The sequence below is a fragment of the Saccoglossus kowalevskii genome, chromosome 22 (genome assembly GCF_978046115.1).
Source record: "Saccoglossus kowalevskii chromosome 22, keSacKowa6.1, whole genome shotgun sequence".
Taxonomy (NCBI): Eukaryota; Metazoa; Hemichordata; class Enteropneusta; family Harrimaniidae; genus Saccoglossus; species Saccoglossus kowalevskii.
In genome coordinates, this window is record NC_140662.1 from 13,486,866 (window position 1) to 13,554,366 (window position 67,501).

Consider the following 67,501-nt stretch of genomic DNA (forward strand, 5'->3'; position numbering starts at 1 on the left):
AGTTTTGAAATAGTGGAAAAATGACCAATCTATAGTAACTTTTTTTCATCGTCCTTGAAAAAATTATGCAAAAAACCTTCTTTCTTTAGTTTTACGAAATCTGACCCATGTTTATAGTGATTTTTTTTTTAAATGTCAAGACTTATCTGGAGAATTTCCAAGAAAAGATATCCATTTGGATGGCACATCACATAAGCCTTTCTTTGTGCAAGCCCCCCCCCCCCCATGATACCATGTTAATACTTTTTTAAATGTTATAGTTAACATTGTTTGACTCTCGAATGCAGAACAAATTTTTAAAACATTGTGTATATACTGTTTCTATTAAAATGGTACAATGCAACAGAGAGGATGCAGTTTCTATTAGAACATTTACACAAATGAAAAATTGTGATTTTTTCGTTCTCAATTATTCAAAAAAAAATGGGTGCGACTTCTATTATGGAATGCGGCTTCTAATACAGACTTTAAGGGAATACACGTGGTATTCTAAAAAAAAATGATCTGATACCACACTCAATGCTGACTGCCCTTCTACCACACAACAATACGGAGGCTGCAAGAATGAACCCATAAAAAGGTAACCCAGCATTGCTTACAAAAATAGGAGTATCAAAAATTCCATCTTCAAATTCACCATATAGCATCTCAAAAAAAAAGCAAATTGAAGATCGGTATTACAACTAGAGTTCCTGTCACCCACAACAAAAACTATTTGCAACCCCTCCACCACACATTAAGAACCCTTTTATGCCCAGTGAGATGGGAGTCACTTCTCTAAGCAAACTAGTAATCATTCTAATCGCAAACATAGTTGAACTATGGTGACCTTGCCCTTTGTTATGTAATATTATTCCCTTTATCATAGTTTGTTTCAATATGAATATGCATTGTCATAATTAATTTTGAATACAAACAAGTTTTGGGGTTATACCAACAGTGGGGAATCAGTCTACCGAATATCCTTGATAGATGTAAATATCTTACAAAAACATTGGTGCCTAATTTGTTTAATTATTTTAAGGGACATAATTTCCAGCTTTATTCAAAGTAATTCAGATATTTTAGTATAAAAACAAATGCCTCATCGGAGAAAAAAAAGTGCTGCATTTAAATGTGAATAGATTCATAAAACATGCATCTTAGCTGGCTTTTGTCCAAGTATTTTGTACAGGTGTATGTCAAAAATTAATGATTCACTGAGACAAATATGAACTGCCATATTATATTCATCTTAGCTGGCTTTTGTCCAAGTATTTTGTACAGGTGTATGTCAAAAATTAATGATTCACTGAGACAAATATGAACTGCCTTATTATATTCATTGTGTGACTACTGTACTATATGAAGAGTAAAAAAAAACACCCTCTATGAATATCTATCATGTTGCAAGCTCTGCTTTGTATGCAAATCAACTTAAATAGTTAGTTGGTGTCCAGTGGAGAGCAAAGGCAACAGTACTGTTGCCTCCTGAGAATTCATATCTTCAAACACTGTAATCTTTGTTTTTGAAGTGCGTTTTTAAATTAGTATTATAAAAACTCTATCATTCTGTTATAATAGCTGAAACAAATTTCTGTGAATTTTCATTTGTCGAATGAACTGTGTCAAATACAGAGTACATATATTTTAGTACAATTTTCTTTTCAAAATGTGAATGCAACGTTTTGCTTTTTATGTATTTTGTATGTATTGTTTTTGATTTGAAACAGATTTTCTATTAGCTTCAGATCTTGATCAAAGTTTGGCACCCAGTTCATAGGAGTGCTTATATTGATTTTCTGACATCTTGTTTTCTGTTAAGATATTATTGGTAGGTTTGCAAATGCGTATCAGACAGTGCGAGAACTCTCTCCATGAGTTGGTTTTGAAACCCAGTCTAGTATCCCCATGCGATTTGGGAGATACATTACCAAGGATATTATTACAAGATAAATGATTTGCTTCATTGAACACATACAACAATGCATATTTCCACTGAGATCATGACCTTTGATGCGTATCACCAGTGATCAGTCAAGTAGAAACAGTCAAAATATTTCATCGGATTTTCTCAATTTTTGCATGATATTTTCATACAGGACATCTGTTGTTCAAACTCAGGGAAGACTTTATACTGATGAATAAGGTGACCAAGTTTGATGAAGATTGGAATAGAATAAGTAAAGTTATTATACACACAATAACAATTATTAACGACAACAACGACGACGCAACATCGTACAATTTTTTTCCCTTAATATACCTTTCCCTTCCATCTTTGATAGTACGGGCAAGGTAATAAAACACAACACTTTTTTTTTTTTAGTTTTTCATATATTTTATTATAAACAAATTTGTCACTATTATATATCACATTATCTACAAAAATACTTCAGTGTATTTGCAATAAACCACAAAAGTGAAAAAAAAATCAAATTTAATAAAAATTCAGTCTCCACAGACTTGGGCGATTCAATTTATAACTTCAAACCCTTGTCTTATTCCCTCTTTCATATTGAATTATTAAAACAAGTGGAGTCTTCTAGAATACAATTGAATTTAAGTAAATTTGGACGTCTGTTTTGAGTCATAAAACTGAAGTTAAGAACAAAATTGTAATTGGGTGTCTACTGTATCTTCAGCATGTTTGACATAAATATTTAGAACTTACAGAACAATTTAATTATGTGCAATCTCCCATACCCAGTAAGGAGGAGCATGAGACCAACAGTCCAAGAACAAACAGAAATATTCTTATTCAGGCACTCTGAATCAGCAAACAATCAGGATGCTTCCCAGTAATTGTGTTTTTCGCATGACTTGTGTAAGTTTCTTTAATTGCTGGTCATGTGCAGTTTGACTAATCAGGTTTTTCGGTAATTAATTGCAGCATCATCCAATCTTTGCAGTTTTCTGTGAATGCGCTGGATCAGATTTTTAAAATTTATTTACAATTATTTTCTTTTATAACACATCTTTCAAAGTTAGCCAACAATTAATTTATGTGTTTTCTGAAGGCTTAAAGAACATGAAAATAAATGTACATCCATAACAGCGATTAATCAATGCAATCATGGTATTAATTATGTAAATTTCTTCAGCAATCTTATTTGCGCTGATTTACTCTCAATGCAAAATTTGAAAATGAAAGTGCAGCAGCATGGTGCTATGTTAAAACAGTCAATGTTGTATTTTCTGTTTGGGGTACATACATTTTAAACTTAAACAAGTATAATGCAAGCAATCCATACGAGTTGCCACTATCACAAGACATTCTAAATACTGTAAAATACTTTGTTTTCGCTTGGAATTAATTTTCGCTATTTTCACTGAAGGGTTGATTCAGTGAAAATAAAATCCAGCAAATATACCTTTTTTCCTATATTTTACATTCAACTTGTCAAAAATCAGTGAAATAAATTCCATACAAAACACCCAAAAAGTCTTTTCAGTGAAAATTAATTCCAGCTAAAATAAAGTATTTTACAGTACTGAGAAACGTGTATAAACAAACACACACACACACAAAATTAAAATTACCGGTAGGAAGATTTTGTCGAATTGCACTGAAAAAAAAATCAAATCGAAGAAACCAAAATATTTATCAATGCTACAACCATAGGACTGTGCAACCCGACAATCATAGACAATTTTGCAGCTTCTCTTCCATGAGTACATTTTCGTTTTAGGTGTAGTTAATAAGTAGTGATATCCTCTGGGGCAGAGCTACGTCACAAGACGTTCTACGTTGCTAAGACGCGCACCGCTGTACCACGTATTTCTATGGACTCTGTGTGCGCTGCTGTGGAACGGCGGTGGAGCCAGTGAAAACTCGAGAAAACAACACAAACTCATTTTTGAAGTAATCCTGAACAACCGAATTTATATATGTTACACACGTAGGGCTAATCTTGTTACACTGTTCAGGGAACTATCAACAACCATAGCAAAGTACCGTTTTCTGCGAGTTTTTGGTCTTTGTTTTCACCGCGAGTGTTGCCAGGCGGTAGAAAATGCCCGGATGTCCGCCCCCGAGGATAATGCACCTCGAAAATTAATGAAAATTAAAAAATTCCATATTGGCAGCCTGGAAACAAATCATATTTGTCGTTTGCAATTTAAGAAAGCAGGCCTGGATAAAATATTGAAATTATTTAAATATAAAAATAAATTCTTGGTAAGTTCCTTGCTAACTCTGCTCTTCAGAAACTTCTGAAAACTAATAAATTAAAAGTACATTTTCAAATCTCTGTTCTAAAAAGAAGAAAAAAAAATATGCCATGTGTTCAAACATTATCACATGACAATATATATATATCTATATATAATTATATATTCATGTTGATTATCACGGTGAATAAATAAAAGTGGCCCTGGAACCTGTATTACATTGGAAAATAGTACATTTTTTTGTGAGGAGAGACTATGGTAGACTCAGAAATTCAAAGTAGACAGGATAAAAGCTGAAATGCAGAGTTTTTCCAATTCGTCAACGTAACATTGCACCACGACTGAGAATAAATGGACATTATAAAAAAAAATGGCAAAATAAATCATTTCAATCACATTTCATAAGTACAATATCTGAAAATTAGAATCAGTAATCAGAAATAAAAAAAAAAAAAAAAGACTGGGACTCAGGTTAGCAAAACAAGCCTAAAGTTACAGCTGACACCCTGAAAATATGCTCGTAAAACATTATCACTTATCACATCAGGTTTCCTTTGTAAACATTTCTCTTTGCTATCAACCCATGGAAAGTAACAACTTCAATCTGAGGACAGAACAAATTGAAACAGCAACTCATCTTGCATACACAGCCAAGTTTGAAGTTCGAGATCAAAATTGATACAACTGTCTAAAAGTTATTAGCCTGGAATCCAGCCATTCAGAGTACCAGTCGTAGTGCACTCAAGAATGGTCATAAGAATCATCATGTAAATACATTTACGGCACAGAATTCTGTGGCATCACTAATCGGCTGTCTCCATGAATTCAGTACATTACCATGGGAACTTGCATGTGCATACTGACTCGTATGCAAGGCCAGCTCCCAAAAATGGCTCCTCATGTCAACGAACATCTGAATCTCGCAATTGAATTTACCAAATGAAACAATGACAGCAATGATCTCAGGAACAATTCAATTATGCAGAAGACACCAATAGGGAAATGGTGTTATTTTTGAGTACATTTTTTGCAACACCAACAGTAAATTGCTTGGTAATTAGAATTGTGACATTTGAATGAAAATCATCAGAAATAGTGCGACAACAAAATGTTATTGAAATTCAAGTATCAGAGCAATCCCAAATGACACCCTCAGCTCAGAAGAACAAAAGTTGTGATAACAAATGTAAAAAATGTTTTTATCAAATTTGAAAACATTTTCATCATGAGTATAAAAATGCAATATATTTTACAAGGACAGTAATAAAGTTGACTTTTTTTATATTTATGGCAAGGTTTGTAATTTGTATACAATTAGTGATATTATAAATTTTGCATTGTTTGTATATTTAGAGTAGCAATGTTTCAATAACATGTGACAACTCATAAGCCAATCAACTTTAAGTACTCAAACAGTTGACCAATCACAACCTGGCAACGTCATCAGAGTTAGAAAAGACAGTGATGGAATTATCATCACAGTTGAGCATTGTTTAACAGGATTAGATCATGTTGTTTTGTAAGGAGTAAGGCATTGTGTGAGGCGTGTTGAAACATTTGGACAGCAAAGTTAGACAATACAGTTCCAGTCAAGCACATTACAGAAGTGGACAATCTGGATGAGTTGCATGGACTGTGCTAACATCTCAGATGCAAGTCACAAGAATCTGCAAATAAACATAACAAAGTTTACCCTACGTTAGTTAGGATTTATCTTTGTTTTGACTTAGAATCTGGTTCAGTGTTTAACCTTGTCTGAAAAGATTTTTACATCATCAGACCACACCTGGACCCTGGGTACAGAGTTTGGCTTCTCAGACTGTGTTTAGGAACTGGTAGAAAATTTGGGTATTTAAGACCATGTTTGCTTCCTGGTACAGAGTTCAACCTTGCCTGGACCCTGGGTACAGAGTTTCCCATCATTCGATCTTGCCCTGAACTTGGTACAGAGTTTGGCATCTCAGATCTTGTTTATGTACTGGTATAGAGTTTGCCGTTTAAGATAGTCAGCTTCCTGGTACAGAGTTTAACCTTGTCTGGATACGGAGTAAAGTCTGGATTCTCAGACCTTGTTTAGGCACTGGTACAGAGTTTAGTATTTAAGACCATGTCTGCTTGCTGGTACAGAGTTTAACCTTGTATTGACCCTGGTACCGAAATAAATATCATTAAAAAAAGATGAGTAGAAGACTACTTCAAGCCGTACAAGAGTTAGGCATTGTAACGGGATTAAAATGAGACAGTATGAGACACCAAGCGGAGCACAGGATCTCAAACTTGACACCATCTTGATCCTATATTCATTCTCTACGAACTGATCAGTAATCTGGTTTGATTTTCTTGCTGCTTTCTCCAATCTTCATGAGGGTTTTCTTGATACGTAGTGTTGTTAGTCTTGCTGAACTGTTTTGAAACCAACATTCCCTCATTAGCTTAGCTACAGCCATAAGAGTCTGTAAACAGAGCAGGTAAAAACACCATAGAAAAGTCAGTCATGGTAGCACATAAGGGGTTCATTAAGTGATATTCAATATTAATATTCAATAAACAATATTCAAAGATCAAAATGTTTCTCAATGAATCAGATCAGTAGTCTTTGTCAGAAACAGCTAGCAAAATTGAGGTGACTTGATTATTATGGTTATAAAGTACCCCACTTCCCTTTTTCAGAATTGTATACAATATGGATCACTGATCTTCATATATCTTCGACTCAGTCTTTGAAACGCTATGTGATGAACACTAACTAAGTTGAAACCTGTTAAAGATGGCAATCATTCTTGCTGAATGTTGTGAAAATTTGGAAAATCTTATGTTAGAATGAAATGAACAAATTATAGTATATAACTTACTGGGTCAGTTGACCACCTATTTGGTATTGAAGGTCTGAGTTGGGCATCACAAACAACTTTTCTCATATCTTCAAAACTTGGATCGTGAGGCACCAAATCATGATATGGAGGTTTGTAATCCTCGGCAATTCCTAAAAAGTGGAATTTTCCAAAAAATTAATAATTTTCTACAATAACAATTACGTCCTGTGAAGCTTGTATGAAGAAATACTGGCATGTAGTAAAACATTTTCTTCAAAATTGAGTTGTTCAGCGAAAGTCTGCTGGATAAAGTTGGATTGTATGACTAGCTAATGTAGTAGTTTGGTTTGAAAAGTGTATTGCTCCACTGCATTACTCATATTACTCACATTAGAAGCACATTGCTAATAACTGAGACACATGTAAGTTAGCATTTAACAGTACATTAAAGTTGCACTCTGAGAGCATTCATAAAGCTTTATCAGAGTTTTGGAACTATGGTTTGAAATATCTGAATTTTCATTTCCTATTAAGTTTAAATCAAACTTCACTGTATTATGAGATACAGAAAAGTATGCACAAAAACAGTACAGTGGGAGTATCAACTGACCCATAGCTGACGTCGATGCAATCTGAGTGCATACTTTGCAGTATCATTGCATAACTATATTATTATACATTTTCCCAAACCAATTACTTGTTGTACGCAGCCTAGAGTCATACAAGATAGCGACAATTTTGGAAACTTTCTTGCCATGAACTTAATTTTCCAAAAGGTTAACTATATATTTGGAATTTACATTTTCTAATAAGGTACATTACAAACACCCTGTTTAATGCCATACAATTTTGGCATGCTGTAACGTCACTTAAAATTGAGAATTAAAGATTTTGTCACAACATGAACAAATCTGACAGAAGTTCACCCAAGGTAAACAAGCCAAGTATCAATGCAATTTTAGCTGGTTGTTTTCAAAAAGAAATCAAAAATCACAATCACCTATACGAGCAGCTCCGCTCTGTCATCTTTAATGACAGCAAAGCTAGTAACCATGCAATGAGTATCATACACATGTTTTTTTGTTGTAATATTGATCTAGTTTCTGGTTGAGATCAATATCGCATGCTGAATTGATCACAAGTGTTGACACACATTTCTAGATCGATAACAATGCTGTGACTGAACACCAGTTAACAATACAAATATTTTACAAGAAGAGACAAACTTTATAAGGCTTTATCATTTGCTACATTTCATTTTTTTTTCATAGTTAAAAACGCTAAATTAAAACCCCAGTGAATATGCTAAGTTAACAATAGAGTGCAATGTTTTCTTCACAAACGACTCAATTTACAATATCTGCTAAAATTGCTAAAATATATTCTTATATATGTACCACAATTGCAAAATTTATGTGTCTACTTACCTCCAACTACACATCTCGTGGCGATCTCCCAGAGGACAAGTCCAAACGTGTAAACATCAACTCGTTTAAAAGAATCAAAACAGTCAGGATTCATGGTCTCATCTAAAAGCTCAGGTGCCATGTATCGTTTTGTCCCCACCCTAGTATTTGAACCCATGTCTATTGTGTCATTTTTCTGCGAGTGCATCACTGAGAGACCCAAATCGGCAATGGCGCACTGCAGGTTTTTCTTCACTAGAATGTTTTTCGACTTAATATCTCTGTGGGCAATTGCCGGTTTTCCTTGCGTTCCGAAAATTTCCGTATGCAAGTGCACTAGTCCACTGACAGCCGAGAGCATGAACTGCAGCATCACATCCACATCAATGGTGTTGCGATTCAAATAGTCATAGAGTGAACCATGCTCGTGATAATGTGCAATCAACCATAACTGGGTACATGAATGCCGTGAACACATATCAGACGCTATAAATCCCAGGATGTTGTCATGGCGCAGCAACACTGTGTTGTAAATCTGTGTTTCACGGAACCATGATTTCTCATCCCTTGTGCTGAATATTTTCACTGCGATATTTTCCCCGTGATAGAGTCCACGCCATACTTCGCCATATCGTCCTTTCCCTGGAATCAAACACAAGAATATCAGTTAATAGAAGTACAAATGTAATAGTTTTTATCCATTGTTATTATCATGTCAAAATATTTGCTCATCTAAAATGCACCTCAAACAGAAATGTACATAAATTCTGACCACTGTAATACGACTTATTACAACCATAGTCTCCTTTTATTTACATAATCCGATGCGCTTCTAATAGGGTAAATATGGTATACGTATGTTTTCAATTAATCAGCACTTGAAGGACTGTTTCTGCAGCAAGTTTTCAACAAAATAGTTCTATTATTATTGTATTCTAGTATTTTAGTTTCTGATAAAAAAATTTCACATTTCATGTGGAAAAGAGCAAACAATAGCCGGAACTATTTTTGGGATGGTGCCTGAAGGTGACTTTGGCATTGAAAAGATTAATAAACATTAAAATGCCATTGAAATCAATTTTATTTACTCAATATCGGAAATAAAGACTTACCAACTTTGTCAAATAGGGTAATTTGTCTGGCAACAGTTCTCTGAACTAAGAAAGGCAAACCAGATCCACTTCCTGATGTACACGAGTGATCCAACATTTCCTACAGAAAATACAACATAAAGAATACTTTTAAAATAAACAATGTGTGCTCGACATTCAAGTACTGTAAATGCATTAATTATTCACTGGGTTTTAATTTCGTTATTTTCGCTGATAAATGTAAGTAAAATCAGCTAAATTAAATAACAATTTTTCCCTGAAAAATTCAGGAAATTAAAATACAGTGAATATGCTTACAACATCAAAATAGTGAAATTAAATGGTTTAATAGTACATGTACTTCAAATATCACTAAAAACAAAAGTTTACAGTACCACTCATAGAGGGCGCTATTCATTGAAAATTCGGGTTTTACCTTTTGACGACACAAGTGAATAAATGCATGAATGCAATTACGCCATCAGATGTCTGGTAATGATTTAACACAGTTGACATTGAAAATGAACTTCAAACAGTAATAATCACATATTATCCTTGAAATGATTTGATTAGCCAAGGTTCTAATCTCTTTACCTTAAATTTATTTTCACACAACTTTGATACTTCATTTTCATACCCTTTTTATTTTACAATTTCTTTGTTAATTTAGGAATAAATAGAAACAATTTCCTGTTAGTAACAGCTCTTAATGACCATTTTTGATAAATTATGGAAAAAAAAATATATATATATACAGCTTATTTTGTGAAAGCTAATAATGGTTTGCTTTGACAATCAAGGGTTACACATCAAAATTAGGTCTGGGTGTAAATTCTTACTAACTGCAGTGTTAAGGAAGTAAAAGTAAAATTGTGCATGACTGGAATACATACCACACATTATGGAAGAGTACTGAATGTACTGATACTGTAAACCGATTAATTTTCGCTGCTAGCAATTTTTACAATTTGAGAAAGTTATGACAGTCATGAAAGCCTGTGTCTAAGGACAGTGGATGCAAGTAGACATTAATGACCATTGAATATGTTGCGAGACCCAGGGAACCATCTGACTTATTTTTGCCCTCTAAATTCAAACCTTTTCCAATTTAAAATGGATCACAAAATTACTTATTTTTTTTTTTATAAAATGTGTTGCTTTTTAATGTGAAAATTTCAAGTGACAGTGCTGACACGTAGTGCACTTTTACCACAGAAGTCATATAACATGACAGGGCTATGAGGCCATTTCCCTATCAAATGGCAATTCGATAGTGAATGAAACTCTCATTATATCTGTGGCACACTCACCCAGGGTAGGGCTAGACCTTTTTCGGTGTTCAACCTAAGTTAGGATTTGAACTTGGGTGTACCGATCATGATGCAGCAACCACTAAGCTATCAGTGAAAATTACTTAATTTGTTCAGAAGCTCTTTGAGCTCATAACCCACACTAATACAGGGAATAACACAAAAACGACAAATAAACCACACATACCTGTAACGTATCATCCTGGGCTGCCACAGCTGTTAGACCGTTGATTTGATGACGTTCTGGATCTCGTGCATTAAGCTCTCTCATTCTTTGCTTATGTAGTTTTTTAAATATGATGACGGCTATGATAGTACAAAATATCATAGCAGCAATTGGTACGATGATTGATATAAGCAGAGAACTAACATTATATGTGTAGGTATAATCCGCTGGTCCATCTGAAATGCAAAAACAATACCAAGATTTGTTATTATCAATAGATTTTTTTTTTTACCACTTTTGTTTCATAAGGCACAAGACTTTCAGGATTTAATATTTCTAATAAAGAATCAGTTTTAAGAAAAGAGTCAGTTTTAACTTTTTGGTTACTAGTATTTTTGTCCCAATTTTCTGCAGACTATAAACAGGACTATTTCGTGAATATTTACTGAATAGAGGGAACTGGTGGTGAAAAGGTTTATACATACATGACTAGTACAGTGAGATAAATAAACAAACAAACAAATAAATAAATAAATAAATTGTGCTTGACTTTTATGGAGGAATATATGCAACAGGTTTGTGTGTGTTTCTGGGGCAAGATATCGACTCCATTTATTGGTAACATAACTTCAGTGTAAAGTATGCCCTCTATGGTGAGAATGACAGCAGTGGCACACATAGATACAATAATACAAGCACTGTAATTATTCGTAGCAGCTCTGTGTAGAGCTTAATTATTAGTTAGGTTTTATTTTCATTTTTGCTTACATCTAAATGCGCTAAAATAAAGTCAAGTGAACCAGCAGTTAAAGACAATACACTGATTACTTCAAAAACCAGTGAAATCTAAAACCTAGTGATTGTGTGCAATACCAAATCTGCTAAAAATTCAAAAATAGTTGACAGAAGAAATGTTTTGTCCATTCTATCCAAAAAAACAATTGCTGACAAGGAAAAATGATTGCACTCAGAGGGTTTAACCAGATTGTTCAGTCTGATGTAAATACATGCAATTCTAATAAAGCAAATTACTCTGAATATAAAATAAACTTACCAACTTCTGGTTCAGGTGGTGGAGGAGGTAACGTTGGTGATAGATGTTCATTACAAAAATCACCTGTACAACACAAGACAATGGCACGACCTTCATGTGATATGTCACATGTCATTTTTGTTGTTATAACTTTGTTTTTCGGCTTCCCATCAACACAACCCTGCATTAAAAGAAGAATATTCACAGTGATAATGGTTACTTTGAGCGTTTAATACTGTAAAACATGTTGAAAAAGCGACATGCAATTTTAGCAAATTGTGGTAAAATGACGTAATAGCGAAATGTTTATTTAGCGAATCTCTCTTGCCATTGTTGATTTCCTGTTTTCACAATACTTGTCTGTCACGTGCCAAAACAAATGTGCAGTTATCACCTCCATAAAAACAAAGAAAAACTGTCAAATGTAATAAGGAAGCGCCCAGATTTTTATGTTCCAGATTACTGTATACAAATCCCCATACCTTGGCCATTTTGAATTTATAATAAAGTCATTAGCGACATCTTGAATTAGAGAATCAGTTCTCTCATTAAACAGATTTTACATATTCTGTGAACATCACAAGGGATCCAACAAACAGGATGCATCAGGATACGTTTCTCACCTTTTTTTTGGTGACTTCATCATATTCCAATTCTTTTTCTATTGATGCATAACATTTCATAGATGTCTCACAGAACGTATCGTTGTCATGGGGACATCCTGTTCCGGCACAGGCACATTTAAACATCTCAACTAGGAATAAAAGAAAAGAGCAACATCAGTTTCAAACTGTGAAATATTATACATCTGTGAACAAAACAGTCTCTATTCATAAAAAGTACAAGAATAGTATGAACATGTACTAAATAACTAACATACAATTGTATGTCAGATAATATACAACTGTTTCAGTTACAGTTTACTCATACCCATAGTTGTAAGAGCTAATATGCATATCAGGAAGAAATCTTGCCATTTATGAATTTATTTGCAGCCAGACTCACTCATGTTATCCTAAATGATCTATGGTATGTACATTTTCTTTTATATTTATTAATTTTTTTATTATTTTGATTTTTTGACTATGAACATTCAATATATTCCTACAAGTAAAAATTGGTTTGTACATGTATGTATGCGACAAAAATATGAGACTGTACACAGCTATCAGAGAAATGTATGGCCAAAAACGAAGATGATCGCCATCTTTAATCAAATCACAAAATGAACATGTATCCATTCATGATATATGCTAAATATCAATGAAAACAATACATAGGTGAAAGCGATATAGTAGTATGGCAAAAATAGGAAATTACTGCCAGTTGATCATTTATGATAAAATTATAAAACAAATTGTGATGTATCCTAACATGTATAGTACAAGTATAATACATTTTCAAAAAAACTAGAAGACGGTGAGTGTGCCATCTTTGATCTGATCATGAAACAAATCATCACAGACATGTAACCTAACACGTATAATGTATGTAGTAAACTTGAACAAAAACTGACAAAGCATGTCCAAGATAACACATTTTTAAAAAACAAAATGGCTGCCATTCACAAAACCACTGCATGTGCATATGTCCCACATAAAGTACTAAGCACATGCAAGGAATGAATGAATTCAATTCAGAAGGTTCTCAAATACGACCCGGGACTGATGGATGAACTTCATTCAAACAGGGATCAAAAAAAAAAATGAAAATGCAAGCAAGAAGAAATAACAGCAATTTTATTCAAGTGTGTCTATGTGGCTTCATGCATGAATAGCTAATTGTGGTGTGAAACCTATAAACTATCAACTAGTGGATCTTATAGTTTGCATGAGCAGTTATATGGAACACATGGTAACATAACCACTGAGCATGACTTAATGTTTGACCACAAAAGAGGTGGAGCTTAGAGTTTAAGACCATTTAACCACGGCTTTAAAAATAAACTGTTAAATGGAAGAGTGATTTCAACACCATCCTTGACACCAGGCCACCAGAGTATATTATAGTGTTACCTTATACCCTACTAAAACATGTTAAGGTTAGAGAAGTGTGTACTACTTGAAATGATCAAAATAAACACTGGTTTAACTCATAAAGGGGTATGGCGTGCAGTTGCTCTTCGTATTTTTATACCCACATCGCCGCCGAAATGAATGGGAGAAACCGACATATCAGTTGATATGATAAAGTGTGCGCAGGATCATACATGTATGACCAGCACATGCTGCACACTGTTGTATCTGAGATAAACAAAGGAACTTGTTCATAATAAATCATTACGAATATATATATATTTAAACAAAAATACTCACGTCATCACTACTTGTTGTTTTATATTAAGCCAAAGACAATTTTTGATGGTCCTGACGTTAAATCTAAATCTCCTCGAAAACCCTGGCTATCCCAAGGTCTCCTTAAATCGGTCAAAACCAAACATAAATTATTTGGCAAATTGAAAAACAAACCAACTGATATTAATTTGTTAAATAAATATAAAACCTACAGAAACTTGTTAACTAAATTACTAAAATTGGCCAAGAAACGGTATTATTCAAACAAATTTTCAGCATCCCGTGGCAATAGCAACAAAACATGGCAAGTGGTCAACGAAGTCTTTAATAAGTCTAATTGTTCAACTGTTCCACAGAAATTAATTTCAGGCAATTCTGGCAAAATACTGACCACTAGTTCAGATATTGCAGCTGAGTTCAATGACCACTTTGTTAATATCGGTCCAAATCTTGCGGCTCAAATTACTAGCTCTGGAGATTTCATTGATTACCTCACTGGCAATTTTCTAAACTCTTTCTTCTTTCATCCTGTAAGCGACATCGACGTTTTCAAAGAAATTATTTCCCTTGACCCGAAAAAATCTGTTGGACATGACAGCATTCACCCAAAACTAGCAAGTGACGCTGCGCACCTAATCTCTCATCCTCTCGCACATATTATCAATTGTTCACTGAGCCAAGGCATTTTTCCAGACTCTCTCAAAACTGCTAAAATTACCCCAATTAATAAAAAAGGACCTACTACAGATACCAACAATTACAGACCTATATCTATCCTGCCTACATTTAGTAAAATTGTTGAATCAATTGTTAATAAACAGCTGATTAATTTCATAGAGAAAAAAAGTATACTTATCAAAACACAATTTGGTTTTCGTAAAAAACACAGCGCAACACTTGCCCTAGCCGACCTGATCTCAGACATAGCCGAGAAACTGGACAAAGGTTATATTACTTTTGGAATTTTTATCGACCTGAAAAAAGCCTTTGATACTATAGATCACTATATTCTGTTCCACAAATTACAATATTATGGGATCAGAGGGCTCCCGCTACTCTGGTTTAAAAACTACCTTTCTGTCCGTTATCAATCAGTGAAAATTAACAATATTACATCTACATATAAACCAATAAAGTGTGATGTTCTACAAGAATCGATTCTTGGCCCACTTTTATTCCTAATTTACATAAATGATATCAATAACTCAACTAATGCTTTTGACATTTGCCTATTTGCAGACGATACTAACCTCTTTCAGTATATTAAAAGTAACACAATCAAACTTGCACATACTAACAACGATTTTCAAAGAGTCTGTGAATGGTGCAGTGCCAACAAACTTACAGTCAATGTAGAAAAAACCAAATGCATGACTATTAAAACGCCTCATAAACACCTGGGCATTGAGGGCAGCTTGGATATAAATGGGTTTGAGATAGAGGGCATTTGTTCAATCAATTATCTTGGCGTGTCCACTGACCAGCACCTCAACTGGAAACGCACATTGAAAAAGTAAAAAAAATAATTGCCCCCAAAGTTGGTATTATCTCCCAGATCAGACATTATGTGCCCAAATCAGTTTTACTTTTGTTATACATTTCCCTGATTCTCCCGCATATTAGTTATTATTTAGAAGTATGGGGAAACGCCTATCATACACTATTAGAGCCTATCCTTCTTTTGCAAAAGAAAGTTGTACGGCTTATCTCATTTGCAGTTTACAATGCACATACTGCCCCTCTACCGGTATTTAAAAAACTGGGCATACTTGATATTCACAAGTTGTGTAAATTTAAGATATGTCTGTTCATTTATGATCTGAAAAGCAACCGCTATGCCCATACTATCAATGACTATCTCTCCCCTCTACCTCATTTATATCCAACACGACTTGCGTCAGGTAATAACTACTATATCCCTAGGATGAATCTTTCACTTTCCCAACATACCTTAAAATATACAGCCGTAAAACATTGGAATTCTCTCCCTGAGCCAATCAAACAAATTACTAATAGAATAACTTTCAAAAGTTCCCTAAAACAACATATACTGAACAATGTACTTTAATATTTAAATACTAGCTTTATCATATGTATGATACAAATATTATTTGCAGCTAAACTATATTTGTACTTGCCCACAATTGTTCCACTAATAATATGATGTGCAGAGTAGCGCATTAACAGCTCCATTTTTTTTTCTCATTTTTTTTTTTATTTTTTTTTTTATTATTATTATTTTACTTATTTATTTCTGGAGATTTTGTTTTTTGTTTGTATGTGTATGTATGTATGTATGTGTACGTATATATACATATATATATATATATAGCCTGCATAGAAATGTATATTGGTTAGGAATGGGCCACAGACTAGATTAGTTCGGATGAACTACCTCTGTGGTCCACACCAAGAAATTATTATTATTATTAATATTTATTATTAATATAAGATTACTAGAATTGTTATTATTGGTGAAATAAATCATAAATCTAAAAATCATAAATCTAAAGAAAAAATGGCGTGGCAAAAAGTCTGTCTCATTTTCACTTTTTTGTTGCCATTGTTAATTATTTTTGCTTTTAAAATATTTTGGCAGAAACCAGAAATTTGATTGACCCTTTTGAACTAACGCACATGCTGACCTTAGGAAACATACAATTATAACAAAAAAAAAACAGAACTGCAGTTATTAGTAAAGGACAATACAATATTCGATGTATAACATTCCCAAGAGTGATGGAAGTTACCCGAGCATTGTGTTTGGGTCACATAATAAAGTCACATGAAAACAGTTATGAGACAGGTCATTTATGAAAATAAATTTGCTTTTTTGTAAGCAAAATGCTCAAATAAACCAAACAGTACACCACAATTAAACTGACCCTTCAAAAGTATTTATTCTTCCGTAGAAAAAAATATCCGACAACTACGCGAGATCGATTCAATGCTGTACTTTCAATGCAATACTGGCTGATAAGAAATCTGATTAAACAGACATATGGTAGGGGGCATGTACTGCTGCATCTCTTAGTACATGGGCACCCCAGCGGAAGAGTAGAACACTGCCTGATTCCCACTTGGCCATTGAGGTAAACATTGTACTAACTGTCCTTTGCATGGATTTTACCACGCACTAACGCTTCAACTGCATTGACAATTTGTTACGCATGACTGCCTATCACGTACAGCTGTTTCCCTAAAGCATAACACATACAGATAATCCCAGACAGGGAGCTCACATACATTTCAATTTTTAACATGCTGTGATCCTAAGATGAAATCTTGCTTTGTCTAAAATCATAACATTCTCCAAAGAATAATGATTTACGTATAATATGATATGAGGTTATTACAAGAATACCTCAAAGTATATGTATGTAAAAAGACAGTACAGGTGGAGTAGCGACCGGCGCGCAGTGGAGGTTGATGCGACGGCGTACTGTCTGAGTGTATACTTTAAAAAATAGCTATCCTTGTGATAACCTTATTATTATACATCTTTTCCTTCCAAGGATACATCATGGGAATGCCAAAATCCAAAAAGTTTAGAACAGAATCAGCGAACTTCTTTGTGTGGAATCCGGTCAAACTCTGGTGGCAGCCATGTTTGTTTCTATTATTAGAGGACGCTTACACACATAATCATTCCATATTTGGAATTTGCATTTCCTAATATAGTAGGATGAAAATACCCCGTAAAATACTACAAAATTTCACAAAATTTCACAAAAAACATAACATTTCCCATAATTGGGCAATGTACATGTACTTTACTGTGCTATTACCTATTTCCGTATCATTGGATATTTATAAGTTGAAACAGAAATATTTTTAATAATTATTCAAACTTCAATGATATTTAGCCCACCCAAATGCTTGCGAACTCTGAATACCATTGACCATTTTGGCTTCCTGTTTGATTGTTCTCAGAATGCAACTTTAATGGCCATAGTTGCTCAAATTAAGATTTGGAACCCCAAACACAGATAGTTCTTACGTGAGCATGAGACTACAATAAATGCACAAAGCACAATCCAAATGGTCAGAAGTGAGTCTTGATCAGAGAAAATTAACTTATTGATTCTAAGCATTTCCACTCAGAATCCTGAAATGATGTGAAACTCAGAATGATGTTTTTGCAAACGTGACACACCACAGTCACATTTACAGTTATGCCGCATACATGAGTTATCGCCACATCAAAGTAGAGGTATAATATATGTATAATATAATATGTCATTCGCCTAGCGTTATCATGTACATGCAATGTACAAGTGGTGACAAATGGTCTGGCAGTTGAAACCATGATATTCAATGATTTTAGCATTAAGATTTATTCAGAGTTTACCGATAATCTTGTTAGAGGTGATGATAAGCTAGCAATGTGCGGTCACATCAGCCACATTTTTCTGCCCATACAACATCCTTCTTTGTAACCATATGTAAATGAGTGAAATAGGCGAGTTCAATCACCCAATCACTATTCCTCAACGAGGACAGTCAATGTTTATTTTATTAAGCTTTTCACCACCAGTTCCCTCTTTTCATCACAAATTCACAAAATAGTCCGGTTTATAGTCTCACTTTCCTTCAGAAGATTGGGACAAAAATAACCAAATTTCTTTATTAAAAACCAAAAATTGATTCAGATTTTGTTTGTTGATTTCAAAATTAGGGTACATTTCCAGAAATAATGAAGGATCTAAGAAAATAGGGGCAGAACAATTTGGGTGAGAAAGTCTGGTGATGAAAAGGTTAAACTTCACAACCCCAAAGTAACACATTTCTATAAAAACTTAGATCAAGACCTGAAAGTAATGAGGAATTACTATCATTATATTCCCAACATTATATACTTTGGCAATTTTATCAATTTTGGGCTTTGAAATTATTGTCCTTTCAACTCAAAAGTTCGAGCAGGAAAAATGATGATGTTACAAGGATTAAATGGAATAAAACTTTTACCCATTTCAACTTCAAACACAAGTGTATTTTGGGTATGAACTTGTACTTATGATTTGACAAAATGAGTGCCAACAGAGCATCCATTGGACACATTTAGACAAGTGGGCTCTTTATATACAAGATAATTTACATACAAATGACATGCCTGAAGGCAGACAGTACTACTGTAAAATCTGTATTGGAAGCTGCGCTTTCTATTAAAATGGTACAATGTAACAGAGGGGATGCAGTTTCTATTAGAGCATCTACACTTATGAGAATTAGTGAATTTTTAGTTCTCAATTGTTCAAAAAGAATGGGTGCGACTTCTATTCTAATACAGATTTTATGGTACATGTTAATGGAGGCGGACTTCATACATGTATTAAGGTACTTGATAACCTAGGTTTGAATTTATTAAGTAACAATTGCCTGACATCTGAAGGTAGTTATAAAAATTTGATTTCAAATTTTTTACTCAAGAAGCATAGTCAACACATCAACCAAAATGGTGACAACTACTCATAGCGAGTAAAACCCCAAACAGCGCCCTCTATAGATCATATAACTTATAAGGTCAAGTAGTTTAACAACTAAAAGCAGTTTTTCTTTCAATAATTTTTGTTGTCATGCTCAGCCAATAAAGCTTCCTTCTTGGTGTTTGTTTATAGCTTACCATAGCAACAGACAGAGCTCATCCTCATATCTTTTATTACACACCTGGGGGAGGAGAATTAATAGTTTAAAGAGCCACTTAAGATCATCCTGGCATTGTAGTGCATAAGAAAGGAAAGCTGCGAAAATAAGGCTGGCCTCTGACACGTCGTTTGTAAGTAGCAACCAAAGACCTATTTAGGGTTGAATTCCAGCACACAATAGGCACTGTCAATTTGTGTAGCAAAACTCAGCAGCCCAATCAATGAGTAGTTTGATTAAGTTTAATTGAAGGTTCCGCTGATCGATAAGTGTCTGAGTAGTCTTTGGTGCCACAGGCAGATCATTTGAATGTTCAAAAACTTTCTAAAGTGAATTTTCAAAGACTATTATTGCATGAAAGTTAAAGATTAACCTTAATATGGGGCATTCAGAAAGTTTAGCAAATTAGTTTAATGAAAGATAATACATTGTATTACAATTTGGTTTTCTCTATTTGAGAAATATAATGGAAAATAATAACCAGGGTGTGAATTTTACGTCGCATTTTGCTATTTTAAGATATTCACTTTTAGATTTAGAGTATTATAAAGAAAATCTGTTGAAGTAGCCATCCAATCTGGGGGTTACCACGCTTCCAATGAAAAATAGGAGTTAGGATTCAAATCAAGCGCTTAAACTTTGCAGAGGCATTAAAAACAATAAGAAGGTACAAAAATGTATGGCTCATTAAATGAGAAAATACAAGCATATTCAATGTTCAGGATGGACACCATTGAGGTTGGTAGCTGCTGGACCAGTCACATTTTTTCTGTGTACTTACTGGTACAAGTCATCAAGACTACGAGAGTTCTCGATAAAGTTACTGGCAAATTTTCTTATACATCCCTGAATTTACTGTTTCTTAAACCATCAAGAATTATCACAGATATGTACTGTAATAATTATGATACATTTTCTCATAAACTTTAATTGAACTTACATGTAGACACATCTTGGGTGCGTGACTTTTGACTGATCAAATATTGCGGCATTCATTTACGGTAAGGTCAGTAGGCAAACATGAGAGGAAAGTCCCCAATACTAGTTTACCCTAAGGCCCAGATTAAGAGATACATGTATGCTACAGTGGACCTTAGTGCACGTAGATAGCATCAGATGGCCATACTCTAACGCAATACATGAACAAAGTCACGGATTCACCCAACAATTATAACCACATTGGCACATTGCTTTACAACATCAATTCCACTTCACTTCCTATTCTATCCCAACATGACCCTTCACACCTCCAAAGAGAAAACAATTTGTCCACATCTTTTTTGGAGATAGAAATGCAAGGATTTGGCCGCACATGCTAACAATTCTATTCTATCATATAATCTAGTATTTACCTAGTAAGTGTACACCATATCAACATAGCCCTTGATTTTAAGGCTTCATATGCAAGGGTCTGTTCCTTTGATCTGCTTTTCTCTCAGCCATGTGGGGATACATGCACAAATATTGAAACCTTTCTCCTGCAGGCCCTCAAAAGTTTATAATTTATACTCAGAGAACTGTCTGAAATACAGTTGCTATATTTAGAAATGCTGGACGGAAAAGTACAACATTAAGTGGAAATTATGTAAATATCGGTATTTTTGTATGCATGGGCAAAATATTTGGAATACTGCAAAACTTTGACGTATTTTAATTAACAAGTAAAATTTAGCAGTTTTCTCAACAATTTACTCACTGATTGGCACATGGTAATGAGACACATCAAAAGTAAGTAATAAAAAAACCTCAAATGGCAAATATTAAACAGGGGACAAATTGGAGTTAACTCAGAGTTGACATTCTGTAAATAAAAACAGCATAAACCTGTTGTCTGGAAAATGACCTAGCCTAGACATCTATCTACTTCAAGTAAATCAGATTAAATTAAATTATATGATAACAGACTGATAGTATGTGACCAGCTGACCAGTGTAAATGATATGGCATTGTGGAATTGCCAGAAAATATCAGAAACTAATTATCTTTCTTGTTGTACTACATGTCTTAAATTACAGTTAACGGTATACATAGCATACTAGGTAAGGGACAACATCAAAAGTTCAATGTAGGATAAAAAACGTAATTCCTTTAGTTTTTTCCCAAACCCCCCTACCCCCCACTGAAACTTAATTGATAAATATTGACCATGGCGTCAGACTACATTCACCATTAAATACAAATTGATAATCCGACAGTAGTATAGCGTAGCAGTTGGTTGTCGGGTGGGTGTAAAATAACTTTACACTCGAACCAAACCATTTTCTTGTCTTGGATGTTTTTCTCTTTTAATTTTCTGTTATTTTTCTCCATGATTTGATAGAAAAAAACGAATTACAAATAGTCTAAGATTTTTTTGACTTCATTAAAAAATAAAATCGTTTTTGTAGGATAGAAATGTTTTGGGGTCAACCCCCCCACCCCCAACCCCCACCCCCAAACTAAAGCAAATAAGTTTTTTATCCGACATCGATCTTTTGATGTCGTCCCTAAGGTAGTGAATTTTTTTTAGGGTCTCCTTGGAATAATTTTTTTGAAAAGCTTCTAACAATTGCAGTATTAAACTGAAGCAGATTTTAAAGGTTTGAATGCCATGATAATTTTTCCCGGCAAAATGTTGATGCATTTTTCTATAATTTCTTTGCATATTTTAGACTAAATTGATGTAATTTCCCATTGACTACAGATTGTGATCAAAACTGTTGAAAAAATATGGGAAATATTTTGCAGGATTGTTTTGTGAAAGTAGAGAAAGACTTTACAACTGGAGCTTTAATAACAGATTTACGATATTAACTATTTCATCAGATGGCACTCATGATAGGTCTGAACTGTTAAAAATTTTTTTTTTTTTTAATTTGAATGGTGAAAGTTGTGATTCATATTCTTGATTGAAAACTGGCATACATTTAAGAACAAGGAAAATCATCATATTTTTTTTTAGAGCATCATAATCGTTTTCCTCCAAAATATTGATGCAACATTTTGTACATTTTTCCATACTTTCCTATAATTTCTTTGTTAATTCTAGAGATCAAATTGAAATAATTTTCCAGTCACTACTTACTTCCATTGATATGAAAAAGAACGATGTTGTTATTTTGTGAATGATGACAAAAGTAAAGAGGAAAAATACCAAATAATTCTGAAAATGATTTGAAAAGAGAGAATTGTATAAACTTTGGAGATATCCTTCAAAATGGACATTTGTATCAGAGCTAACCACTAATAATCAAATCTGACCTTTCTATTTTAATTATGAATGAAACAATGATTAATATTTAAAATTCATTTTTAAATAATTAACTCAGATACCACCGAGTTCATCAGAACAAAAATTAATATTATTGGGTATTCAGTTCTTGAAATCTGTCGAGGTTTGATATTGTGCATTTCACTTTTAAGATGAAAAGCCATGCCATGCATAAATTCTTTCTAAGAGCGCACAATACTTTTATTTTTTGAATGTATAAAAAAAAAAATATTTTAAGGAGTGAATACAATTTATAATATCTCTGATACAGTGTGCTTGTTTGATTTGGAGTCTATCACAAAAGAGTTTGTTTCTTCAATTCAAATTTTATGTTTTGCGGAAGAGTGGTTGCAAAAAAGAATGGAAAATAGTTGGCCATGATATAATGTCTGCCGTTGCGAGAGTCTTGAGTCAATAAAATTGAGCATGAATTACATTTTTAAAATTTGTGGCTTTTGTTCAAAGCAAACATTTCCTGTCAACTTTTTCCCCATGATGGTTGAAAACATCACACAAAAGATAATAAAAATAGGTCAAGCCAGTATCAATCCTCTTGACGTAAAAGATAATGCAAGGCATGATTGGGAGTGTTTTATCAAGGACTTGTCAAGTTTTTTTCAAGCTTCAACATCCAGGACCTGTATAGCGGGTCTACCCTACCAATAACTAGTGTTTACACAAAACTATTGACTCTATGCAAATCATACGTTATAATACAACAACCTTATTCATCAATGTTATAATATCAAGTGGACACTATTTTTTTTTTTAAAGAAACATGTCAAACCGTTCAATCATGTACAGGTAAGAAAGAATCACTTCAAACGTTTAAACACTCCCTGCGGTTTAAAAGAACTACTCAGAGAAGGAGTAAAAACATGCAGTTTTTTTTAGTAAACCAGCAAGCTTACCATATAACTGCCACCGTGGACCAGATTTTCTCAAACGATCTTCCTCGATTTGCTTGAATACGCAGTCCACAGTAAAGAGGTTAAACCATTAATTTATCGGCGACTTTGAAAAGGTTTTCAGATGTCTGCTATTTGTGGCAGCAACACAAATAGGGATCAGTCGGAGGTGTGAAGGGTCATGTTGGGATAAAATAGACCTAGTGAAGTGGAAGTGATGTTGTAAAGCAATGTGCCAATGCGGTTATAATTGTTGGGTGAATACATACCACGGTGCCAGTGCACAACTGTTTTATTTGACTTAAATCGATAGGAGGCTCGACTGTGCACAGATGAATTACTGCACTGCTTCTTTGTTCTGCATGCGCAGGTCAGCCGTTAATTAGCAAAATCAAATACGAAAGCCCATATTTCAAATAGCCAGCATGCATGTAGTTGGAAAGCAAGAACTCATGAGAGGAGAAAAAAACAATTTGCAGTGTAACCACCTAACCTTACATTGGTTTATTAAACCTACAATATAAAACTTAATTCTTGGAAGCGTGGCAGTGGTACAATTTTGAAAATTTAAATACCTAGTAGGAAGGTTGGCAGTGGCTTCATTGAATGAGAGTGAAAGTGCATGGGGCTGTAATTCCCATTGTCCCGTTTATTCACTCTGGATTGATCAGTTGTTTTACATCTACAGTTACATAACACACAGTTTTGGCAATTGGCTTTGTAAATCTGACACTTAAGATCTAAAACAATATAACAATAGTGAAACCCTGGTGCAGGAGGTCACATTTGTTAATTTTGCAACCACTCAAATTAGCATGCACTGAAATAAATGGCATTGAAGGTTTAAGCATTACAGTTGTAGGGATCTCAAATCAAAATGGAATCCCCCCAAATTAAGTTGACTACTAGAAAGGTTCAGCAAAAAAAATGTAATTCTATGTGACAGTTTCGACCCAAACTGAAATGTTTTGGTCCCTGATTTCATTTGTTTTTATACTTAATTTGTATATACATGTAAAACGTGAGTGGTGCATGATATTTGGCTTCAGAGGGCAGACTGGTTGTCATTCTTCATCATGTTCGATATCTTGGTGCCATGTGGCATTTAAAATACATTATTTATGTAAAATTGAAATAGGCGATGTCAACGACTGTGAGTCTTTAATCTGAGGTATTTACCAAATTTATGCAAAGACTTCAGACTGCAAGATACTATAAATGCATTAATTATTCGCTGGGTTTTAATTCAGCTATTTTTGCTGATATTAAAGTAAAATCTGCTAAATTAAATACACATAAACATGTAAAATAACAATAAACTCATTGTTTCCTTGACAAATTCATGAAATTAAAACACAGTGAATATGCTCAAAACATCAAAATAGTAGAATTAAATGTCAGTGAAAATAAATAAGTAAGTCAACATTTTATAAGAATATTTTGGGTTAAGAGGTTTGCACAGGTTAAATAACAGTAAAATAAAAACGCATGATGAGTAAACATATCATACCAGAATGCAGCTTTAATAGGATGATACTGTTGATAAATTCCAACCATATATTGTTATGCTTGTTTACATTTAACAATGACACCAACTGACTTTCACCAGACCAATGGCGAGACAGAAGCTTAACTAACATTCAGCAGCTATAGGTACATAAGACCAAATGCAAGCATTACTAGTGCAGCCATGTACGTTCCAATGATGAAATACAGCTTGTTTTTCAAAGAATATTAAATACGGGTAAAACTTGATCGAACGTTAATGGCCGCTAAGATCTCATCAAGAGTGAGAGAACCACATGACCCGCAAATAGCGCTTCATTCTCTCCCGTCGAAGTGACCAATGTTCCTAATATTATGATGACATAGAATAGTGGCATAGTGGATAAGATGATGAGAGTGAATGCAACAATATTTGATAAACAAAAACTAGTCATGTGACAAGCGGTTGTTTGCATCTATTAAAGTTAGGTACTGTTGAGCATGTGCGAGCAATGCATTATGGGAAAAGGCTTCTATAGAATGAAGAAAAGAATAATATCACACAAAAAACTAAATTAAATTGATCGAGAATATTCAACAATATTAGAAATCATTAATAACAATATACCCTATTAGCTCTATTAGAAGAGCATCTCCAATATAATCGCATATACATTGTCTATTAACCAAATATCACATTTTCATATCCTCAGGGTGAACATCCAGGCATTTTCACCGCCTGGCAACCATCACAGTGAAAACAAAGACCGAAAAGTCCCAGAAAACGGTACTTTGGGATTGTTGTTGAAACTCTACTGAACAGTGTGACAAGATTACTCCTATATGTGCGCCATATATACATTCGGTTGCTCAGTATTATTTCAAAGTTGAGTTTGTGCTTTTTTTTTTACTTTAGCTGTTTTCACCGGCTCTTCGACTGGTGTTCCACAGCAGCTCGCACAGAGACCAGAGAAAAACATGGTAGAGTGGTGCGCACCTTAGCAACATACAACGTTCTGTGACGTAGCTACGGCACCTGAGGATCAGCAAATATTGCTTATTTTGACCATAGAAACACCTCTGTAAATTGTGTAAGCACATTTCCAGCATGTACATTATAGCTTTTTCTGAATTGTAATTAAGAAAGACAATACAGTGATAAATAATCATGAATCCGATCTGAACCTACGTAAGATTTTGAGGAAGACTGAGAAAATGTACAAATATGGAAGGACAGACACATTACAAAAACTCGTGTACCTCCACTCAGATATCTTCAATAACAGGAGAGCTAAGAATTCAAATATTTACTGCGGTCTGTACATTGAATAGCGACACACACCTGGGGTAAACTGATGAATAATCCATAGATTTCCTTACTATTATATTCAGAGAAAGAAAGCGATTACCATCCATTGTAAGTTGCTTTTACTCAACAATTACCTTTCACGCCCACATTGTAAGGAATCAGTTATTCCTTACAAAATAGTACGCCTAAAAGTCTTGTTCTGCCAAAACAAAGCAGATTGTTGGTATCTAGATGGTCTATAGCTAACCTTGGATGGGGCAAGGACAGTTACTGAGTTAGTCTCTAAAAAAGATGGCATACCGTGGGGTTTGTTATTAATACTCACATACATGTATGAACATGGACTTTTAGACTGAAAACATTATCTGCAGTGAATGGAAACCAAAATGTAATATTTCAAATCTTTAACGTCAGCAACAGGGTGCATACAAAAATATAAAATTTAATTTTAGGGACTTTGGAAACACAATGACTATTTAATGAAGACAGTAATATTCATTTAATAATGGTTCTAACATCTGAATGGAGCACAAAGCATTAGAAAAGTTTAATTTATTTCAAACATGAAGTTTTGCATGAACCGTCAAGTTTGCTTTCGGCAATACTATCATTTAATCAAATGTATTATATTAAATTTGGCAGTGCTGTTATGGAACAGCAGAATCTTATAAGTAAGAATAAGTCATTTGCTTGGAAGATAGATGAAACTGAAATTCAGCTGGCATACATGGTAATTGGAATAAAATTCAATAAAGTTCACATTCAAATAAGACTATATGTAAATATACGCAGGTAGATTAAATTTTGGCTATAATTGTCAACATGATATTGTTGTCTGTCTGCCTGGAACACTTGTATTTCATGAAAAAAATGAACTTGAAAATGTGCTACTGTATATGGATTCCGACTGTCATTCAAGCACAAGTTTGGCTCGGCTACCATTTTGAAATGCGGTAGCCCCCTACAGGTAATTTTGATGCTGCCAAAAAAGCACAAAATTGAGAATATAAATAAATTAATTATTTTTTTCATGTTGAACATCGATCGTGCATCGTTGAAAATCCTCGCTACCAGAATAACATGATAATATATCAAATTTTGACATATTTGATTCATTCTTGGGTCAAATAGAGCTATGATGTTAATTACATACCAAAACTATGCATACCCATAAAAATACATTTTACTGGAGGGGTATTCACAAACTTTTCACTAATTTTTCATGACTACAAGTATTCAATATCATCTTTGCACTCAGGACTGCAATTCAGACTACCAGCATGTTTGAATTGTTACATGTTTTATTGAGGAAATTTGTGACTCATACTGAATCTAAGCTATCGAAGTTTGGTTTTAATTTTTCAATTGGTGGATTTTACAGGATATCACTTGGCACATGGAAACAGATTTTAGCTTAGTTTTTGACATTTTGGTTTTCCAGATGAAATACTTGAATATATACAAGGCAAACACGATTGAGCATGTTTCTGTCACTGAGTATAAGTATATGGATGTGTCATGGTAAAGCCCAGACACAGAAGGTGAATGACTGCAGATAATGGACATTAAGTTTTGAACCAGTCATTGAGTCTTGTTTTGGGTGTTCAGCTTGAACTTGAACTTGGAATCTATATGTACCAGTCACAAGTGCACCACAATAATCATTACGTCACTGTAATCCGAATATTGCAGTACATTGTATACAACAACTAGTGCTTGAACGGTTGGTGAGAAAGTTGAAAAAACATCATGATGGCCACATTATTTAACAAACGAACATGCTTGACATGAATTGAAGAAAAGTTTCAACAAGTTATAGCAAGATGCTATAGTTTCAACAAGTGCTAGAAACGTGTTTGTATTTAACAATTGGCAAAACCAGCAAACCTAGAGCGTGTTCATGTCAACTCAGGGCTGTCCAATTAAGTTCTATTGTTATGTTGACATCACAACTACAGCATCTGAAGACGTTTTTCTATCCCTGCTGGCAAGGCCTGGAAAGCTTTGGAAAGCAATCGGTGATGAAATCGTTTTTTTGCATTATTGAGTGTGTTTTTTAAGTAAGTTTTATACATTTAACACAAGTTTGGCTTGCTTAGCAACATACAGATACAATCACAGGACACTACTTCTCTAGAATATGTTCATGTACATATCTAACCCAAGGAAGTCCTTTCGTTGCCATTTATCATTACTGCCACGTCACTCGAGAAACTACGAATCAGCACTGCAAATACACACCTGGCAATTGACATTTCCTTTTTCTATCTTCATCAGAAGCACAACCAGTGTACAGATTTTTCTGTAGAGCACGAATGAGTGTACAAGAGCAAGAAGGAAGGGAAGGGTAATCGCTATAGATACATAGAGTTAGGAGTCCACAGTGCACACCCCTATTAAAGTGGGATTAATTGTTGTGAACTGTATTCACCAAAATGCTGCATTCGATCAGCCTACTTGAAGGTACCACACTGCCTAGCATCAAAACACTTGAAACACACCATTCAGTGCACGTTTCACCGAAAACCTCTTCACACCCATCAAAACTCACTGTAATCTGACCTGGGTTTCTGCTTTTAGTCACAATTTTCAATTTCACTATTTATTTACGACTAATTTATATTTTCTTTTCACAACAGCACTAAGTCATGAAAAATCATGACTTTTTGCAGATTGATTTAGCATATTGATATAGACTACATTACAAACTTGTTAAATTAAGCAATAATATTTCTCTGAATTATGTTTGTCTTAGCTATCGGCGATCTCTGTGCGATGTTATTTTTGACAAGTACGCAAAAGTTGCAACAATTGTAGCTCACTGATTAGCACCAGCTTACAATCTGCTGTGACACTGTTCAGTAACTGTATTTAACCTTTTCATCACTAGACTTTTGCATCCAACTTTTTCTGCACTATTTTTTTTTTGGAAATGAACCCTAATTTTGACAAATTATAATCCATTCGGTTTTTACTCAAAATATTTGGCTATTTTTGTCCCAATACCAAAGTGCAGACTATAAACAGGACTGGTAGTGAAAAGGTTAAAGCGAGAGGGTCATCACCTGCGCATGCACGGGAATCGAGTCCCAAGCGATGATAATAACAACACACGCATAAAATGCAAAGGCTCATGGGTAGACACTTGTTTGTAAACAATGACACGCCATCTGACACATGCGCAGGTGCCGACTCCCCCGCTATTAATAACAGCGAACATCGCCATTATTTAATCTCCAATTGCAAACGATCTGTTCTTACCAACCAGCTACTGTACAAAGCGTAAAAAAGTGTAATGGCCTACTTTGGTGGCAAAAGTGACAGAATTTGTAGCATCCAAATCTAAATGTAATGCGTCATTGGCAACGGGTTAGAAGTTCATTAAATCGATATTTAAAAAGATTGTAAATGTGTAGATTTACACTGATGCATTATGAGAATTTAAAAAATTTACAACAAAGCAAAAAGTTTCTGACATAAGTGGTTCCATCTTCTTCTCATTATACAAGTTTAATTAATAGCACAAGTAACTAATCACTGGATACTTGTTTTCTGACATCATCTTATTTGTTTGACTTCAATCATAAAAATTTGTTGACAGAGCACTCAATCTGATTAAGGCTTGGGAGATTTGGGAGAATGTCTTGCAGTTGTTTCGTGCCTGACTGGGACTGAGGAAACGTGTTTGTGGCCATCAGAAACGCCCGACATACGGTAGCCAGTATTGTGGCATTTGGAACGGCATGAAATGTACAACAATTCTTCCATGAGATCCGCTGACTTATCACACGTTCATGCGTCACCTGCCACAAAACATGATAAATATTATGCTAATAACTCACTATAAGTTGATGTGAAATTGAAAAGGTTAATCTGGATCAACGCTGGATTTCATCTCTTCCAACACGCACATGCAGCAAACAATGACAGTCGGCATTTACCGTCCTATTTCATTTGGCAATAGGCAGTCACAATAATCTACTAATACCACACAAGCTGTGGCAAGTACCTGTCACATTGAACTCAAAATCTCGCATCCTGGCTGTAATGACTAAACCTAAATGAGATTTTGAAATAAAACGGGTAATTTTTCATGATTTACAATGACTGAATGTGACAAGTCTTTCTGTAACGATCCTGAAGGAGGTATCCTACTTAAGCCTTGTTTTGTCGGTATGTGTGCCTTGGCACAGGCCAGTGTTGATGGTTATGTCACTCCGAGTGCACTGTACAATTACTTAGCCAACAATAAGTACCTTTAACATATTGGCAACCATATGCTGTTGTTAACCATGTGAACACCTAAGTAGGCTATTCTCACCTTTCACCTATCAATTTGTCTTGCATAACGGCAAAGCTTTTGGATCAAAACCTGCAGCGTACATTCATTCGTCCAAAATTAACAACAAAAAGTTAGAAAAATATATTGCACCAATAATATGAGGGAAAAATTGTGGATTTATAAGCCGATCCTCAAGTAAATTTGGACGATGCTAGTCAATGAAGACACTCTAGTATCGTACACATGACGATTTGTTTATGAATAAATTAGCATAAATTATCACTCAGGAGAAGTTTCAACTTTTATCCGTTTACAAGCCCAATTTTTTCGTCAATTTGCCGTTTTCCCAGAGGAGTTTATACTCGGACAACTACGGTATATTCTGGACCACGGGGCATCCAAGTATTCCACAACAAACAACTAAATAACGAAATGTTGGTGGTGATATTCATGCTGAAATATATGTGTAAAAAGTGTGTTTCATTGCATTGCAATCCAGATTGGTACGGTAGTTTGGTTCATGTTTTGATGATAAAACTTGCATTAAAGCATGGCATGGAGTGCATAGCGAACATATGCAACATGGTTTGCATCCTTTCTATTCTGTTATTTACTCAGGATAATTCTGATCTTGCAATACTGAAGTGATCCATATTTCTTGGAGTGCTACCTTTCAAATTGCCATTGAGACTATCGGGAATGGGATGTGAACAAGTAAACTATTCTTCGACGTGATCTTTTAGAGACCGTGAAAGGTGTTTTAATACTTCCTCCACACTCAGTTTACCTTTCGAGAATTGTGAATCACCAGATTTGTTAGGGAAAAACAAATTGTTTTTGTCAAAATCAGTGCTAACAGATCACAGTTTAACATCACAGTAACTCACTTAGGCATTGCATTGAAATTTACGTTGTCAATAATTGAAAAATGTTGTCAGTACGACACAGCATTTTGATTGGTTAATGAAAGACTGACGTGTTAGGTCAAAGGACGTCGTTTCATGTCAAATCATGCTGAAAAACATGGCTGAAATTGCTTTGTGAGAGTTTACATACAATCTTTTACATTCCACAACGAAGTTAATGATAAAGATCTTGACTTTGACTTTTTTCCCCATAGACCTACCCATTATTACGGTAAACCATAAATTCAGACGGTATGTTAATCGTATTGTAATAAAATGTGTGTATTTTTATGAACATGTTTGTTTCTTCATTGTAAAAATGTCATAGAGATCAATGACGACTCATTTCACATTTTTTCTTCTTCAAAAAGACGTCATATAACACCCCGCCCCCATCCCGGCATGGTGAACAAAAGATGATAATTTTTCTGAGGTGGTCCTCGCATATAAGCCCACCCCTTGCTTTCCCCGATTTTACATTTTGATGGTACGAGCTGTGATCATCATATTAAATATGAATGAACTGCATAAAGCATGTAATGAATCCAATGTACATCAAGACCAACCAACAGACTGAAAATTGCGCAGTTTTAACGACAGCTTCCCCGTATAAGTGTGTATGTAACATTTATCGCACAATACAGAATCAACGTTCTCCATGAAAAAATGAAAAATTCTACCTTATCCATGCATATGTCTCACTGACCACACTAGTATGACCTACATGCATAACTGTTGATCACTAATTGATCTTTTGATCTCATCAAGTGTGTCAAACAGATGTCCACAGACTCCCCTTCCTCTTTTGCGACCGATCATGATTTCCAATAATTTATTTGGATTATGCAAATTATACAAGTTCTAAAATAGTTTTTGTACCAAAAGAAACAAAACAACAGATTCAGGGTTGTCTTGACAACAAGTTCATATGGCAATCTGAAATAAATTTGTAAATGTGGCACGACAGACGGATGGACAACCGACAGACAACATACTGATGAACAGGTCTGAACATCATATTTCTTACTAACAATACATATATCCTTCGCTTAAGATCAACTTCAGAGTTCACATATAAAATCTAAAGCTTTTGTACATAAAAGATAGTTGCATGTATTTAGCATAAGCTTGCAATTTTAAAGGTGACTGTTTTCATTAGAAACTTGTGGACGCTATTTAAAGCTACTTCAAATCTAAAAGTTTGAGAAAAGATAAATATAGATTATATACATAGATTATGCTTACATATAGATTATGTTTTTTAGAATTTAGTACAAAAATCAATTTTAGAGAGACGAGAACATCTTACACCAATGCTATTTTAGAGAAATATCTGTTTTTTATTGATAAAGATTTTGCTAGGAGTTCCCTTGGGGAACTGATCATTACCACCAAGCCGGTTTCCTGTGAGTCTCCTGCGGCATGCGTTTCTTTACCGTACCGGCCGCTGCTTTACCGTACCGGCCGCTGCTTTACCGTACCGGCCGCTGCTTTACCGTACCGGTCGGTTCTTTACCGTACCCGAAGGTCATTAGCCGTACCGGCAAGGCCGTTACTGTACTGGCAGGAGGCAATTCACACTTCTGACAAGTTAATTTATGCATTGATTTTCCGGTTTACCGGTAAAATGCCGACCTGTTTAAATTTCAGTTTTATGCACAGGATCGCCAGAGAAAGCAGAACTGTAGAATTAATTTGAGTAGAATTTGTTTAGTTTGTAGTTATAGTCTGTTTATAAATCATTTTGTTCATGTTTGCTATGCGGTAGCTTTCGAGGTCAAATACACCACCAGGGCAATTTGTTGCGTCTTTTTATTTGTCAGAGATTAAACTTTACCATTATTATTGCATAATATTTACATTCAAGTTGCGCGTGATAATGCTACACATGATTTTTGTGAGACCATGGAGCTCCCAGTACGTCCAAGTGAACTGTTGGATATGACTACAGACGGAACTGCGTCTTTATTTTATACGATATTTTTTTTTTTTAAATCGGGATCAGTGCTCCCAAATCAACTGAGCCGACAAAGTGGATTACAAAAATAACAGTTCCATGAAAGTGGCTATATTTGTGTATGATGAATCCTGAGTCGGTAGTTTTGGCATGTAACCTAATGGTTTTGGTTATTGTTACAAATGCACAGTGCAGACGTAATTTTGTTTTCATTTTTTCACTTTATCTGGCGCCAGTGCACGTGTGCTTGGATGTTTTTTTATTCAGTGATTGGGCTAAATATTTGACGACGTTGCCAACGTATTCAACATACGAAAATAGCATGTGTGTGCGTGTGCGCGAATGATAGATGCAGACGAGATTTCTCGTCGCAACGCGTTTTATTAGTTTATTTCCAACGCGAGTGGTCGGCGCCTTTGATTGCGTTTAGTTTGTTCTTTCATTCGCAAAATCTATCGCTGGCACCGTTTATTTTGTTATGTCTCACAACTGAATGTCCAAGCTGACTTTGTATTGGCTGTAATTATATTTTTTTTTGTAAAACAAAAAAAAGTCCCGACCTTTCCAGTCTAAAACGTATTCTGCCCCAAACCAAACAGGGCCAATCACATGTTCCAAAAAGAGATGTACCGGCACACTTGCACACTCTGTTTTGTTATAATAAAGTTACATTGGGGATTGTTGGAAGGGATGTGTAAATATGTTTGGTCAATTCCATAAGCAAAATCACAAAATGAGGTCGAAAAGCAATGGAAAAATGTTGACCTAGAGCAAGGTCAAATTCCGTTTTACGCACTTGAATTTTATCTGGACTACGTGCACGCGTTGCGCGTGTTATTGTCAACAAAGTATCAAAACAGATTTTCGAACGCCCAAGCCCGAATTTAAATACATGTGAGCTCGGCCAAGCGAGTCACGCTGACAGATTATGCAAGTATCATCGAATTCATGCGACAGGTTGAGACGTTTTATTCAACGTTGTGGGTAAGCTACGATTTAGGACTGTCGTTTTATAGCGTTACAGGCGATCATGAATATGTGAATAACACACATATATTGAAAAAAACACATGCGAAGAATTTCAGAAAGACTTTTTATTTAATTTATTTATTTATTTGTATTTCGACGGTTGTCCGACTTTCTTTCCACTGTGTGAGCTACTGACAAATATAAACAAATAATTAAACCATCGAGTCCTCTAGTCGACTGGGACGTAACACTCTGTTGTACAAGTCCTAAAAAAAATTCTTATTGTTTGCAAAATGCCCAATTAATTCATGCATGACTCACGGTTACCGGCAGGGCGCCGATCAGTTACCGGGGCTTTGTTTACCATGCATTCATTAATCGAAGGTGATAAATAGTCGGTATTGGTCCTATCAGTACGGTAATTGTCCAGCCGATACAGTAAAGCACCGGCCGGTACGGTAACGCAACGGTCGGTACGGTAACGCAACGGTCGGTACGGTAACGCAACGGTCGGTACGGTAAAGCAACGACCGGTACGGTAAACCGAGTCAAACTCACAGGAAACCGGCTGGGTGGTAATGATCAGTTCCCTTGGGCATCAAGAGTGGTAGTGCAGAAAATATTCTCAGAGAAAGAAGAACCTGCACTTTATGTACTTTACAGAAAGTGGAAGATGAATTTAATTTTTTTTGTGAATGTCCCGTATACAAACATTTGAGAGAAAAATGTCTCCCCATTTACTATTACAAATACCCATCAAAAATAAAATTTATTACACATTTGAATTCTCATAACCTGTTTATACTTCTGTCTTTATCAAAGTATATATTCTATGGTTTCAAATTAAGAGACAATATTATTTCCAATGTTGATTAAGGTGGTATGATCATTACTTTCATGAACTTTTTGTTGTATATATGGCCAACAATACTATAATAAATAAATATATCATATGATGCATGAACTAGTGGTATGAAATTAGTGATAACGGACACACAATGGCACACATTTTTATGTATCCTCGGGGGCGGACATCCGGGCAATTTCACCGCCAGTGTAACAAGATTTGCCCTACGTGTGTAACATGTATAAATTTGGTTGTTCAGGATTACTTCAAAGTTGAGTTTGTGTTGTTTTCTCTAATTTTCACCGGCTCGACTGGCATTCCACAGCAGCGCGCACACAGAGCCCATAGAAATGCATGTACAGTGGTGTGCGTTGTAGCAACGTGGAACATCTTGTGACGTAGCTCACCCCCCGAGGATTTTATCAATTCCACAGCAGTTATCAGCTTTGTACAGACAGGTTGGTTATCTTCTAGGTTAAGAGATTCATAAAGAATTGAAATTAAACTCTTTAAAAACAGTTTTTAGAACCTGCAATACATCAACGAATGATAACAAACATGCATGTAATTCTGGAGATTCTTTTTATTGTTTAGCCTTTTCACATAAATTACAAAATTGTCGTTTTCTGAATCAGGCATTTACATGCCATCATCGAGACATGAGAAACAAAACACATTTAATTTTAACAGATTTCTACACAAAAACATTAAGCCAATAAGACGATTATCTCTCCCAAATAATAGTTTTTTATATTGTATATTGTCTACATGGCTTAAACATTATACTTGCGAATAAATGCAATCAATTAAATGAAACAGCAGCTGGCACAGGTCTGAATATCCATCAACAATTTTTTCCGATTTATATTGTTGAATAAGGAAATGGATACAGTTTTGTTGTTCGGGCACTGATAATTTAAAGAATGGATATGGCTTACACTTTTACAAACACAGGAATTTGATAACATTTTGTTGAAATGTTGAAAGTCAAGTCTGAAGAAGAAAAAAATATGAAATATTTTGAATACACTGTATATGAATTTCTTTGTATTTTATTTTTAATTTAAAATGTCCGCCAATGTAAGATTTCATGCTATGGGGAAATAAAGTCAATGTTTCCATGGAAACAAGTTCAGATACAAACACTTTATTTGCTCTCAGTCATTTATTAAATGACATGCATTCAATTAGCATCAAGAATTTGTAATGTTCTAAATTTTCTTCAATTTTAATCATTACCAGCATCCATTCTCAATGTTGAACTCTGAGATCCTTCCAATATTTTTGTTTTATTGAGGGTTATTTCGTGGAAGAATTGACAAATTCAGGAAATACAATTCCTTTGGATATTTTGGATTTGGGATTATGGCATTCACTGCACAGCCCACACACCCATATTATCTAACACATTCTCGTATAAATTAAAAGTACAGCTAACTTTGCCCGTTTCGAGCCCATAAAAAACATCATCGCCTTTGATTCTTAAAGCATATATAGCTGCCTTGTTTTCAATTTCAGAATGGTGTATCTTTTGCGCATTTTGTATTAGAATAATGATTTGAGGTTGTCTTTGAGTAAACACAAGATTTCTCAATGTAAAATTTGCTTGAGGGGAACGCTGGTTATGAAGTTAGTAAACAACTTTTGCAAGAAATAAATTTGTTCCAAATGGACCGCAATGACAAAATGACGTCTGAATAATTATATTATTATTATTATGTACCTTTACTTTCATGTAAATTTAATACACAGATTGTCATTGAGACATTGTCCCTCACATCAGGAATCGATCAGAAATTCCCCCACCCATGTGGTAGCACACTGTAAAACAATATACAATATGTACATTGAAATTTCAAGATAGGAATAAAAAAAAAGCGAGTTACAAGAAAATCCTCTCTCATCCCTACATAATTCTAATGGAATAATCCTACATGTGAAACCACTATTAATTTAACCAAAGCCCACTTTAAAGTCACACCCATCTTAGTAATTGAAAATCAGACACTGTGACTTGGCACATGCTTGATACAGGGAGGTTTTTTTTTTCATTAAATGAGATATTGTGTCTAAGGCATATGTAAATAAACAATTAATCATTGGCACAGACGAGCACCAAGCACCTGCATAGAACACAGTGCAATTCAAATTCAGGTATGATCAATTATACGTAGGTCTTAAAAGTCAGCAAAACTTAGTTGAAAGCCTTTTCAATTTTGAGTAACTTCAAATCAAATCTGAAAGTTATGGTGTACACGAGTTATACTGATCGAAGCCTGACACATTGAGCCTTTTATTGACTAAATTATTATTTATCTTCAGTACAATAAATACTGTCATGTATTGCTGTAAATATTCTATTTCAGGAGTACGCTATTCAAATTTCAAAGTTCGCTCAGAAAAAGTGGTAACATCAGTTATAAAGGGAGGGACCTAATGGAAATACTGGAAACTCTTGAGTATGGTGAGCATTTCTGACTAATCTCAATGGGAAATACTTCACATTGAATATTGATTTTGTAATATAGCGGCCCCTCAACTAAGTCGTGGGTGTCGAGATCCAAGCAAAAACCATGACTTATCGAGGAGAATGACTTAGCAAGGGGTCACATGTAAGGTGTGTTTGATGACTAATAATTTACTCCGCACTTCAATGTGACAGCTATTCTCCTTTAAATATATAGGATTTACCTGTTTCCTGATACACATCAAATATACCCACAATGCAACACTCAAACAATAGAGAGTAGTCATATACTTATAATGCAATCATACACTATACATATCTAACTTGCCATAAAATGGGATAAAGTTTCGTATAATAATATGCAATATCCATCTGTGTACCAAATTTCATCTGAATTAGCATTTAGTGATTTAAAAATATTGGTCAACCAATTTTACACATGGCTGGGTAGAATTGACATCGGAAAGAAAAGATTGATGGACAAATGGAAAGACGAACAGACGAGCAGGTGATAATGTTCAAGAAATAGGCTTTCATTTTCAAATTAGAATAGGAGACCTGTTATCTTTTATGTTCAAATTTTCAAACAATTAATCATAGAAATAATAGCCTTTGCAAATTACAGGAGGAAAAAAAAGTTGAATATGTCGCATCCACCCTTATGGGTTTGATGGAGCACGCAATACAGCAGGTGTGGAGAGTTTCTCATTTAATGTTATTAATAGGTGATGATATACATCTTGACAGAAGCGTGATAAATTGTACCATTTAAGGTGCTGGATAGACTACTCGATGCTAACTGACTGAGTCAGGAGAAAGCAAAAAGTATCCAGAGTGGCCACCCAAATTATAATGTTATATTACATTTATCACATCTTCTCTACTTGCTAAAATATCTGGTGCAGGGTGTTAGCCAGCCACCAGTCCACCCACCAAACGGACTGGCAACTTTGTTTCCCTTTTTTCTGTTTTTTCCTATTGTTCTTTGATAATTTTACCAAAATATATCCAAAACCATCTACATTTTCATGAAGTTGAATTGGTTCGGACTGGTAGTTGCAAATTCCTGGCTCATAGGCTGATCTGGTGTTTATATTTTTATAACAGAATTAAACAACAAAGTGAAGTAAATGCTGTAATACAGTTAGCTCATGTCACTAGGTGATTGCAGCCAGGAAGAAAAGTTGAACAATTGAATTACTAGTACTGTATTTGCTTTATTAGAAGTGCATCTCGAATTAAAGCGCACATACACTGTAAACCAAAAATTGCATTTATTTTGTGCTGGATCTAAGGAATATACTTTAGTTTGACCATAGACACACGTCTGACATAAATGTAAGGTCATGTGCTATAAGTAGAACAAATACAGTATGTGACATAGGATGGGGGAGTCGCCATGTGAGCATTCGGCAGGGGAGTCGCCATGTGAGCATTCGGCAGACGACCATACCATGTCGTTGTTTACAAACAAAGGTCGTATCATCACTAAGGACTTAAAGGGGAACCTTCCAAGCCCAGGGATTGCACCAAAGAATCATGGGACACTATTATTTATGTTGTTTACAAAGTTAATCTATCTTTTGTTATCTATTGTAATTTTAATTCAGAAAGTAAATTTGTTGTGAGATTAGGTTTGACTGGAAGTGCCCCTTTAATTCCTGCGCATGCGTAGATGACGACCCCCTTCGCTTTGAGAGTTGGTCTGTGTTGCAGGCTGTATATCTAGTTCACCTGTAGTTATAATCAGCAAAATATTATTTACTCTCACAAGTACTTTATTTGCTTTATTATATGCGCGTCTCAAGTAGAAGCGCATATAAACCAACAGTCACATTCATTGTACACTGAATCATACAAATATGATTATTTTGATGGTAGAAATAAACAATTCTGTAATTTGAGTAAATGGAAGCACTACTAATCCAGCAAATAGAGCACATGTAGCTTCGATTTCATGTACTGTGAAATCCTGAATTATGCTCATCAGGTGGCCGTAGTTACTTTCGGCATTACCAAGCACATTGCAACTTTAAGTGGACAATGTTAACAACAAAGAGTACAAGCAAATCTGTCAACATACGTGTCAACGCTGACAAAAATCCCAAATTATCAATTCTACGCCATGTGGTTGAATGTGAAACATAACACTTACATATGGCGTCTGAAAAAGTGAAACGCAATACAGATAGAAATACACATCTGCTTAATACATGGCGGTAAAAACATAAATCTTTTGTAGGTATAGGTAATGTGACAGGGGGTTTATGCGACATGTTTTTATAATGTACAGTATTTCAAGGTGTTAACAGATGGGGATACGTTCCTTTTGTTTGGTACGACTGTTAGATGATAATCAGACATCAAAACAGAGGAATAATAATAATATAATATTAAAATTGCGTTCCAAGATCATTCATAAAGCTTTATAAGGATAATAAGGCTATTACATGAAATAAATGATTATTCAAATATGTATATGCTTTCATAAAACTTTTCTATCATGAAAAATTGCGGGTATTTTGGAGAGAAAATTCATACAAGCAATAGCAAAGGCATTTTTCTCAGTAAAATCCCCATAATCTTCTATAATATAACAGTTTGGCTGATTAGACGCTATCTTAAAATGGTCTAACGCATTTCATTTTCAAGACCCGCTTTTTCAAGGGATACCAGTATTTTAAAGTCCTGTTATGACAGACAAATTTTCAAAACTGCGAAATATTGTAGCAGTAAAGATTCTTAATTAAGATAGTAGTCAAGATGATTTTTGAAAAATTTCATCCGAGACTAAAATTACCAAGACAATACAGTTTACTCTATGATGTCAACCACTGTGTTCTGTTCACTGTTAGGAACACATGTAAATGTAAAAAGACTGCCAATGAATTTGTTTCTCTTGTTTTAACCCTCGCAATTTTTGACACAATTACACAAAATAGACCTGCAATTTTTTTTTTCATATTCTTTTGTAAAAGTTCCAATCAAGACAGGCAAACAGTGTGAAGCAATGACCATATATGCTACAAAATCAACCACGAATTTGAAAAAAATGTACAAAATGTAATAACATTTTAGCAAGAATAAAGATGACTTTCAAACAGTATATACTACCATCTACGTGTTTTTCTTTATGCCTGCAGTGCTTTTTGATGAACACAGTATTAGTTTGAAGTACATATATTATTCAAAATAATCTAAAGATTGAATTACTGCGCTATACCCATAGTTGTTCGAGTACAAACCTCCACTTAATATAAACTTACAAAAGCAGAAACTTCTCCAGAGTGAGAATTTATGCTAATTTATTCATAAAAAAAATTGTGAAGTATCTAGAATTTGTTGATAGACTGACCATGACTCAAAAACTGCTGCCAACAACATACACCAAGATGATAATAAAGTCTCAAATGGCCACTAGTATCGACATCATCAGCAAATCTGTAGTGTTTTCAGGATCAAAATAAGCATGAAGCATCAGAGATCAGAGATTCTGATGATAATTTAATATTAAGTCATAGCATAACAATCAATAAAATACATGTATGAAGCCCCAATTAACTTACGAAGGAAAATTTTTGTAAGAATTTTGTTACATTACTAGAGGCTGACCACACTCACAGTATAGAGTGTTATGAATCTGTATAGCTCCAATGATTTCATGCAAGTATAATTTAGAATCTCTGATAGTGGATAAAAAGAATTGTATTGTTGGAACACAACAATTAGGGTACAGGTCAAATCAACTAACAGTGATGAATATTGAAATTATGTGTTTGAACAGATCACGCAGATCATCGCCGTGGTTATTTCCACCCAATATACATATTCTTGTACCAACCCATGTAACACGAGAAGCTATTGATGCATACAACCCTGTGCCAAGACACTTATCTCTCATCAATCGTTACTGTGTTGCAGTACAGAGGACTGATCATTCACCTTTAATAGAAAGTGATGTCTGATTATTATGCTGAGAATTCAACAAAACAAATACAGAGCCCTCTAGAGTTATATTATGTAGATGACATTTTGAGCTACTGTGAAATACTTTATTTACGCTTGGAATTAAGTATCACTGAAGGAATGATTCAGTGGAAATAAAATCCAGCGAATATGCCTTTTTTTCTATACTCCACATTCAACTCGTCAGAATCAGTGAAAATAAATTCTATACAAAACACCTAAAGACACTTTTCAGCGAAAATTAATTCTAGTTAAAATAAAGTATTTTACAGTATTATGGTTATTCCGTGAGATACAAGTCATTGGTATTCTGTGAAATGCGAATTAATGTTATTCTGTGAAATACGAATCATTGTTATTCTGTAAAATATGAATCTTGTTCTGTGAAATATGAATCTGTCACCTCACATTAGGTATCCTTCAAGTGATAATGATTAACAACTCAATAAGTTGAAAGCAGAATGACATGAATCACCAAATGCATCTTCCATCTCCAGATAAAAACGTGTGAAATCAAGTATATATAGTATAACTATGTTTATTATTACTACATGGTGGATGTCATTACGGGGAGTGTTTTAAAACTCAACCAATGTCTACCAAATGTTAACCTTTTCACCACCAGTTCCCTCTTTTTAACACAAATTCACAAAATAGTTCTGTTTATAGTCTACACTTTTCATCAGAAGATTGGGACAAAAATTTTTTTGATTGAAAACTGAAAATTTACTCAAATTTTGTCAGTTGGCTCAAAAATTATGGTTCATTTCCAGAAATATTGAAGCATATAAGAAAAAAAGTGTAGACAAGTTTTAGCGAGAAAGTCTGGTAGTATAGTGGAATCGCAAATGTACTCTTGGAGTAGCCAAGTCAGGCGTAATTTTAAGGGGATGTCAAAATGATCAATAATTATATATTAAATAATTATAGTGTACTAAATCTTTAACCTTTTTTAACTCTATAGTACATTTATTGATAAAATTCATTTTGCAAAGTTTGATGTATTTTTGTTCTATAATTTTTTTTTTTGATCAACATTTCAGAATAATAGAGAAAAATTATTCCACGTTTTCCATTCTGAAAGTTACAACATTGGGAACATACATGGAACACAGACATCTGTATTTTGATGTCAGAACTTACAGAGTAAATCTCAAACACCCTTAGTTGATAAAACCAATGCATCATCTCCAGTGCATTATTCTCCTCGTGGATTTGGTGACCAATACTCACTTGGTTCACTCTACCTTGAGAAGTCGGTTCTCAGTTTACAACAATGCATGTAAACACAATTTGCTTGTTTACACAGAATTTGAATGTGCACGGCATGACAACAGGAGAGCATTCAATACAGGCTTGTAGAGATGGAACTTTTAATAACCAGTACACATGTAGTTATAAAGCGATTTATGTGTCACTTTAAACACAGGGAGCATCCCAGTATACCCATTTATCATCCAGAGTCCACTGAGACTAATAATTCGTGGAAATGATTGCTTCTGCAGTTTCAACTAGTTTTATTATTTGCCACAAACCCAACAAATTTGAACTATATAGCAATGTTTTAGTCGTAAAAATGACCAACTGTACGATGTATTGGATTTTTGAATAATTAGATTTTGGCACAAGATGTTGTCCGTGTTTATTTATTTGAATTCCTAAAATCAAATTTAGCACTAAGCAATGATCACAATCTAAAAATCCACCATAAGAACAAATTCCATGACAGTCAAAAAATATATCAAACTTTGTAATTTAAACTTTGAAACTTTTTGTTGAAAACTGTTATGAAAAATAAAGCTCAGAGAGAAAACTGGTGAATTACAATTTGCATATACTTTTTTATTTTGGAAAAAAAACACAAAAACAAGGTGATTCATTCATAATTCTCTCATTAATGAAAAAAATGTATATGTACTAGATTATAATTTAAAGAAGGGGACAGTCCAAAACCTACTTTTCGATATTAATCAACTCCCTGTACAGAAAACAGAGTACTGTGACCTCGTTGTAAATGTTGAACCTTTCTGGTCACAATTAGTACAATCAACCATAAAAATTCTACTTAATTATAACCCACTGTGACATGAACTGCTAATATAATTACAAAGAATTGAATATACAGTTTCAAAAACCGAAAAAAAGGGAACTTTCACCAAATTAACGTGATTAAAATAAAAGATTGGATCCAGTCACATATGCCGACCACATGTAGAAATAAACAGGTTTAGTGTATCAGAGTCTAAACAAGGAACGTGACTTTTACACATCTTGTTAAAAGCCTACATCCGTACACAGTATAATAATGATAGCCAAACCTTGTTAAAACTGGCGAGCAGAGAAATTCCACAGACAAAATGTATGCAAGATGGTGCACAGATTTTTTATTATTGAGGGAAAACTAAAAATCGCAAATTGACAGAATTTCCCAATTCATAGGTGGTGATAATGAAATTCCTAGCCATCCTAGCACCCTAAAAGAGCCGGCATGTTGCTTCAAATAATAACTGACAAATAATAACAAGACAGTTTAATGAAAGCTGTCACTCAGTGGATGGCACAATGCATTGTGGGAAATGTTACTGCCTAGGTTACTTGTACATTTCAGGTGCCGATAGCTGAATCTCTAGTAACAAGTAGCATTGGCATCAATATTCATGTAAAAAATGCAATTTATTTTCCCTCAAAAAAAAACAAAAACATTTTTTAATTTGACTCTTTCTGAGACAATTTTTCACTCATTTTGCACTGGTCTTCCAAAAAAATGTTGTTGATTGCTGCTTGCTCAGCTCTATCAAATGTGCAAATTTTTTTTTTATATAAAGTTTTTACTGTCATACCCTACAGTAAAATAATTTATATCTACTGATTCAGAAAATCAAAACTAAATCTAGGGTATACATAGTGGGTATTCCTCATTACTTCGTAAGTTATACATTCCAAATTTATTTCCTTCAATACCACCCCTCTCCAAAACCCCCTTCCCTGTATCACAGAGTACTTTTCAGTAAGATTGCATGTTCTAACCGACTGCACGATGAAGAAATTAATGGTAAGAAAGCACACTCTTTTTGTGATTTGATATTTTTATGGCATTCATGAAGACAAAATTTTACGAAAGTCACTGAGGCTATGCGTCAACAAACCATTTCACGATTTTCAGTGATTCACAAAATTCATGAAAATTTATCACTCGCAAAATAAAAGCGGTTTGCAGTTTCTACTTTAATACAGTATAAAATGTTTTTTACATGCATTGTATACGGGACATGAGAGCAAACCTGACATGGTAAAAAGACTACAGCGTTTACTATAGTATATGCCAATGGTTGCCATGCTGTTTTCTAAATTTGCAGTCAACAATTTATTTTACAAGTGTTGTATACATAACATAAGACCCATATCGAACGCCCTTCAATTAATAGAAACACATTATTAAAGAGCGTAGCGTAGCTTATTAAATCCACTAAACCATTCTCACTCTAGACCAAGAGAAAATCTAGGGTTGTGCTTTGAACAGCAAAAATACAGTAATGGCTTTTTTTATTGGGAATTTAAGTATGACAGTTATTAAAACTGTCCAAAACTAGCTGAACACAGTTTTCAATATAATAACCCTTGCCTTGACCTCGCTGAAGCATCACAACTACTACACAATGGGTAATGTCATACATATGATTGAGTTTATTGAAAATCATTTTATTTTCAATATTATCATGCAAGTAATAACTCTGCTTCAAACCATGATTGATATTTCAAACGTATGAACGCACAATGAATATGAATACAAGCTTAATTGTCATTCTGACAGACATCCCATCGCTAGCCATCCAATCAAGGTAATAAATTGAAGTACAGATAGATAAAAAAGAAGGCACAATACATTTTACGTGTAGATGTTAATTCATTAAAAATTCAGCTCAGTTGGCCGTCAAGGAAAAAAGCACTCAGCTAAAGCACTCAGCTAACCGCTTCAATTTAAACAGAAGGACACGCTGTTTTCCCAACCCAAGTAGAGTGACCAATAATACCACTGATCTGGTGAAAGAATGCCAAGAGCAAAACATTTGATCTGCTGGTGGGAGGGACACACATTCCGCCTAGTTAGGTGTATATATTTGCACATATGTGAAAATACTGCCAATGTTTACTTCTATTGTGAGCTTTATCAAGCATCCCTGTAATTCCACCTACTAGCCATTATTTTGACGCAAACTTCAACCCTTTAAAGTCTACTTTTGTCACCATTCATAAAATTGCATAATTTTTTTCACATTTTCCTACAAATTTTGATCACTTGGTATATATTTATTATATAAAAATGCATCAAAATGTTACACTCAAATTTTGCAAAAAAAAAAAAAAAAAGCCGCTCAAAGGGTTTAAGACAAGTATTTGATCAGCAGTATTCTATACAGAATGTTCAATGAGCTTGAACTTGCAAAAAAAGAATATTATTCCATGTTCTTCATAACAGAATAAAAAGAAAAGTTAGCTACTTGATGTGATAGATAAAAACACAGTGGAAATATTACTAGTATAATTTGGCCTTTGTGTATATCTAACGTCTGACAATTGACTGATGAACTGAGATTGTTAAATTAATCGTCAAAAGTTATCAGGAGGTTTGAATGTATATCCTGGTAGCTGTATATAATTCTGTTTACTGTAAAATGGCTTTACGGGTAATTTTGCAGAAATATTTGTGAATTTCGCAAGTTAGTGAAAATTATGTAATTTCGAAGCTGTAAAAATTTTTTTGAAGTCCTACGTCATAGAGTTCAGCGACTTTCACAAATATTTCTACCAGTGAAAATTCATAAACAGTTTACAGTATCTTGAAGACAAACATATACATGTAGAACATATTCAAAGAAAAAAAAAATCAACGCTTTCCTAAAGTTTAAGTAAACGCTGATTTGTAAATATATTTTTAATATACGAGGTGTCACAAATATTATTTTTATAATGTGAATTAAACTTTGGCTTTCAAAATGTCTGTGCTTACGTAAAGTTTTATTTCAAAATTTTAATTCATCAATTCAAGTGACAATAAATTAAGAGCGATGGTAGAGCGTTTAAATCTAAATTTAATAATAATTTTACACACACATTGTATTAATAGACTGCATGAAACCGATATTGAACAATATGAGCCATAAACACAAACTAATATCATTATCAATAAAACACTGCAATTTTGTGTGTATTGAATGAAAAATGCAGCCACAGGCACTGTCACCATTTGACCACCAAACCTTAATCCTAATCCCACTCTAACCATGTCTTCATTATCCCTGTCATTAAAGTAGAAAGTACCTTTCGTGCTGTGGTTGTTGCTGCTTTGGGCATAAAATTTGAAAAGGAGTACTGGTATATACCAATGAGAAGTGACCATGACCTTACAACAGGTTTGATAAACCCAAAATCTAATGCAAGGATGTCTTCACTCAAGGATGCATCAAAAAAAGCCTCGGCTAAAAGTCATAAGATGTTTGAATATTTCTTTAAAGCGAGAGGGTCGTCTACTGCGCATGCGCGGGAATCGAGTCCGAAGCGACGATAACAACACGCTAAAAATGCAAAGGCTCATAGGTAGACGCTTGTTGGTAAACAATGACACGCTATGGCCATCTGACGCATGCGCAGGTGACGACTCCCCGCGTTAAGTCTGGCTGATGCAAGGATAAAACATTGAACTATTTCATTTACATATTATGTAGACTTTTATATCACTGTTTTATTGGTACATTTAGCACATCCAAAAAACAAACTTACTTTGTTTTATTTTTTCCTTAAAATATTTTTGAATGTCAATGTTATTTTCTCCTCACTTTTTATGCCTAATGTTCAAATTCAATATGAGCAACTGACATTTAAACTAAATCTAGTCATGAATAGGTTGTCAATAAAATCTTTTTTCTTTTTCTGTCGATAAAATAGCAATATACTGTAAAATACTTTATTTTTGCTTGGAATTAATTTTCGCTGAAGTAAAGATTCATTGAAAATAAAATGCAGCGAATATACCCGGTGCCTTTCTTCCTCTATTTATTTTTACATTCAACTCGCCAAAAATCAGTGAAAATAAATTCCACACAAAACACTCGAAAAGTCTTTTCAGCGAAAATTAATTCCAGCTAACATAAAGTGTTTCACAGTACTAATAAATGAAAAAGATTGAGAAAAAAACAGAATGAATATTTATGAACCCTGCCATATATGGTAATAATGAACAAAACCATATATGGTAATCAATTCAGCATAAAAACTTGAGAAGACCACCAAGGATGTCATCAGACTGTTATAAATTTGCATAATGTCTCGCTCTCATCAACTTACTAAAGCCCACTTTCCTCCCACAAACAAACAAAACAGATAACCCCAGGAAGTAGAAAATCAAAGGTCGGTAAGCTTTAAAGGCTTATAAAAGCCAGACCTGCTGCATACTTCAAATTGATCTGACACTCAGTCAATCAGCAATGCCCCGCCCTATGTTATACATGCTACAGCATGTACCAGCTATCCCCCTGGCAATTCTATAGTAAACTTAAACACAAGTAGACACTTTGAGTTTCTCTATTATCGTATCACAGTTCCCCCCTATGAGGGTTTTCTACAGGCCTAAGTTTCACACTTTAGAGATTTCTGCAAATAAAGCTCTTGACCTTCTTGTGTTGTTATGTTATAATCCAGTTGGATTCTTTCACCAACTCGCCTCACACTGTTGACACACACAGGCAAGTTATTTTCTTTCCCCAATTCTAATCTGCACCTGGCTGGAGGTTGGCATGAAAACATTTCTATGTGGGCTGTCAAGAGTTTTTCTTATAGCAGATACAACTAAAAAAGCATAATGAGTGCTTTAAAAACTGTTTCTTAACCAGGGGATGAAATTAAAAATTAAAGTTGCCTCTCAATTGGACTGGTTGGGGAATAAAAGTGCCTGTCCTATGTGTACATGTACCTGTCTATAGCAAGAGGCACCTGGCTGGAGGTTGGCATGAAAACATTTCAATGTGAGCAAAACTTCAGTTGTCATGAGTTCTGCAGTTTTTCTTGCAGCAGATATAGCTATAAAAGCATGATGAATTACTGCAAATGTTATTTCTTAATCAGGGGTTGAAATTAAAAATTGCCTGTCTTAGTTGACGAATAAACAAGCAGATTGTGGTTTTTAACAAGAAGCAAATATTACTTTTTACCAAAAATGACAAAAATATTCACCAAAATTAGATAATTAAAGATATCATTACAAAATGAACAAATCTAAGAGAGGTCCACATATAGTACCTATATATGTAATAATATCAAAAGCAATTGGACTTGTCGTTTTTAACAAGAAGTCGAAAATATCACTTTTTACCAAAAATGACAAAAATATTCACCAAAATTAGAGAATTGACAATATCATTACAAAATGAACAAATTTGAGAGAGGTTCACATGTAGTACCTATATATGTAATATCAAAAGCAATTGGACTTGCAGTTTTTAACAAGAAGTCGAAAATATCACTTTTTACCAAAAATGACAAAAATATTCACCAAAATTAGAGAATTAAAGATATCATTACAAAATGAACAAATCTGAGAGAGTTCCACATGTCGTACCTATATAAGTAATATCAAAGCAATTGGACTTGCGGTTTTTAACAAGAAGTCGAAAATATCACTTTTTACCAAAAATGACAAAAATATTCACCAAAATTAGAGAATTGAAGATATGATCATGAAATAAACAAATCTGAGAGAGGTCTACCCAAGGTACATAAACACCAAGTATCAAAGCATTCAGGCTTGTAGTTTTCAAGAAGAAGTCGAAAAAGTAAAACATTGACACGGACGACGACGGACAATCACTCATATGATAAGCTCCGCCTCAACAAAGCCGACAGCGAAACTAAAAAGTACATGTAGACACAAATATAACACATACATAGCAGGTTTATTCAATATAGCACAGTGGAAATCAATTTATACATTACTGTACTCGTTTTATTAGTAGTGTATATGCTATGTAGAGGTCTTTCTATGAACAGATTACTAGTAAGTCATATTTTTAATGATCTATTCTCGCACCCATTTTTTCTAATAATTGAGAACAAACATTTATCATTTCTCATGTGCCATGTGTAGAGGCTCTAATAGAAGATTCATCCCCTCTGTTGCATTGTACTATTTTAATAGAAGCTGTGGTTTCTAATACCAATTTTACAGTAATTGGATAGAAATTCTAAATCAAATTATTCAATATTTGGTCTGCATCTTTCACGCAATGCGCAAGATCTCGCAGTTGAACGGAAAATCACCTATTAGCATTCAAATAACGTTACTGTAACTAAATTCTACATAGCAATAGCATGACTGATGAAACCACAGTTGTTTTTTGACACCTTTAACAGATTAAAGAAAAGTGTACCTGGTGAAAAGTGTATAAATCCCATACGAAATAGTTTTTGATTTTTTCATTGTCTGGCAAATCACCTTTTATAGATTTTAAACTGGGTAGTGTTATTTTTCAAAAAGAGTGAAAAAACCTTTTGATGAAACAGCTGGAAACAGTATATTTATGAAGTAATACATCCCTGAATGCTTTTTAATCATATTGTTGAAGCAGAGTAATAGAAATAATAAGTACAAGTGACATCTGATGGTTTTTCGCTTTGTTGCACTGCAAAATAAAATTTATGCAGAGTCTAGGTTTTAAAAAACCAGGTCAAACATCCTGACTCGTTCACAGGGTTTGAATGTCCTATATCTCCAGTATTACCAAATTTGCTAACACACGAGGTTATGGAAATTACAGTGTTGTTACTACGGTCAATATAAGTATTATTTTAACAATCCAATACACAACAAATGCGATTTCGAGTTAATCAGCTCTTATAGGCATTTTTTTAAACAAGGGAACAGGGGCACAGCACCCTCATGCCATGGCCATGCGCCCTCTTACCCTGGGGAGCAGATCCTCCGGCAACCATAAAATTCTGTATACATCAATATTAGTTAAGCTATTTTTTGAATTTCAATAAAAAATGCATTTTACTTTGGAAATTGTCTTTAATAGTGACCTTTTACCCTGGGGAGCAGATCCTCCGGCAACCATAAAATTCTGATTGACCAGGGATCACATGTGGCCACAGTCTTCAACTGTGACCTGTCTGATAGTAATATTGACCCCTAAGAAACCATAGAATGCTCCATTTTAACTTAGAATTATCAAAAACTCCACACCCTGGTAGGGAGAACCCTATCTCCCCCAATTGCAGTGCTCCCTCTTGCAGTTTTTTTCTAGAAAAACCCCTGTCTGATGCACTTCTTTTGCGGATGCTTTTCTAATACAAATACAGTATACATCAATATTAGTTAAGCTATTTTTTGGATTTCAATAAAAAATGCATTTTATTTTGGAAATTGTCTTTAATTAATAGTGACCTCTCTGGAAACTACCACAATGTGACATGGGTCAGGCATCAGGTCTACTGTATTGGTCTATTAGAAGTGCATCAAATCATTAAAATATGATTAATTTTTCCCTATAGAAATACCACTGAAAAGTGCTACTAAAAGAGTAAATACTGTAAATCCATTAATTATTCACTGGGTTTTTAATTTCGCTATTTTCACTGTAAGTTAAATTAAATTTATTTGAACATGTAAAATAACAATAAAACTCATTGTTTCCTTGATAAATTTGGGAAATTAAAACAAAGTGAATATGCTCAAGACATCAAAATAGTGAAATTAAATGTCGGTGAAAATAAATGGTTTTACTGTATGGTACTGCCACATTGATTTATTTCATGAGATTTCCAAATAAGAATGTCTGAATGGTTGGTTTTGTGCCAATACGCTTACTACTAGGTATATTATACCCTCAGTCTTCCACAATAATTCTGTGAAATATATTCAAACCTGAATTTGCTCTAGCTCTGTTCTGTTCTATTCTCCATGCTTATATAAATGATAGAGGAGTCAAACTATACTATAAAAGTCATATTTAATGATCCTGCATCTAATAAATACAATTTTTGGTTTATCTGCAATTCTATTAGAGAAATGCTTCTATTAGATTATTGCAAAATATATTTCCACATATCAGAAATGGACAGTACATGTATATAATAATAATTATATTCAAGACGAAAATCTACTACAGAAAGTAATTTTATGGTTGTAAAACAAAAACAAAAATAATACTTCACGCAACTAAAATCACAAATAGCACATTAAGTACATGTAATTATAAAACGAGGAAAAACGTAATATCTTGAAAAATATGTATACATGTTGTACGGCCTCAAAGTGTCAACACTATGCATCAGTTAGTTTTAGTTTTCATTTAAACTTCGACCAATTGTTAAAGTACACCGATTAGTTGTTTTTTATGTGATATTGATCTCTGACATGTCCCCCGAGTTATCAATATTTTGACCAATTTTCAATCATAATAGCTGCCAAAGGGTGGCGAGAGGTCAATTGGGGGATATAAGATACGGAGATAACAAAAATTCTTTTTTCGTCTGGAAACAAGCATGGCAACCACTTTTTTTATTTGCATGTGTGACACTTTGGAGTAATATATAATGCAAATTATAAAATATTTGTATGCACAGCTCGTTTTGAAACTGATAAGCCAGTAAACGTACTCACTTGATCTACCCACAAGTTTGCATGTATTGTATTTTCTCCATTACGTGTACATGCGCACTTACGTAAATATTCATAAATGGATTTAAGAGTTTGCGATGGTGATTAAAAAAAAAACGAGTCAGTTATACAATTATACTTGCCTGATTATAGCTGTGACTATACATTTAGATATCCAAATGTGTTTGCTTTACAGACACAAATTTTTCTGGTGCGTGTTAGTTATGGGAGATTTCACCTCTCCTTCAGTACAGATGTTGCACACTTGCTGTTACCCCCATATTAATCAAACTTCACAAACAATTTTCCTTGCTTCCAAAAACCTCAGCAAAACAAATCTTGCAGTGTTACCCAATTTCACAGTCTAATTAGCAGAAACGCTCTCTGATCAAATTTCAATTTGATACACAATAACCATATTTTGCATTCAGCGACATCAAAGATTACTGTACTATTTGTGTACCATTATTTTTACGGACATTTTGTAGTTTTAATGTAATTTCACTGGGTTTTGAGTTCCTGAATTGGCAGAAAAACAATGAGTCTATTGTTATTTTACTTGTTCACAGGGTTTTAATATAACAGATTTTACTTACTAGCAATAACCAAAATTAAAATCCAACAAATAATTAGTGCTTTTACAGTAAGCTGCAATTTAAAGAGTGCTGTTTAAATTCCGACTACAAGTAGAATTTGTGTCTAAAAATATAGATATGAGTAAACAAGTACATGTATCTGCATTTAGCATGAACATTTTGGAAATCCACACCATTCACTGATTAAAAATTAAACTTGTATAAGCATAAGATCGATAAATAATGTTGTTTTCATGAGTATGCAAGTCAAAACAAAAGACTCGCAGTATACTGAGTGTTTGATTGGTAGATTGTATTGTTCTATTGGAAATACGTAGATGTAAAAATTGTACTAATGTAAAAATACAGCCCAGAGCATCTATGTATCAAGTTTGCTCAACAACCAACATATGGTTCTCGAGACATCAGTGGAACGGACAGACACATATACACACACATACAGATGCACTAACTGCAAAGAATTCCACTGTATGCTTTGTACACGAGAGTCAAAAATCTGATTTTGTAGGTTTACTCACGAGATAAACTTTACATACAATTACATAATATATATGTTTATTTTGTTCATTCCACAAATTATTTGCTTCTAATGATCAGACCTGTTTTTAACAAATAGAAGCATCAAACTCTGAAAAACAAAAACTTTACAAAAGATGAATTAAATATTTTTACTTGCATTTTATTTTTGCTATTTTAATGGGTAAAAGTAATTTGAAAATTTAGTGAATGAAAACTTCATGGCGTAACAGTGAAATTAATCAAATTTATGGTGCGGAAATTAACTTTCAGCTGAAATGAATACCTAGTATTCCAACCAAACGAAATGGAAAAATTTGATTTTGACTGGACAGAGGTTTTCCTCCCCAACAAGAACAGCCTAATAAATTCCATATAAAACACTGACCTTCTACTCATGGGTAATGGATTCAATGCTGACAATGGAACGTTTAAAGAGGAACACCTTAAGCCTGTGGTCAAATCAAAGCCTGTCATCAATGAACTTCTTGAAGCTTTCAAGCACTGAACAGTGCTGAGTGATATCAAGGAGTTAGCATTGATTGCAGGGACTTTCTATAGAAGGGAGAGGGACGATATTTTAACGGCCAGCTACCAGTATTTTTTCAACTACTCTTTCACAGTAATTATATCAAATAAAAAACTAGTACAAAATCACTACCTCTATTTTAAGTTCACCTAAGTTCTAACAATTACAAGAATAACTGTTTTTTAGAGGGAGGAGGAGGTGGGGGACTCATTTGCATAATTCTATGCTGATTACTAAACAAACATTAGGTCAATTAAGAAAGTAAACAAAGTGGTTTTCTTTCAAAAGAAGCTGTTGGGATTTTACAGGGAAAGCATGCAAGACAAAGAATTCAGAATCCTTGACCGACTGTTACGAAGTCAAGTGTTTCTCTGGTTTAACAGTTTTCAATCAGAGCAAAAATAATCAAAACATCCTAGAAATGCAATTGTTATTGCATAAGCTAATTTTTCAAATGAAGTTGGCAATGCGACAGACACGATAACAAGTACGAGTAGAAACAGCAAAAATACTGCAATGCACAAATCAAAGCAGAGTATAAGTAATTTCATGAATCGCGCAATTACCTTACAAGTGAGTGAGCAAAATGCTGGAATTGGCTGATTGTGACGTGTAACGGTGATGCAGAGATGGGCAATGAATGCAATTTTGACTGAGTGAATCTTAGTGTGTTTGTTCAGGTGAATTGTCATGCAGTGTAAAAGTGTGAAGTAACTGAAGGCTGACTACTAAGTGTGCAAACAATACATGGCTATCTTTATTAGTGGCTAACTAAACATCTACAAACCATGGGTCAGGCACTTCCGGGTTAATAATGTTAGTGATTTATTATAACCTATACAACAACACCACCTGTTTATTAACAATAATAAAATTGAAATATTTGTGTAATAATTTTAAAATCCTATAGATACCAGTGTGGAAATAATTTGTTGTTGTAATTAAATTGAAATAGCAAATATATTCGGGTAACATCTGAGCTCTGGGCAGTTCTTATAATCAATAATGGGTCATAAATAAGAACCTGACCTAGTCAAATATGAAAGCATTGAAGATTTTCAACATGGGTCCTATGTGCTATATATAATGCATAAAATATATTGCTTGTTAACGCACCACACGTCGACTGAGTCTCTTTAATTGTAAATTACATATACATGAAGGAGTTTCAAAAGAGCAGTAAAATTATACAATTCACTTAAATAATTAAATAATCTTTATCAATACATGATTTAATCTAATCATTCAATCTTTCTAGAAAAGCTTGTGTTATTTTGTATCAGATTGAAAAACTACTTGGGTATTAATGTGACTGACATTCCCATGTTTATTACAGATAAGTATTAGTGATGAATTTTACAGACACTATTATTCAATAGATACGCATCAATATACAGTTCTAGCAGCAGAATATTTTCAATAGTAATATGGTATTTTTTTTAGTTGGAATGGATTTTTACTAGCTGTAATTTGGTAATTGTTTCTTCAGGTAAAATTCCTTTTTTAATGTTGTATTTACTTTATTAGAAATATCCATAACCTTGATCATAAAAATAAATAATGTAAAATACTTTATTTTAGCTGGAATTAATTTTCGCTGAATAGACATTTTGGGTGTTTTATATGGATTTTATTTTCACAGATTTTTGGTGAGTTGAATGTGAAATATAGGAAAAAAAGATATATTGGTTGGATTTTATTTTCATTGAATTATTCCTTCAGCGAAAATAGCCAAAATTAAGTCAAAGCGAAAATAAAGTATTCTACAGTAATGACAAAAGAAACACTGCTAATATACGAACTAAGATACATGCTAGAATGAATTTACATGTACAAACAATCGATTCTATGATTTTTTTTTACAAAAATCAGCAGATAAACAGCCGAATTGTATTTCTCCAAAAGTACTAAAAAATAAATGACTAATGTGCTACTGAGGTCAAGAGCAGAAATCTAATTAGAGATCAAGGACTTTCTAAGGTCAGGATAATGGTGTAAAAAACTATTATTATTTTATCTCAAAATGATGTGTTAAATAAAGGTGAAAGGTGTGGAACTAGCCAATTTTTGTGCAATGATATTACATCAAAATGCCTACACAAAGATTTGCGTGTCTGACACACCATCACATAAAATTATCAATTCACCTAAGCATTCAGACAATGATATGCAACACAAAGATGACATCTTCTGCTTCATGATAATTTGGCGATGTACAATTTTTATTCCAAATATTGTGTTTTTCGCTTTGATATTAGTAAATCACAAAAATTTATTTAGAAAGTTATTATATAAAATATGCTTCTTTAAGTAGGATTTTATTTTTTCGGTCCAAATTTATCCTACTGGAAATTTTCAACATTTTCACACAAAAACAGCTGTACATGTTACAAGAAAACATGCCTCATTTTGAGCCCTGTGGCAACCATGCAAACATTTCTCTAGAGTATCATCGGAAATTAATTAAAGCTGAAACAAAATTATTTAGTTAGTTTTTGAATATTTTTTTAATTGGATTATCAGCCTCATTTGATATGTAATTTGTAAAAAAAAAAAAATCACAAAAAAGTAATTGTTCTCGCCCCTTCCCCTACCCTCCCAGAGTTTATAATGGTAAGCTCCTTATTTAAAACCATAGATCCCATAGACTCTTTTTAAAACACAGGAAGGGAACTGATAAACGGAAAACTTGAAAAAAAAATTTCAAATCTGCGCAGTAAAATATTTCGTTCACTACGCATGCGCAAACAAGTCGGTCTGCAGGGTGACCTTCAGTGTACCAGAAATCATGCAACGTGTTGGAGTTTTAGCGAGTTTTCATAATTTTCAATGTCGTTTTTAGATTACTTCTTGATTTTTTCAACCCTCGAAAAAATAAGGTTGCGAAAGTTTGCGAAGGTTTGGTATGCTGTGTGTTGTCGATATATCTCGACTTATTCCGTGTCTCCCTTCGATCACCAGAAGTGGCAATGTGTTTTTTTTCCCCGTTGAATGTCGCTCATTTATCAGTGTTTTTGTCTTGGCGCCAATGTATTTTTATGCTATAACCGAAACAACTCTATCACGTGATCTCCCAAAGTCGCCCGATTGACTCCGAAAATGACCGATAGTCGAAGATAAACGTTTATTTGCGCAAATCGGCTTATTTTTTAATGCGACGAAATAAACAATCAAAATAAACATTCGACATCGCGGCAACTATCATAGTTCAAAGGAAACGAAGTGGTTGTTCTTCCTGGGGTTTATAGTTCCATGCATACGCATAGTGAAATACAAAATTATAAAAGCTACGACTTTACCTATCCGTCTTTTATTGTTTAGCCCATTTAATTACCGCAAGTTAAACAAAAAGTGCAATTCATCAGTCTCTAGTTGTGCAGTCCTTCATGCATATACTGTTCACCGTGACAACCATTTGTATAAAGAGATGAGAAAGCGATGCTAAAGCATGTTTTTTTATTACATGCTATAAATTTTCATGGGCTTTGCTAAGTTGCACAATCAGTTGTCATGGTAAAACCTCTTCAGTTCCAGCATAAGGCTGTTCAGAAGCGAAAATGAGGGAATTCTCCTGTCAATTTAACACTGATGGTACTTGCCATTGATGTCTAAATAGTCTGGGTTTCTACAGCAGTAGAACCAACTTTTTACAACATTAAGGGGGTTTCCCATTTAAAAACATGGGAGAGGACTGAATAATGTTTTTGTATTGGTGTAAAGAATTTACACTTGCGTGAATAAAATATTTGCATAAAAACACCCTCCCCCTCCCTTATATATCACCATCACCCAGATTTTGAATGGGTAAACCCCCTAATCCATATGAAGACCAACATATATACATTGAGAAGTTTATTGTGAATACCAAAAGGTGGACCCCACTGAGAGTACTTATCTCTGATGTTGATTTGTCCCACCAAGTGTGATAAACAGTCATTGTCTTTATGTTAATTAATTACTACAAATAGAAATGGGGTGGACAATGAGTAGTGGCATTCCCACACAGAAGCTTCAATTAGTACAGCACAGAGAGGTTCCCTGTGGCCATGGTAATGTCTGTCGAATTCTACTTAGATTCATAGTGATTACTCGATCATGATTACTCGATCAAAGATATTGCATTGATTTTTAAGACCAATGAAACTAAAATGGATTTTCTTCTGATTGACTGAAAAAATGTACTCGATTAAGGCACAGACCAAATTGAGCACGGACAGTCCACAAAGATATGCCTTAATTAAAAAGACAGCATTTTATAGAACATGCTTTTGCATTTAACTTGGGTGGCATTCAGATAGATAGCCTCTGTAATGGGAGTTCCAGCGTTTCAACTGTTGCTCTAAAAATGTCAGAATAATTTAAGGAGACGTTAACAAAATTCATCAACGGTTTGATTTTTTTAATTAAAATATAAAAAAGCACTATTTTAAAAATTTTCGTCTATCGTGCGGCCAACACGTTAAATGCATTTTATTTTATTTTTCGTTTCTGAAATCACCACTTGCGAGTTGTTGACATTGGGCCCCTAGACGTGAGATTTGTCAGATTCGATAGCATTAATTTCGTGTTGTCGTGGTAAAATTCTGTCTATATTTGCTGATTTGACCTGAGAGGTCATTTTTCGTCGTACAGGGATGTATATACCGTTCCGCGGCCGTGATTACGGGACTTAACGGAGACCTAAACCAAACAGTGTTATCACGATTTTACACGAAGCGGCAATGTTTATTGCTGGTATTTCAGTTTCTTGTCAGACTTGTTTTGCAAAATTACGTAAACATTGAAGAATATATACGTGGGAATACGTCTGAAAGATTACGTTTGTCATGCTATAAGCGAATAAAAACGTCATTTACAAGAAGTAAAAATAAAATATCGTTTGAAAATTTCCCAATGAAGCCCCACATAATAACAACCGTTCAGTTCAAGCTCAAAGCGCCTAACATTTGGTGTACATATTACGATGTTCTTGTGATTTCGAACGAAACCCGGTGACAGGGAACGCTGCAAACAAGCTGTTTCAGTAGGGGGATTGTCTCAGTTTTTGCTTCAGGCCCAGCAAAATTAGTGTTTGTGCTGAATTTGCAGACCGCGTACGATGTATTCCGTCGTATCAGTCAGTGCTACTTCAAACATTGCCTAAGCCCGGTTGAGAGACACTTGGATCGAGCGATGAGCAGCACATCTGCGCCGCCAATAAACGGAGAGGCGGCGCCACCCGTGGTTTTATCACCTCCATTCGGTTTTCAGGCGCCATGCAAGTACATATCTATCAAAATAGTGGAAAATATCGGAGACACTTACCAAGAATCGCTTGTTTCTGCAGCAAACATAGGAGAAGTAAAATCCAGCCTGTCGCCATCTTCACACCGCCATTACAAATCATTATGTATGCTAGTCAGGCTGTTACGTTACACTCCCTCTGGGAAACGCACAACACCGGTCGTCGCAAGCCTGCCAAAGGATATCAAACCGTGCTCAGGTGAAAGGAAAATTACCCGACGCCTCGGGCATCCTGCTGGCCGATGAAAACAAGCCAAAGCCACGAAAAGAAATTAAGTTTCTACGACTACAAGTATCCGGAAGAAACTCGTCACGTTTTGTTTTTTTCTCAAGAGAATATGAATGTGTGGACTACATTTAATTAAACTTCTGGTATGAATAAACTGAACAGGGAACGTGCTCAGACAATGAGAAACTTGCTGGACAGAACGAAGAAGATTTTTTTTTTTTTCGTGGCGGTCAAATCTTAAAAAGATTTCACAAACATGGATACAACATTTTCTGAACTATTTGAACACGCTTCTGTCAACAGCGCTGTTAGAACGACAACATAAATTGAAGAATAAATCATGAAAAACAGTTTCATATTAGATTCTCGATGCGCATATTTCATCATTGTGTCGTATTTTAATGATTGTTGAATTTATTGGCACGGCATGATATCGTTGACCCAAGCTTCTGTTTTTGTAGCTCTTCACTCACTCTCCCTCTATCGACACACTTTCAACTTTACTTCGTTTTCTTTCCAAATCTCTAATACATTTTTTATTTTTATTTTCACTCATGACCAATTTTCTTACCAAAATCTCCAGCCCATCTCAGGTCGTCAAATGTAGAATCACCTGATACAATCAGAATTCTGAACTGCGGGATATAAAATCCTTTACATGATATGGGAGGACGTGCGAGTACCTGTAACCGAATGTGAATGATCGAATCCAAAACAAACATAAAGGGGCGTGGTCGTCGCGCCGCGCATGTGCGACATTTGTGTTGATAAACAGTGTTTTTGTCACAATCTAATGCGCTCTTATAATGACAATCACGAGTACGAGTTCTAAACTGGGTGCAACGTGCACTAATTACCACCGGTGACTCATTTGATATCTTCTAATCACAAAGCTTAGTAACGTCTCAGTTTGTACTCGTCAACAGTCAAAGCCAATATCTCGCGCATGCGTGGCGCGACGACCGCCGTCATTTAACTATTATTTTATTCAGTCTCCCTGAGTTGACGAATGCAAAAGAAAAACAGTTGAACATAGGTAGATATAAAATATATAGCCTACAATATTTTAGGATTTATGGTTTAGGTCTACAAAATCCGTGGCAACGCAAGGAAACCAGAAGGGGACTGTCGCTGCTGGGAATGCCCATTAATTCCGCTTGGTAGTTACACCGCCGTGCTTGCCTAAAGAAAAATGCACAATTTTGTTTCTCTGAAAGGTAGTGCACAGATCATGTTTATTCTCTGTGTAAAATACGTGTTAACATACTAGTATAACATTATTTTGTTGTTTGCAGCTCAGTGACCCTTGTGGGGGACATCTGTTCCTCAAGTGTGTACGTATCTGTCGCTAAAACACCCCCAAAAAAGCCGATCCCTACCCTGGGCCACTCCACGCCACCCCATAATAGAGGGACTGTGCCTGGGTGATTGTGCTGCAGTAATAATGGAAATGCTAAATCCACTGGCCGAAATTAATTTAATAACGGATACGAATTTGGAGGAGCCTTGGTCCGAAAGTGCTTGTATTCCCCCGGGCCTGGTTGTCAATGAGATAGCACATTAAATTGCCATAATATCCTCATGATAGGAAGATAGCCACACAGCCCCGTCACGTAGTCCTCAGCATGGACCATGGTATCTGTGGCTAAATGCACCAGGGAGTTATGTTTGTAGCTTCCTGAGTTCAACCTATGTCAGCACTCGCGCCAGCAATTTGCATATTAAAAAGTCCGGAGATATAACAGTCTCAATGTTAGTAACGGTCATTGGCACAACAATATTTATTTATTAAAAAAAAAAACATCGATTACATCATAGACCTTAGAAAGAGAATGTGAAAGAGATCTTTCTAAGGTCTATGAGTGTACACATGCAACATCCTTGAGTTGCAACAACAATCATGTTTAATTTAGGGATTATACACTGTGACCTCTCTAACACGACGCATGCCAAGGTAATGCTAACTTTAGTTCACAAATATTTCAGAATTCATTGCCAAAGCAATTGATTATATTTTTTTCTTAATGCTCACAGTAGCGAAAGGTGTTCTGCATATGATGCAATGTATTAATGTAACTTTAAAGGGCGGTGGTCGTCGCGCAGCCGGCGTCTGTTCGATTTTCATCTGAACAAGCATTGTAAACGTCGCTATGAGTCCCATATCGAACAGGACGCGGCAAGAGGACCACCGCCTTTTAAAGGCAATGTTCAGCATTTTAATAATTAACAAACAAACAAGTAATTCAGTACTGGACCGTCGACCAGTACACCCTCTCAACTGATTTTCCACCAAAGAACATAATTTTATACACGTACGGACAAGGTGATATGTTCATAAATATATAACAGCCGAGAAAAGTCATATAAAACAGAGAGTTACTTCAAAAACAGAGCAAATATGATATTCTAATTGTTGATTTATCTTTTTTTGTAATTTGATGATTAGTATTCAGATATACTAACGCTGCCGCTCAGTAAACGCGAATGAATAATGCATATCATGCTAGATCTGCGTTCTCGAATAAAACTATGATTGGAAATAAAAGACAAATTAGAAATCATAGAAAAAAAGCATAACCAATGATGTCTCACAGAACAAAACGAACATCATTTAAAAGATTAATAAAAAGACGAAGTTAAAGCGCAGCGGTCGTCGCGCAGCGCGTGTTCGAATTTCATGTAAATAAACAATGTATTTTACACGCGTTGTATACGTCGCTATGAGTTCCATATCGAACAGAACGCGGCACGACGACTTCCGCATTTTAACTTCATTTAAATAAAATACCAGTCATTCGCCCACTGACGTAAAATGAATGTCACATCGATCTGCTAAATTGTTGTAACTACAAGACAAAGCAATTACACCTACCTTCACGCTTCAAAAGAAGAGAACAAACGTGTGTCGCGAGGAGGCTTTGGATGACGTACTATTGTTTATTATTCATCATCTGACGGAGTTCGTATAAATATTCAATAACTGATGTAAATACTCAATAATTTATCACCATGGTAATGATCTCATGGGATATGGAACTCGATATAAGGTTTTCGCTATCTAGTAATTACTGATAATTGTTTCAGCTTTCAAACTTCACGTTATCAATCTCACGAGGATTACTCAGCAAGGTATCAATATCTTGGTGATCTATCTTGTTTAATATACCCCCCCCCCTTCAGTCACTCCGAATGTGAAGTCTGTCGTCGTCTCACCGGAATACTATAGCTTAGAACCAGAAATTTTATTGTTTTTTAAAATTTTGATGACAACAAATAAACCCAATAAGTTGTATGTACATTGCAGAACTTGTTTAAAGTGTTGTGATAAGCACAACCATATCAGGCTAAAGAAAAATTATTGTTGTTAGAAAACGTTTCGCCATCTGCGCAGCCAGATTTGGGCCTTTGCCCAAGGTCTCGTTAAGCCGTGTGACGTTGATCGGCGTGGACAGGTTTCACGCGCTCTGTATGTAATGCGCTTTTTGTGATATCAGGCTCCCGAGACACACCGTGAATGTATTGCAGCACGAATTATCTAAGTAAACTGAATAAGCAATTCTTCAATTACTGTTCGAATCGTTAGGAAATATTGAATCGGTAAAAACAAGAAGAAATGCAATATGTTCTACGTTTATTTCATAATTGATTGTGTACTTCATCAGCTATTTTAAATTCATGAAAATATACAAATCTTGAAACGAAATTTTGGCCGTTGTGTTTGCATGTTCCATTGATGAAAGCATATATATATGATATGGATTCTAGACTTGCATACAATGTCTTGTTAGTTTGTTTTTTTCAATAAAATAAAATATTATGTGAGTGGTGAAAGCCAGTGTATACACTTTCATAATATTTTATTTTATTATAAAAAACACACAAAACACTGAAGAGTCTGTATGCAAGTCTATATGGACTCCAACAAGTACAAACTGTCCATTTTGGTTAACACTAACCAAAAAGAAAAACTTCATACACATTCACTTTTCGCGAAATTAAATACAGGGCCGTTCTCTCGATGGAAACGTTACCATCTGGCTGATAGAATTCCCACTGATGCATTGTGCATTGAGACATGTTGCAGCGCCAACTATCGGACTAAAAGCGAACCAATGCAAAAATACGTGACCACAGAGGGCCGATAAATAAGTGAAAACATTGAACGTGTTCGCAGTTATTGTTTGTCGTTAGTTAGCGTCAACTCCTTTCTAGAATCCAGAGGTCGTTAGCAAAAATACTATATTTCAGTACATATTTCTAAATCCTAATGATCAGATAATTGAACACCAATATGGTTTCCAATGTTACATGTTCATTGAACGGTAGCATTCCAGGGAACAGCTCATGTCACGGCTTGGAAATTTTAAAACATATTACACATAATAGAAAATGAAATACACCATTTTGATAAACTGTTAATTGTTAAACAAAGAAAGAAATATACTATTCAACACAATTAACTCAATAAAGGTAAATTCACAAAATTTGATACCAAAGATTCAATTTATACTCAAATCAAAACACCACAATATTATAGTTGCATTATGATACGACCTCAGGCTGACAACTTGCAACATGATTTAAACAAAATAATGTTTACTACCAGTTATCTCAGTTATGTAATTTTATATTATTATCAAAACCTCATTGTATTTTCATTAATTTTATTTCAAATGTAACAAAATTAGAAATGTAAATTTTCTGAACGGTTGGAATAAAGAGTGATTTATCTATATCATCGAACGTGGTATGGTTGATATCGCCACGTGCTCTCTATGCAACCTAACAAGCTCATTAGCATATGCATGATTTGCTAAGCACACTACTAGTATTATACGTGATTTCAGGGTAACCGTTGAAACTTGGGTTGATGTATGGGGGGGGGGGGCATTTCATTTTATTCCGACTTCATTTTATAAATTGTCCAACTACGTTAAACTATTTCACCCAAATTTGTCTGTACATTTTTTTCCGTATATTCTTCAATATCTCTGGAAATGAACCCTAATTTTGAAGCCAACAAACCAAATTTGAGTAAATTGAGTTTTTGCTAAAAAAAATTGGCTATTTTTGTACCAATCTTTTCAAGGAAAGTGCTGACTATAGACGAACTATTTTGTGATGAAAAAGGGGAACTGGTGGTGAAAAGGTTACATTTCAACTTATAGTGTTTTGTTTCACGGTTAATTGTGATTTGCAACGTCGTGCTAGACATCAATAGCACCGACGGTTGCGGTATTTTATAGTTGTATACCTTTTCAAGTCTGCATGTCAATTTTGCCGGAGAACTGCTAAAATTTCAGAATAGGCAAACGCCACGACGCTTTCACAAACATTACTAAGTGCATAGGTCTTACTAAATTACACACGGTAGTGTACGGTGTTATTATAACTACAGTACAATGTACTGATGAGTACAACTACTCGTAATTCCACGCTTTGATGACGGAGAACAAAGGTACATCGTGAAGAAGCCCGAGGATGAGTACATAACGATTGTTTGCTATTCATTATCTGACAGTAGCGTACTCGGCATGATTTCACGATGGTTCCCATGAGATATGTAACTTGATATGATGCAATATCTATTGTAAACCGCTTCAATTTCGCGTATGAATGAAAATCGCGACATTTTGTAGCAGTAAAACAATTCCCTGGCGTCCCACGAAACAGTGTCAGCGAAATTTTGTCTTTACGAAAGCCATACAATCCTGAAAAAAACAATCCCGCAGTGAAAATTTAACAGTTCACAGTATATTTATATAAGCTATTCAAATGACGGGAGCCAAATTTTCTATCCAAATTTTCAATAAATTTATTTTCATTACGGCATTGTCCAAAATGTCATTTTCATATAAAGTGCTACACACGATGTAAACCGGCGGGGGAGGGAGTTGCATGGCACGATTGGATAAATCAATATTCAACAAAAGCACAATAGCGATATACGGCATAAGCACTAACGTATTTGCCTCTATCTTAGCTTTCAGATGATATTAGGTTGTTATAGTAACATATTTGAATCACAGATTACTAGTATATTAGTTCATGCAGGACTTGCGTTTTATCGACGTAGAGGGCGTAATGCTACTGCCATGGAACTGAAAAAATGAGAGTACATATTAGTACGTGGATATCTAGTTATGCCTGCGTTTAATATTTACTGTTTATATATCAGAAACTCTTCCAACAAATTGTAATCATCACATTTCTAAAGAACAGTAAATACATCTGACACATCTGCGAGGAATGTGGTCAGAGGCAATAGGCGCAGAAAATCATGGTCTCATTCTTCATTATAAGTCTTGCATGCCATCAGGAGAAAATCGTTAAATTTTGCGACAATGATCGGTTGATTTAGATAAAGTTTAGACACAAAGATGTAATGGATTTATAAGTCACCTTTTTTTTTTACTCAATTTGGCTTGAGCGGAACTTTCATGAAAAAAGTTAAAAAGGTGGCGTTTTTCACAGACCACACATTTTAATTTTGTGCAAACAATGCATTTTATGGGACACTGGTATTTTGAGTTAATATTAATGTGACAAAATCATGCTTTTGCATAGCGTTTTAAAACAAATTAAAGCAGGGTTCGTCACCTGCGTATGCGTCAGATGGCCAGAGTGAGTCAGTTTACAAACAAGCGTCTACCCACGAGTCTTTTCGTTTTGAGTGCGCGTTATCATCAATTGGGACTCAATTTCCACGCGTGCGCAGGTGACAGCCCTCTCGCTTTAAATGGATAGACGAAAGCAATTTAGAAGCCAAATCCAGTGGTGTTGATCACCACAGTGCCCTATCATTCTAGTATTGCTTATAGAATTTAAACACCACTCGTCACACACGACACCAGCTAGATTTCTGCTCTATGGGAGTGTGCATGCATTCTACTTTTGATATGCCCAGCTACAAAATATTGTACTTTCAGATGTGTGCGAACATCACACACACACACACACTCAATGAATTGTCGTGAGCATCGCCCAAAATAAATACTCCCATCAGTTTATATCTTGTACTCTGGATTCCATAATCAGGTGATCTTACAATACTGACATACAATCCATACATAAGGTAAATATCAGGCAATGAATTGATGCATAGATTTTAGGCATTGGTGGAGAGCTTTATAGCGAGTGGAATTATGCATGTACACATGTATACTAGGCGTTAATGAAATTACAGACACAAATTAGTGATAGCATATAGGGAGTGGTCTAGATTCTAGGCACAAAATTTAAGCAGATAGAAGAATTGCATAATTCTTGAGGCGGACATCTGGGCATTTTCACCATCAGGCAACAATCAGTGAAAACAAAAGCTGAGAAACACTCGGGGGAGGGGGCGGGGTATTTTGGGCTACCCGGTAGTTAAGACTCCTGAACAACCCAACAAGACTACCTCTAAACATGTATAAATTTGGTCGCTCAGGATTACTCAGTT

At 34.6% G+C, this 67,501-nt stretch overlaps 1 protein-coding gene across 1 annotated transcript; it reads right to left on the reverse strand.

Moving 5' to 3' along the window:
• Positions 1 to 2,294: 2,294 nt before the first annotated feature.
• LOC100370104 (activin receptor type-1) lies at positions 2,295 to 59,973 on the reverse strand. The gene is made up of 8 exons (XM_006815874.3): positions 59,850 to 59,973; positions 12,595 to 12,725; positions 11,993 to 12,152; positions 10,960 to 11,174; positions 9,484 to 9,583; positions 8,393 to 9,013; positions 7,005 to 7,135; positions 2,295 to 6,605 (listed from the first exon to the last, which is right to left on the reverse strand). Exons 1-8 carry the CDS (start codon positions 59,929 to 59,931, stop codon positions 6,471 to 6,473), a joined length of 1,575 nt encoding a protein of 524 aa, XP_006815937.2. The 5' UTR covers positions 59,932 to 59,973; the 3' UTR covers positions 2,295 to 6,470.
• Positions 59,974 to 67,501: the final 7,528 nt, after the last annotated feature.

Excerpts from the sequence above, each read along its gene's own strand:
- LOC100370104 (XM_006815874.3), bottom strand. The coding sequence starts at position 59,931 with ATGATTTGTAATGGCGGTGTGAAGATGGCGACAGGCTGGATTTTACTT. Across the intron at positions 11,175-11,992 it reads ACCACCTGAACCAGAAGTTG|ATGGACCAGCGGATTATACC; the intron begins GTAAGTTTATTT and ends TTTGCATTTCAG. Across the intron at positions 9,014-9,483 it reads TACCCTATTTGACAAAGTTG|GGAAAGGACGATATGGCGAA; the intron begins GTAAGTCTTTAT and ends GTTTGATTCCAG.